We start from the raw sequence: 72,089 nt of genomic DNA, 5'->3' as shown, positions 1-72,089 counted from the left end.
TAAACTGTAGGTGAACGGCCACGCCCAGTAAGATTAGGAGATACTTGTAGCTTAGATTAGTTAATAATTGGCTGGGAGATGGTGGCCTGTGAATTATGTACCTACTGGGCCTTGCCCTTAAACTGTAGGTGAACGGCCACGCCCAGTAAGATTAGGAGATACTTGTAGCTTAGATTGGTTAAAACCTGGCTGGGAGATGGTGGCCTGTGAATTATGTACCTACCAGGCCTTGCCCCTTAAACTGTAGGTGAACAGCCATGGCCAGTAAGATTAGGAGATACTTGTAGCTAAGATTAGTCAATACCTGGCTGGGAGATGGTGGCCTGTGAATTATGTACCTACCGGGCCTTGCCCCTTAAACTGTAGGTGAATGGCCATGCCCAGTAAGATTAGGAGATACTTGTAGCTAAGATTATTTAATACCTGGCTGGGAGATGGTGGCCTGTGAATTATGTACCTACCGGGCCTTGCCCTTAAACTGAAGGTGAACGGCCACGCCCAGTAAGATTAGGAGATACTTGTAGCAGCTTAGATTAGTTAATAACTGGCTGGAGATGCTGGCCTGTGAATTATGTACCGACCGGGCCTTGCCCCTTAAACTGTAGGTGAACGGCCATGCCCAGTAAGATCAGGAGATACTTGTAGCTAAGATTAGTTAATACCTGGCTGGGAGTTGGTGGCAAGATTAGGAGATACTTGTAGCTTAGATTAGTCAATAACTGGCTGGGAGAAGGTGGTCCTGTGAATCATGTACTTACCGGGCCTTGACCCTTAAACTGTAGGTGAACAACCACGTAAAGTAAGATTAGGAGATACTTATTGCTTTTAGATTAGTTACATGTAATAACTGGCTGGGAGATGGTGGCCTGTGAATTACAATGTATGTACCTATTGGGCCTTGCCCCTTAAACTGTAGGTGAATGGCCACGCCCAGTAAGATTTTGAGATAATTGTAGCCAAGATTGGTTAATACCTGGTTGGGAGAAGGTGGACTGCAAAGTATGTATCTAATGGGCCTTGCCCCTTATATTGTAGGTGAAGGACCATACCAATTCAGATGACGTTAACAGGTAGCTTAGATTATTTAATACCTGGCTGGGAGATGGTGGCCTGTGACTTATGTATCTACTGGGCCTGCCCCTTAAACTCTAGGTGAACAACCATGCCCAGTCAGACTAGGATATGCATGTACCTGTAGCCTTGATTAGTTAATACCTGGCAGGGAGATGGTGGCCTGTGAGTTATGTACCTACAGGGCTTGCCCCTTAAACTGTAGGTGAACGCCCACGCCACGTAAGATAAGGAGATACTCGTAGCTTACTGGTTAATACCTGGTTGGGAGATAGTGGCCTGTGAATTACATGTATGTACCTGAATGCAAAAGTGCATTCATAGCTAACGCAGTCTGTTGATTGTCACAAACACGCGCACTGCAAACGCGAGTGTTTTTACGTGTACTGCCATTGGGCTTGGCGTGCGTGCATTGGACAAAATTGTATGGATCTAAAATATCATGATGAATTGATCCAAAATTGCACGGATGATGACATTATTGTGAAATGGGCTGAATGATAGACATCAAACAACCAATCAAATTAAAAGGATCTATCTAGGTGTCATATAAAAGTTAATACCTGGCTGGGAGGTGATGGCCTGTGAATTATTTAAGTATTGGTCCTTGCCCCTTAAATTGTAGGTGAACTGCCATGCCCAGGCATATGAGATACATGTAGCTAATAAGTTAATACCTGGTGGGAGATGATGGCTTGTGAATTTATACAGCATCTTGCGCCTTGAATTGTAGATGAATGGCCAGATTAGGATTGTTAGGATTGGCCTAGGAGATGGTGGCCCATGACTGTTGTACCTAAAGGGACTTGCCCTTTAAAGTTTTGGTGAACCACGTTGCAGAGTCATATATGGGGATATACATGTACATGTAGCTTAGATTGATTAATACTGTGAATTAATGTTAAATCCATTCCAATTTTCTGTTTAGTTTAATAGATACTTTGATTTAATTTTTTTCTCCAATAAATGTATACCTACATGGGATATATTGACCAATCCATAAAAATAAGTCGACATAACAAAAGTAGTTTTTAGGTTTTGTTGTCATAGCAATGTTATTTCTTTCTATTAAAGACCTTGGAAAGTTATTTCAATTCTGACATCATGTTCACTTTTGAACTATGTTATTCAGTGAGATTTTACTCCATTTGATAAAAAAGAAAAGCAAATTACCTGTACTTTGGTCTGTCATCAAACTTTTATGTTCCAAAATTACTTCCTCCCAGCAAATTGTTAATGGTCTTGGTTTGTTATTCTTTTGAGCTCACCTTTTGTGGGAGTATTCAGTGACTCAAATTGAATGTGTCACTCTCCCCGTTAACTAAGAATTACTTTGGGTCACATGATATATAAGCCTTTAAAATGAAACAAACTTTAGTTTCATTTTAATACAGAGAAGCATAGTTTGTATTTCTTACATTGAGGAATTTCATTAGGTAGGCCTTATTCCCAAATATAATTTTTTTTAGGGTAAACCAAAGACCATTTTACTGTCGTTAAACCCCCAGGATTTTTGATGGTACAGGAAATAAATCTGCTTCAAATTAAGGAAAATAGTTTTAATTGGTATCACTTTCTCAGTGTCATCCAATCGTTTTGATGGCAAGTGCTACTTGCATGCTAATCAATCTACCCTAAAAAGAGGATTTAGAAGTATAGGCCTAATAGGTGCGCATGTATTATAACATTTCTTCCTCCTCCAAGGTTACAATGATTGAGTGTACAGGCTTGTGTACATCTAGTCCCATTTGACAAACAATTGTCTATTCAGAAGTACAATCGTTAAGAGAGTGAGATTCAGCTTTTAAAATTCAAAATAACTTTTTTTTCTAGTCAATATAAAGGGGTCTTGTGATGGTTTGGTCAAGCTTGCCTCAAATCTCCTTGATTTGGCTAAAATCGCAAAGATGAGTAAGGGTCAAGGAATATATCTGCCATTTTCATTTGGCAGCACCAGAGCAGAGGTGGAAAGTTGAGAATCGGAAACAAGTCAAGATCATGTCTGCCCTATTGGCTGGTAGCATTCCCCTCACCGGAGATTGGTAGGGAAGTATCACTGTGGTTCTTTCACGAAGTGGAGGTATGCCCAGACACCAGCGCTATGCTACCACCACCGTGAGAGCGCAACAAACTTTTATGAAACTTGACATTCGTGCTTCCAGCGGGTCTCCCCGGTGCATCATGTGGATCTACGCTCTGTGATGCCCTTCTCTTGTGTGAGGACAAGTTTAGACTCTATTGATTCTGCAGTGTGTTGTGCTTTTAATACAACAGAGGACCAGTGCTTTGTGTACACTCCATTGGCTCGGCTCCCGCATTCCTGTGTGACTGTGGAGTCTTTCCATTCATTCCAATACACAGTCAACCGTGGCATAAAGCACCTGCCAGTGAGAAGGGGAGATCGCCTCTTACCAGAAGTGACCAAATGCTGGTATAGAGCAGGTGTGCATGGGAAAGTTACCTTGATACCATGGATCTTTCCAACTGGGATATGTAAGATGGTAGTCATTCTTTATGGCCATTGAGGTATTTATCCAAAAGCAAAGTGTACCAAGGACTTGAGTTTACTTTTCTAGTCATTCAAGACGGATAAAGTATATCACCGAGCGGTTCTGATAGACTGGTTATGAGCTAAGTTTGGATCATTCAGTGTGCAGAGGAATTACATGCTTGCTGGTTTGAGAAAGGAATTTGTGGTTGGCACATTCCTATGTAGCCAAGCTGAGCGAATTCCTTCATGAAGCATGTACACATGGACGGTGTCTGCTACTAACCCACAGAAGGATTCTGAAGGATTCCACAAGGCTGGAAAGTTTTATTTCATGGACAGAGGATCAACTTCTATTTGTGGTTGGTTTGGAATGTGACATTGACCCCATCTAAACCCAAACTCTCATTTCCTGACAACGACCTTTTGTGTCAGAGGAACTATTTATTTCTTGGAAGGTTTTCCTCTCCTAGTCCTCACCATGGTGAAGCTTTTCGAAACCCCTCCAAGCTCCCCAACATCTAAAGGTATTTTTTGTTTATTCTGAATTTAGTTACATGTTACAATGAAATAATACTTGATATTTAATTGATTTTCCTGTCTACTTTGATGCAAAGATCACTGAATTTTCACTCTAGCAGAACAAGCAGGATATTACAAATGCTGAATGAGGTTTCTTCAAGGTTATACCATAAATATATGCAGTGTACATGTAGATGTATAAATTCTTGATTCATGATTGATACTGTGACACTAGAAAATCTATGAAAGATCAGTTTTTGCATGAAATATTCACTAAGTTCCTGACAGACTAGTTGTGCATGTTGGATACATGTGTGAATTGTGGATCCATCGTTCACATGCTGAGTCACAATGATGCAGCATTGGAGTTTTGTGATTCATGCAGAATTTCTTTATTTGAAAAGTGCTGTGATTACATTTTCAGAATGTCTGATGTTATGTACATGTAGGCCTCCGCCCAGTACAGGTGGACTGATAGATGTTTTAGATTTTAACATGCTGGCTTGCCGGCCTCCTATCGACCAGTATACAAATAGCGAATAGGCATGAGTGCGATGGTGCGAGATTTCGCATGAGGTGAAAGAAAGATGCTCTATTCAACGAGGTGTTAGCCGAGTTGAATAGAGCGTTTCTTTCTTTCACCGAATGCGAAATCTCGCACCATTGCACGAATAAGAATATTCGCTATTTGTGTTGTACAACGCCTCAGAATTTACCGAAAATATGAAAAAACAAAGAGTTTATCCCTATAGTAATCTATGAAAAGGGAGCAAAAATACCGAAAGCAGACAGCAAAATCCCACAAGCGCACATGACCTTGGGCAGCCTTGCGCATTTAGCCAGCAGGCTTATACTCGTATTGTTCATTTTTACTGAGCGCAATGAATTAAATCGTATTGTGACGTCACCTCCTAAAGCCGTGCAACGGTACATTTTGGATGGTACGTATTGTGTGCAACGGTACGAATGTTTGACTTTCAGCCTCCCGTTTGCTCGCGTACAACAAGCTAAGTAGGCGTTGTACAATACCTGTCATATTCCATTCAGATGTTAGATACGAAAATTTTGCTGACAGGTGTATGGAATCATACAATAGATCAGGCCTATAGATGGAGATGTGTATGTGTGTGCACAAATGTAGATCAGCATAATATATCATAGGGGGGTGGGGATAAATTATTTAAAAAATTTAAAACAATCCTAGATTGGAAGAAAGTCACCATTTGCTCTGTAGATTGAGTCAGTGCTCTCAGCATATTGTATTAAATTGGCTCTTCTACATGTATACAATTTATTTACTATATTTCATTATATCATGACACAGCTTTATGTCATGTACATTATACATACATGTACATTAAGATTTAGTTTTCTGGACTTCATGTCAAAACTTTTCAAATAGGAGTCTGTTTCCCCAGACTAATCAGGTGACTTTAAAAGTACCTTTCAGCCATCATTATATTATTTCTACCTTTTCTGTGTAGGGAAAATTGAACTTTCTGTAATGCACATCTAGGCAGGCAATACAAGGCTTTACAATTATAGATGTACAGTTAAATCTCAAGCAAGTTAATTTTATTTTCACATCACCTTGGCCTGTGAGATTTCAATTAGAATCTGGTACATGTAGTTCTGCTGGTCATACTATCTGTAGGAAGGAGGATCATATGTGGTATCACTATCAAATTCATTTTATTGCAGCATGGGCTATTTGGTATTTATGGTACTATAAAATGTGTGTGTGTGATTTGTTTTTTATTTTGTTTGTATATCAATCTCACCCCAGGGGGCCAGTCAAAGATATTGCTGTACACATGCCTGATAAAAAAATGTTTAAAGGGGTGGGTTTTTTTTCGGGGGCCAGTCAAAGATATTGCTGTACACATGCCTGATAAAAAAATGTTTAAAGGGGTGTTTTTTTTCCAGTTTTGGACGTGGGCTGCGCGTGCACTCGTTAAGGGTATAAAAAACAACAATTTAAAATAAAGGGTCGTTTTAAAAGACTGGTCAATGGTCAATCACGGGGTCAAACGTATTTAGGGTATATGTTTTTTACCCAAAGCTTTTTTTAAGACTAGCCAAACATGTTCAAGGTATGTTTTTTCCCAAGCTTTTTCCCCGGGGTCATATTCTGGTGACAACTTGTTTAGGGGACAAAATGTGTAAATCCTGCGAAAAAACTTGTTTAGGGGGTTATTTTACACACACAGAAAAACTTGTTTAGGGGGTGTTTGGAAATAATTTGGTCACGCATGTGTACAGTAATACATTTGACTGCCCCCCCCCCCCCTGGGAATTTCACTTAGTACTAGTAATCTCCTACTGTAGATGTACAGTATAAGCATGGACCTAGTACTAGTAGGTCCATGGTATAAGCCACTGTCAGTTCATTCTTGATTTTCATATATTTATGAAGATTTTGTGTCCTGAGTCCGGTTGCATAAAACTATGTTTCATTGCAGCTCCTAAAAGCAAATACAAGACCGTCAAATGCATGCTTCTAATAGGTTTAATATAAATCACATTGCACATGCAGCTTTCATGCAATAGACCCTTGTCCATTTATAAATAGGCTCAGTCTTTTTTTCATATGGAGAGGATTGTAGCAAATGAGAGTGGATTGTGAGTCATGTAATAATGCATTAATCACTGAAATTATCAGATAATGCTTGAAGCAGCGTGCCATTTTCCAGATGATAGTACAAGATAGCTTCACAAGACCCTGAGCATTTTTCCTGCTGTACGGCCCATGGTGAAAGTAATGAACAGTTAATGGTCAAGCGGTCAGTTGGCCATCATGGGTAATTGGTTGTGGCTGATGACCTAGTTATAGGGAAGGTTAGATGTTTGAGAACTTGATAAGATAGCAAAGCATCCTTCCAATCTATATTTCCTACATTTCTATCTATGTATTGATCTGCACTATATTAGAGCTCTCTATGTATCTCTGCATGGGCATTGTGTTGTTCCTGTCAGTCTGTCCACATTCCACACACTTCATCAGTCTTTTTCATTCATTCATTCATATTTGTTTTAATCAACTCATCTGTGTTTCTATCAATCTATCTAGATATCTACATGTATCTATCTACAGTGTATGTATATGTATCTCTTTCCATCCATCTATCTACATGTATCTATCCATCCATGCATCCATCCATGCATCTATCTATCTATCTATCCCTGTCTATCCATCCATCTATCTGTCTGCCTGCCTGTCAATCCATTCATCTATCCAAATCTTTATCTATTTTTTTTCAAATGATCTACATGTAGGCCTACAATGCATCCATCAGCGATCTACTCATCCAATTTCTGCATTGTATTGGTACTGTCACAAGTCATTTTTGTCCATGATATCAAGCTGTATAGGAATACTGTAAACAAATACAATATCATCATTGATTTTTTTTTATAGGCAGGCAAAGATTATCATTATCCTGATATTAGGAGTATTGAGTATAGACTAAAATAGGCACTACATGAAGGCTTAGAACTGTATTTTTGTTCATTTTATTTTCGTTGTTGAGTGGTTGCCTGAAGATGATTGTTTATATTTTGTATTTAAGAATCAAATATTGAGGTTAGCTGTTTGTTGGGACTTTGTGGTTTACTCACAAATACCAAAACTTGATGAGAGGACAATTGATAGATATTCATTATGGGGAGTATCCTCAAAAGCATTACGCTTGGTTTTGTGGCAAATTTTTGGTTTGCAGAGTGGACCAGTTACAATAGATGCAAATTCACCTTGGAATTCCTGGCATTCATATCATTGTATTTTATGCCAACAAATACCTTTGTTTAGTTCTGATACGCTGCCAGGTTGGTAAAGAAAAGAGGCGGAGAAATATAGGAAAAACAATAAATATATAAATGCTCGTAATTGTTATTGTGTACATAAACAAGACAGGTTGTGAAGTAAAAACACTACTGCATTGTTTGTTCTGTCACCCACGTATCATGGAGAGGTTTTCTCTTCAATCGATGCGTGGGGGAAATGGTCGGTCGTTATAGCAACATTCATTATACTCATATAAAGTAATTCAAGATGATATTACACACAAATAAGGCCTACACACAATGATATATGATTGGAATATTGAAGAATTGTGATGAGTTAATGATGTTCAAAATGTGTGGTATGACTCTATTATCAAACATGGATATCTGTACTATAGTGTACAGTACATGTCCATTTACAGGACTTTGTATGGTCCATGCTATTACTGTGCTTATTGCTGTTGGGAATCTCTAAAGTTCCAATGATCCATTCATAACAAATAGTCAATTTTTTTCTTTTTATGATTTTATGGGAATATTGCATTATCACACATGTAATAGTGCTATCATGTTTTATATCATTATTACTGTTTTTTCACTTGGAACCCCTGTCATCCTGAAGATGCAGAAATTTGGCACATTTCTATTGTTTAGAGCAAGAAGGGCATGTAGTGGATAGGAAGGATTTTATATAACGTTAATATCAAGTTTCTTCTGCCAATGAAGCATATCTACCTTCTCAAGAGCTGTACAAAGCTAGGTATTGCCAATTGGTCAAAATCATTATACAAATATTTTTGTTTGGTGGAAGAAGGTTATTGGTGCCAATATTGTCATTGTAATAATGAAGCCATTTATGTTTAGAGGTATATTTTGGAAGAAAGCAGCCAATAACCCCCCCCCCCCTGTAATGCGTCTGTTTCTGAGTCACCCCATGGATCCTACTAGGATACATGGTCACACAGATAGGCCAACTTTCAATTTCTGATTTTTAGATGTCTGCATAATGTAGAGGCCAATTACTCATATACATCATATTTCAGTTGGAAATGTTTGAAATTAGAATAATGCTGAAATTTCCACTTACATGTAATTGAAAATCCATTTTCAAGGGGGAAATTTTATGGTGACCATTACTTTTGAATAATTTCCCCATTATCTCTCTCTATATATCCATGTAACGCAAAATGAAAATGAAAAAAATTTGTGGCTTTCTTGGTTTGTTTAGCAAAGCAGATTATTTTTGAGTGTGTTTAAAAGTGCAGCGATTTGTTCCCCGTTTCCAAATACAATCAAATCCTGTAAGTACAATTCTCGACTCGTCCTAGTAGATACATTGAGCAAATCATGAATCACTTTTATAGTCGATATGATGCGATAAACTTGATAATATAGCATTGCCTCCGGGCACGAAAAGGCATGTTTCATTCTCGTTCTGTGATGATAGTAATTGCTGCTCAGCCTTGTCGTTTTATGCCTTCGCTATAGTCTTCCCACTACTTTAGAAAGAAACCCTCGCAGCCTCTTAATAAAGAAGGCGCGATATTCCCTGCTTTGCCCTCAAGGCATCCCATTTTGCACCGTGATAATGAGTGTTTGATCGAGACTCTGGGACACTGCCTTTGATATTTCCAATTATTGATTGATAAATGACGTGCTGTGTATGGGGAGATGATAGCTTTTTTAGTTCTGATGACTGCAAACTCCTTTTCCTTGTCCCATTGCATTCATTCTGGTGTAATTTGTAAGAGATGGATAGGGAAATCGGATCTTAATTTTAATATAGAGATGTAATCCAGAGGTCTCAATGAAGGATAGTAATGGAATGAAGATGGAGGCTACTCCTGTGTGAGATTGATATACAATACCATACCATACCATTGGCATTTGTTAGCCCTGAAAGAATGGATAGTATAGGTTTTCAAGATATTTTTCCATTTTTTCCAGTTGATTCTCATTCCTATGTTGCTCCCTGCTGAAATAATAATCAAGAGAACAAATGACTATCTTGAGAGCAAATGACTAATCCTGACCAAAATAACAGGGGTCCGTCTTACAAAGAGTTGAGATTGATCTGATCAATCGCAACTATGGAAAGTCAGCAACGTCAACATCTTTGTTCAAAATAATTATAGAAATGATGTATATCCATACATTATCTGTTTTCTTGACAATTCACTATGCTTCTTTTTGTTTTTCAAAGGACATCAAACAAATCTCTGAAAGAAAAAATTATGACATTGTTGGATTTCCATAGAGTTACGATTGATCGGATCAATCGTAACTCTTTGTAAGACGGGGCCCTGGTCTCATTTCTTTTATAATTAAGCAGGAGTGCCTATGCATTTGAGTATCTAGGGAAAGCTTCACCTACCCCCCCTCCCTGCTATCACCTTCCCAAAAAGCCCTAACTCCCTCTTTGACTGTTTGATACGCCAGACAAGACGCGCCGAAAACCTGTGAGGTATTCACACACCGTGGAATACCGTACACCACTCAGCGATCCCTGTAATGCAAACACTTCGGGCTCGGTATCATTTTCCACATGCATGCCGCATCGTCGCCATCCCTGCCGCCACTATCAAGGGTGACTCATTCACCAATAAGCATCTTCAGTATTCACCTAGTATATCGACAGAGCTAGCCCCCCTTTAATTGCAGTGCATCCTCCTCCTTCATTCTCAGTTTATTATGCATGGAGATCAATACCCAATGAATATTGCATTGTCTCCTTTCTATATTAGATGAGTCAGCGGCCAAAGGTTCACAAGCTTATTTTCTCCCCTCTTTTTTCCAATTTCTCCTATTTTTACCCGTCTTTTCTCCTGTTTCCCCGGCGGAATGCATAATTATTGTCCCGGCAATGGGATCTCGTCACCTTTATGTGATGAAGTACAATAGTTGTAAAAATAGTTTAGTTCTGGGGTATGTGGAATGCAAGCCATTCTCTTTTGAAAACTGTTTTTGTGGATTGAATCCCCCCTCTCAGAATATTATATAATGAGACACAATATAAGCAATCTTCTGTTATTTTTGGTAAACCAATACCATTTTTATTTTGGGTTTACTCTATCAAATATAATCTTACATTTTGTCAACTAGTGCTTAACACAAACATTCTGAAATTCAAAATGTGAATCAACCAACTTTTGCAATTAAAGCAATTGATTGCTATTTACCTCGCTGAAACATGCCTTACAGTGAGTGTATTTGCTGGCAATTGGTTTCTTTTTGAAGCTACAATATTCATCAAAATATTTGAAATGTTAAAACATGGTCCACGGTTAAAAGAATCAAATCTACTTGCATTTGATGCATTGTGAGAAGAGATGATAAAAGACTCATTGTTGCATCACATGATATGCTGCCTGGTGAAAATTTATTATATGATGAAAATGAAATTGTGAATGGAGAATCCCTGTCATTTAAAATAGATAAAGAGATTATTCTTTAACATGATGACTCAGAGATCAGAGGTTATCAGTTATTGTTTGATATATACATGTCTCGTCACCCATTCAAAAGGTTTAGCAAACAAATGTTCCATTCATAAGCCATTCATGAATTCTAAATTCTCATGGTGATTGTCTGTTTTGAAGACAGAGAACATGCAATTAAAGTGTGATTCTGAACTTCTAAAGTCAAATTTTAAATGAAATTTTGTAAATTCTTTTGGCCTTTGACAGTTCAGGGCTTAGAATGTTTTTGTATTATTGTATGATATGATTGCTTAATTTCAATATCAATACAATGAGGTGACTGTCTATGGACACAGTCTTCTTTGTTGCAGCATTTTTAAACTAAAAATTCGTGTTATCCTTTGTCCTGCTGTATTTAAAAAAGTCACTGTTATCTTTGTATTATACCATTTTCTCCTCTTTTATGTATTTTTTCACACAAATATTAACAAACAAACCTGTAAACAGAGAAAAGAAAAGAAAAATGAATACATACAAACCAACAAGGTCATTGCTGTTTATGTATCACATGTTTTTTTTTAATTTCATGATAAACATTCTAGCATATTTCACACATATGTGAATTTATAACTCTTTTATAAGGGGGGGGGGGTAGTACTACAACTTCCAATGCATAATGTACACAGAGGCCACCTTACCCCCCCCCCACTCAAATATTTAGGCCTACATGTACATGTTTGCTCGTAGGCTTATTATTTAACTTCTGATGCATGATGCCATTAAAAAAAATAACTGAATGTAACCATCCATTTGAAATAATGTGGTTTTGTTTGCATTTTATCCAAATATTGTGATGGTATGTTTGAGGTTTAGCTAAACATATGGTTCCTTCTAGCTTCTCATTTCACTCCCACTCAATCCCTGTGTTAATAGATAATATCCAGGATAGTGTCTAGACCTCGTTGTTACTGACAGTCACGGATTCCCTCTATATTTTTTCCCAAACTTCTGATTTCAGTTTCTGTCTCTCAGATGTCATGAGCTGTTTACATCCTACAACAAAATGATTTTTGTTTTCTAAATGTAATGCAGTCATCCTTTTTTATCGTAGGAAAAAAGTGGAAACCGCTTATATGAATCAATAGGTAGACCTGTGGAACTGAATATTTTCTCTGCATCATTTTTCAGCAAATCTGTAATTCCCATGGATAGAATTGATATGCAGGCCCTGTATACAAATTACAAAGAAATGGAACTCTACTACATTTTTAGTTTAGTAGAATTTTTCTTATAAATTCTATTTGCTTGATGTTCTGGAAGTGCAGTGTAATGGTGACCAAAAAAGTGATTCATGGTACCCAAAAGAAATAATTTTATTTTTATAAGTAAGATTAACATGAATAATCAATCTAATATCAATACTTCTCAGCAGCTCTATGTTCACACATGTACATTCATGAAATAGAGAAATCTGCTTTTGACTCTCCAGGTATTCTATTTTTGTTTGAGTATTGAAGTATTATACATGTCTGCCTGTGCATACATCCATTATCTCTCATAGATGTACATGTAAAGCCAGCGATAAGACATTTCTCATGTTTGACAGAAAATTTGAACTGGATGTAAACTTTCTAGTACAAATGTACATTTTATACCTGTTGTCTCTCTTTATTTCATGTCCACTTTACACCTATACGTTACTGGACAGTTGTGTGAACGCAACTATTGAACGCAATCCTAATAGCTTTATATCACAGAGGAAGGCAATAAAGTGTGGATTGATATTAGGGACTCCCCTTGATTCTTAGTATAATTGCCTGAGTGGGGATTGGGATGAGAATCATGAGATAGGTTTGTGTTTGCATACTCTGAATGTTTTAGTCTCCTCAGGATATAGGCCTATTTGGAGAGTAAACAAAGTAAACAAAACTGCATTGTTAACACTGCTGTATTGATAACTCTGTGACAAGTTCATGGCTTCTTATTTTTGCATCTACTTTATAACAAGATTTTTTTATAGGTTTATGCAGATCGTATTAGAAAATTATGCCAAATTGCTTTGTTTCAACTTTGTAATAAACACTATAAAAGTTCAGAATCTATAAATGGTACTAAATACATGCCTCTTCAGGATCAATATCCAATAGAAACTATCTTGACAAGCTTGAGCACGTACTTAACTATAATTTATTTTACATGCGAAGTCAAGCTCATATTTAATGATACACTTGGGATATTCGCTCACATCCAGGGGTTTTCTCGGTATCGTTTCATCAGATAAAATTCCAGGTTTCCAATGTATCTAGGACAGAGATGTGCACTTGGCGAAACACATGTAACATGAACATGCAAGCTTATAATTCTTCTTTTAGCAATTACATGTAGAGAAGACTGGTAGCACCAGTTGACATTCCAGTAGTAATTTGGTCTGTTCATACAGAGAAAACACACAACACCTATAAAATTGCATGTCATAATTAGTACCGTAATTGCATGGTCTGTTCATACATTGAAAATTCAAAACAATAAAGCATTATTTGTATGTGACTCTATGGGCTTGTTTACACACACACACAACCAAGCTTATAATCCATAATTGATTTTTTGGTATATCATGTTCATTGAGGGAGACATGTACATGTAGGACCTTATTAATTGTTAAAGCAAAGTATCGCCAAAACTGTTTGATATTTATGACATATCTCCTTTGCCAGCTCCCTATCTACATGTATAAGCTTTGAAATATTACGGGGAATGCAAAGAAGCAGGCTTTTTATGGTTCTTTGAAATGGAATAATTTTCCACTTGGTTGAAGTAAGGTGTATTTCCAAATGTATAGCATTATTATGTAAGATATACTTCGAAATATAGAATTAAATGTATTATATATCTGGGCACCGTCTTACAAAGAGTTGCGATTGATCCGATCGATCGCAACTATGGACGGCCAGCAATGTCTACATCTATTATGCATGTTTGTTCAAAATATTTCTAGCTATGATGTATATTCATGCATATTTCATCGTTGTCTTGAAAATTCACTGTGCTTCTCTTTGTTTACAAAGGACATTGTGCACATTTCCTGTTGAAAACATTATGACACTGATGGCTTTCCATAGAGTTACGATTGATTGTAAGACAGGGCCCTGATGTTCAAGTTACTTTCCCTCTTTTACCAACTCCGTGTATTGCAATGTAGGCCTGAAGTAGACTACCTCTTTAAAAGGAAAGTTTGCTTGACTTGACAAGTTGGCTGACTCAACAAAAGTGCGATGAACTTCTTTACCTTTTTGAAAGACAGTGATATGAAAATTATTGAAGTTAAAAGTAACTTTATTGCACTTTTTACACCTATCCATTTTTATTCTTCCATAGAATCCATTCACATTTAAAATTGCATCTAGGTTTTTGAGAATAAGTTTTTGATGCTGTGCTACATGTATGATATGTATTTTGTTGCTGGCATGTATTCTTTATGATGTGTCAGTACCACACTATGAATTCCATATTGCATTAAATGACCAAGGACCACAATTTGCTGTTTCTAATTTTCCAGGCATTAATTTAATTTTCGTTGCTCTGGGAGCAAATTGCCTAATCCACATGCACTTCCCTGCGACACAGTACTTCATTTTCAGCTCCGCGGTTTAGAGTGTAAAATTGGGATAATTGTGATGTCCAGCTACGTTTATGGTTGTCATGCAGGATACTGTGGTTGTTCATCCGTTTGTAATCCCACTAATGGAATTTGAAATATTAATGAAGCGATGGGATTAGGATGAGATCGCACTTCCTGCGCTTTTTTTTTCAATTGAGCACCGTTCACATGTGATGTTTGGCTACTGTTTACATATCTGGGGGGTTACTGTCAAAAGTATGTAAAGGTGTTTTTCATTGCTGGGCGATGTAGGCCCTCCTGGATAGAGTAGTAAAAAAAATTGACAAAATTTGGAAAAAAAATTCTCAACCACTTTCACCCAGGCAATTTTTATAACCAGTATTTATTTATTTTTTATATTTATTTATCTATTTATTTTTTATATTTATTTATCTATTTATTTATTTTTGTTTATTTATTTATTTATAAAATTTATTACTATTTTTTTTTTTGGGGGGGTGCTACTTTTCACAACCTACTGCCTGCATTGTTCCATTGGATAAATTTCAACATTGTAGTGAATGGGGATTTTGTGGGGCTCTGTATTTTAATATCCTGTGCTCTTTTTGAGCATTTTGGGGGCAAAATCACCCCAAGCCCCCATGTTATTTTCCCTTGCTGTAATTTAATGGAAAATCAAATGGAATCACAACAATTTGTTTGGTCCAACTATAGAGTACTCTCAGGTTGAAAGATGATAACTTGTTCAGGGTTCATTTTTAAAGTCCTTGTACATAGTATGGAGTCCACTTGGTAATGACAGTGAAATATTGAAAATATTGCCATTCAATACTCAAGTTTTTGCTTAAACTCATAGCAGCTCATCATTTTCTCAACTATTGCACTAGTCTGAACAGGGAATTCTATTAAACTCACATTGGCCTTGTCTGAATGGGACTTCTTGACTACAATAATGACAGCCAGCACCACACTTTCTCACAAGTTATTAATGTAGTTATTTGACATTTTCTTTTTAATAATTATTAACATCACTCATCAAATGTCAGTGAGCACATTTTGTTTGTTTATTTCATTTCTTTGTAATAAAAATAGCTTAATAGTTGTAGGCCTACATGTTTAAAATTGTAACATCCCTATCTAATCAATCATTGACGTTTGGAATGTAAAATGTTTGTATCGTCTTTATGGTATGATGTTTTCCGTGAACTGATAGGATGAGTATGCACTTGCTTCTGTGATACTTTACTCGAACAATTTAAGCCTGCTGAGAAAGGGATATAGAGGGAGATATTGAGAGGAATCCTTATTGCACTTGGCAACCTCCTACTCCTAGACAGGTTTTGTAATTTATGCTGAGTTGAAGTGGCCCGAGACGGGGTTGCTTGCACGGCAGTCTCCAAATTCACCTGACATTTAAGGAATCCACTATATTCATTCACGGCACGTTGCTGCCGTGCCTGTTTGGTGCGATGTAGTTACGAAGCTGCCTGCAAACGAGGCGCCAACGACGGACCCAGTGTGTGCATTTCATGTGGCAAAACCCAGGGGAGGGAACATGTATGTAAATAGACATAACGCAGACAAGACAGCCCATCATGGCAGGTGGTTGGGGTGGGGGAAGGGGAACGGGATATAGTGGGGTGGGGGGTGGGGTAGGGGGTGGCTAGCAGTCTTTTCTTTGTAGTAGCATTCTAATCATTTTATGAAATTTTGTATAATAATTTAACGAGGTGTTCTTGGTGTGTTTTTAACAGATTCAGTTCTTTCTGTGCGTTTGTGTTTCTTTGATGCTAACTGTAATGTCATAAGGCAAGTGTTTGGGTGGAGGATTATTGGGGGGGGGGGGGTGGGGGTATGGTTCTACAGGTTATTGATATTTTGGGGCCTGATTGCGATATCTTTTGGGGTGTTCTCTTATAGATCTCAAGGGGAGGGGGCAATTTTTTTGCCTCACTGCGATTTAGTGGGGTGATCTGATAGTTTATGCTTATTTCATTCCCTTTTATTTTTCTGGCTTTTTTTTTAAATACAGTCTACAGTCACTCCATATCCTAATATCTCTCATGGTAAAGCATCATGATAATAATGCAACAATGGGAATCAAAACTGCTCTGGAAATGACTGGTGAATTCCCTGTTGGCTTGAGTAGGAAGTTGTTCGGCAAAACCATATTCCCTAGACTCATAAAGTAGACTCTTTGCCAGATATTTTTTCATTTTGTGATTTAATCTTCTATTGGTAGGCCTACTACACGTTATATACAAACTCTTTGGGTCAAAATAAAGGGTCTGAAATTAGAAATGGGGAGTTTGCAGTCACTCGGACACTGTTCAGCTTGACAAGCATGGAACTAATCATACCTAGACATCCATCCATGCAGGGAAAAACTACATGGGGGCTCTGGGAATTTCCCCCCCCCCCCCGAAATGCCCCGTAGAGCCCGGAAAATCCCCATTCGCTGCTATGTGAAAGTTTATCCCATGCTGCAGATTTATGTATTACATGTACATTGTGAAAAGCAGCCCCCAAAATGAGAAATGAATTGTTTGCTTGCATCCATATCACGATACAACATATTTCAAATCTTTATAGATCATGCTATACATGGTTTATTTATGAATGTGTATAAAAGGGAAGCATTTATTTGAGCTCATGTTTAGAGAAAATATATGGATGAAAGTGAAACTGAGATAAAACTCACGGTGAAATATTAGACCTTGGTTTCCTCTGGATTCAAGTCTGAAAGTGTAAATTAAGACTTTTTATCAGCTTCAATACTGTATGATAAATCCAGGGAATAACCCCAATTCCCCATGCTTGATAACTTTCATGTTGGTAACTACTTTTGACAAACTTACAAAGTTACATATTATGTAAAACTATCTAGATTCTAGCACAAGGTATATTACATATTAAATTGTGAGGCATTCACCACCCTCAACCAAAAATATCATGCATTTATCAAAGAACTAAATAATTTAATTTATAGGCCTACAGTTAATTATATATTTGGGGAGACATAGGGCCTACGTGTACATGTATGACAGGTTATACTAACACTGTGAAACTTCTTTCACTTTTCCTCAATTCTGTCGAATAATGATTCTTATTTATCAACTCTACATGGTATTGTAACACATTAAAGGGAAAGCATTGAAAGTTTTATGAGGCAAATACCCCCCCCCCTTTAACTTGACCTTAAATGACACTGCAAAACAGAGTATGCAGTGACCACTTTGGCACCCTCATCAGCAGCAGTATGAAGTGTTCCTGACCTACTTTTTACCCACCTTGCAATTAGAGAGCCCTTGACGATACACTCTCTTCAATATCATACTCATCATACCCTGTTCACATGGAAGTTTTATCCCCAATAATTCATTACACAGATCTGTTCTCATGTTAGCCCTGCCCTGTTCATACATCAGTTTTCCTTTCAATGATTTATGTCACGATGGTAGATACCTGTAGTGAGATAATACTAACCCTGTTCACGTGGCAATTTTATCAATAATTCATTACTCGGAGATAAATAGCTGTTCTCATCTAAGCCCTGCCCTGTTCAGACATAGCTCTCTTCTCAATAATTTATGCTTCAAGATAGGTAGATACCTGTATTCAGTATATACTTACCCTGTTCACACTCTAGCTCTCTTCTGGATTATTTATATCGTGAAGAGAGATACCTGTAATCAGAATACACTAACCCTGTTCAAACTCCATTTTTCTTGTGGATGATAATAATAGGCATTTGTATAGCGCCATCAATCTAGAAACAATCTATTCCGAGGCGCATTTTTATTATTATTTTTATTACCCCAACCTCAGCTCGAGCTGCCTTTCAGTGCTCGTGCATTCAAGAAATTAATCCTGCAGGGTACCCATTCACCTCACCTGGGTCAAGTGCAGCACAGTGTGGATAAATTTCTTGCTGAAGAAAAACATGTCATGGCTAGGATTCGAACCCATAATTTAAGTTACAAAGGTAGATGCCTGTAATCAAGTAAATGAATCCTGTTCACACTCCAGTTTTCTTCTGGATAATTTATTTCATGAAGGTAGATACCAATATTCAAATTCTCCCTAACCCCATTCACACAATAACTTTATTCTAGACGATTAATTTCAAGAAGATTAATATGTTTATTTCAAATCCTATTCTCCAATCATATTAGCTGAAACATATAGCTTTATACACACAGCAGATTCTTGATAATACAATTAAGTTTTAAAAGAGTTTGCAAACACAAATATGAACAAAATGGTAATATGAGAAAGATGGATATACCGTACGGGTACTAGTATTCAACCCGTTTGGAGAGTTTTCTCAAATATATAGAAATATAGAATTTACCTGAATTTCAGACCCGTCTTATTTCCAAGAGCAAATGCTGGTTATTCTTTTTCCGTTATTTTTTTCTTCAACCAGTTGACTGTGTGCGCGGGCGATCGAATTATACGGCGACGGATTTTGGTACTAGTATTCAACCCGTCGGCACTAGTATTCAACCTAGCGATGAAAGATGGCCCTGTCTCTCAATCTGCCCTTGTCCCATCCGACTATGGACTAGACCATTTGAGATGAGACCAAACAGGGAATTAATCAAAGCCAGAGACTTACATAGATCTAGATCTAATTTAGCAATCTAAACCCTTTTGAGATTTGCTATCAATCCTCACTAGGTTGAATACTAGTACCATTCAGTGCAAAAGGCCATCGCCGCATAATTCGATCCTCCGCGCATACAGTCGACAGATTGACAAAGAAAATACCGACAACAGATTACCCTGGAAATAATAAAGGTGTGAAATTAAGATAAATTCCCTATTTCTAAATATTTTGGGGAATATGTCAAAATCTTTGAATTATGCCGGGTTGAATACTAGTACCCATACGGTATATATTACCAAGAGGCATCAGTATTCATCCACTAAATAGAAACAAAGCATTTTCACTAACTTTCTCTTACCAAAGGCATTACTTTGAAAGTTCAAATTTGATCATACAATTATGTAGTCATTATGATGGATTAAGATAGAAATACAATGACAAGAATTGAACTAGGAATTGCATGATTGCAAATGGTGCAATTTCATCTCTACTAGATATTGTGAAAGATTTGTCTCAAATTAGATCTCCTGAAAATTGACTTGAAATTGTTTTAATGTTATGACAGTGATGGTTATAAATGATCCTACACATTTTTTTTTAAATTATGTAATAAATATCTTTCTTCAGATTGGGAGTCCGTCAGTCGAGGTATTCCGCCGAGAAGGATTTTTAAAATGTGAACATGTTATAATGGATGGGATTGTGGCCGGCGCTCTCATTTCCCCATTGGTTTGTTCCAGATATTTTCCAAAGATATCTATTTGCCAGTTATTGATCTGTGTGCAGATTTGAGCAAATACTACTAGGGCGGCTATATTCATAAGAGCAGTCAAGAAGTGTAGAAAAGGAGTAGAAATGGATAGACGATGATGTAAGGAGGAAGTTTTTGGGGGCTGATGGGGGGGGGAGGGGTGTCAAAGTTGTGTCCCATAACTTCTGTTAAGGGCCGTCTGCACCATCCCGAGTTTTCAAATTAGCGCTCTTTCTGATCCGGCAAATTATCCCGATCTGAACAATCTCGAGATAATTTGCAATGGAGACGCAATTATCACGCTAGTTCGTAGGATTAATCTCGAGATGGCAATCCTAAGTCAACTTGGGATTATTTGCAAAATAGCGCGCTATTTTACGAATTATCGCGCTAATTCGTAGGTGCAGACGCACTCGGGATTATATTCAGGGCGTCAGACCATAATCCATCGATGCCTCGCTCGATCAGGAATCGCTCTTCTTGCGATGGTGGAGACGGGGTTTCTTGAATCTCGAGATTAATCGCGAAGGGGGCCGATCGGGCTAACATCTCGAGATTGAGCAAACTCGGGATGGTGCAGCACCACCAGGAGGGACAACTGCACATAGTTTGCATACATGCTGATTCATTCTCGCACTCCACTTGACTTCACTTTTTTTTTCTCTCTCTCTCTGCCTTCATTTTACTGATGTAATTTCTGTGAAGGCCCACTTTCTAATGCTACTGAATATGCACACAAGGTCTATACGGTTGCTTCAAAATTCAGAAAGTATCACAGGTTTTAGTTTAAAATGGTAGAAAGTTGCTCCAGGGGCATGTAACATAATGCTTAGCAATCATCAAAGTACATTTTTCTACAATTCATTGCACTGACTGACTATGATGTACAATTTATATTGAAAATCAAGCGTACGATTAATAGCTAACCTTTGTTTTACCAGACCCAGATCAGTTGTAATGTAAGACTTGAACTGAAGACCTTCATGTATGTGTGTTTGTTTGGAAAATGAACAGCTTATTTTCCTCATTTTACATTTAGTTATTGAAATATTTCAGTTATTCAAATAAAGGAAGGAATGCATAGATGTTATGATGTAGTTACGTATTAGATTGACTGTTTTACCATGCAAAACACATACGTGCATTATACATTGCAGATAAGAGGTATTTGTAATTGTATGTAATAAATAATTGTAATCATTATGACTCATGACTAAGACTTCTCAGGGTCTGCCAAATGAATAAATACAAGTTCATTTCTCTATAGAGATAAGACACAAGCTAATTGGACTAATTAACCATGACATCCTAATCCAGCGATGTCTGATGAGAGGGGTTTATATGACAGTCTTAAAACTTTTAAGTGTATATGGCAAAGTTTGAAACATTAAGTCAAGTACAATGTAGTTTTGGAAAGAAAGTCTCTTAAATTAAGGTTTTTTTGTCAAGTGCAGAGGGATGTATCACCATTATTCAATATTAGATCATTCTTTATTTTTGCTTCTTTTATAACTTTAACTTTAGTCAATAATTATTCTTGGCACATTTAAGTTTGGCACTGTCTCGTGTGAACACCCCTCTAGGGTGCACGTTTCATGATTCTAGCAATACTGTAAGGGGTAAGAATAAATTACATGTTTATTAGGATTACAAAATTAGCCTGTTCAATTCAATTATTTCATTACATAAAGAATAAAAAAGACAATGGAAAATAATTAAAGATTATGCATTTCTGGTGTTAAACTTTTTGAGAGCCCAGGGATTCAGTAAACTACTTAATTGAAAAGTGATTCTTTCTAGCAATTGCATTAGTGAATTGAATATACATAATAGTAACTGGATTTATTAAGTGCACGCACCATTCAATTATAAAAGGCACTATCACAATAACACTTCTAAATAAGCTACGAATATCATTCAATAAAATCTACAATCTTGGCTCTTGTGAGAAACAAAGGCTAGGAATTGAGCACAAAATATGAACAGAAATATAGGAAATAGTGCCATAATAATAATACATTTTATTGAATGTTTACTACAAGTAGATGAAGAGAGGCACTGTATACTTCTGCTGGAAATAACTTTTAAAAACAGTAGACAGGAAGCAAAAAGTTTGGGTATCATGTTGTGTCTGGGAGGGCCATTTAAGGCCAGAATTTTATAAATATAAACCTTGTGGGAACCAAGAATAATTCTTTTTTTTTCTTAAAATATTCATTTTGTCTTTTGAAACCACAGAAATCTAGGAAGGCTCTTATAAGTTTCAAATTTCTTGCTATGCCATCTGCTCAAAACCACTGTCTGTGATTAAAAAGATATTGGATTCACTTTCATATTAGAAGTAAAGGGATAGAATTTCTCGTCAGTCAGAATAAAATGAGTTAATGTGTACATGTACTGAATTACGGATTATCATCATCATCGTTGTAATCATTGTTGATGCCCTCACCATCATGGAGCGTTGTGGCCCAGTGGATTAGTCTTCTGACTTTGAAACAGAGGGTTGTGGGTTCAAATCCCAGCCATGGCGCAATTTCCTTCAGCATGAAATTTATCCACATTGTGCTGCAGTCAACCCAGGTGAGGTGAATGGGTACAGGATTAATTCCTTGAATGCATGAGCACTGAAAGGCAGCTAGAGCTTAAGCCAGGGTAATATTTATTTATTTATTTATTCATGCATGTTCACAATATACAATGTAAAAGAATACACAGATAATGTATAAATATATGAAAACACAAGTAAATAATGAACATGCAAAGGTGTTGCAACATAAGCTAAAAGCTTGATTGGTTTAAGCACCTTTAAACTGGTTTTGCATCCAAGAAAACATTGCTCCTCGGAATAGGATATTTCTAGATAGATGGCGCTATATAAATGCTTATTATTATTCTTCTTATTATTATCATCATATGTCATCATCATGATTCATCATCATCAACAACATCAGTACCAACACCACCACCAACGCTTAAACGTAAAAGGTATGCATGGGGCTTATTCGTCCACTAATTCTCAAAACCCCCACTTTATTTGGAAAAATCCCCAATTGGTTCAATACCATACATGCAGGAAAATAGCCCTCGAAAACAAAAACACTATCAATTTGTCTTTACTATCGATGGTCCAATGCCATCATTCATTATCATCTTTTGAAGACGCCCACAATGTGGGAAACTGGTTGTCTAATTAGGGTTCTTGATTGCCAATTCGCCATGCATGATGGGATAGAATTAGATTGCAAAGTGAGCTTGACATGTATAGCCCTAGTGAAGTTAATCTCACACTGATAGCACTCATACAAATTTCAGAAATATAGTAGGTAATAGATTTCAGTAAATGAATCCTCTCCCCAAAATGATTTCAAATTGAATGGAAATAATGATGTTAAATTGATAAACTTCTAACACCGTGAAATCACAGTGTTCTGGTGATTACGCTTTGTCTGTACCAGAATTCTGTCCTATGATGCATTGCGATGCAAGAACTGTTAATGCATTGGTAAAACTCACATTCATGTTCGTGTAGGAATTACGTAGAATCTGTTGGCCTGTAGTATGTATGACATGTTGCTTGTTTCAGCATGCAAGAAAAATAGTAACAGATGATCCAAACTGCAGGGGGTTGTTGATTGCTTTTGGAAGGATGCTAGCTACGTTCATATGGTATTATCCAAGTTATGAAAGATCAGATGGGAAAGCTTGGTTAACTTTTATAGACAAATGTTATATTTCCATAAAATTCATTCATTTTTTATGAAATGAAATTAGCATTGTTTTAAATATTACTTAAATTTTAGTAGTTTCACTTTCAGAATGTTCTGGTTTTTTGTCTCACCTGCATAGCAGAGTGAGACTATAGGCGCCGCTTTTCCGACGGCGACGGTGGCGGCGGCGGCGGCGGCGGCGGCGACGGCGACGGCGGCGTCAACACCAAATCTTAACCTGAGGTTAAGTTTTTGAAATGACAGCATAACTTAGAAAGTATATGGACCTAGTTCATGAAACTTGGCCATAAGGTTAATCAAGTATTACTGAACATCCTGCCTGAGTTTCATGTCACATGACCAAGGTCAAAGGTCATTTAGGGTCAATGAACTTAGACCATGTTGGGGGAATCAACATCAAAATCTTAACCTAAGGTTAAGTTTTTGAAATGTCATCATAACTTAGAAAATATATGGACCTAGTTCATGAAACTTATACATAAGGTTAATCAAGTATCACTGAACATCCTGCATGAGTTTCACATCACATGACCAAGGTCAAGGGTCATTTAGGGTCAATGAACTTTGGCCGAATTTGGGGTATCTGTTGAATTACCATCATAACTTTGAAAGTTTATGGATCTGATTCATGAAACTTGGACATAATAGTAATCAAGTATTACTGAACATCCTGTGCAAGTTTCAGGTCACATGATCAAGGTCAAAGGTCATTTAGGGTCAATGAACTTTGGCCAAATTGGGGTATTTGTTGAATTACAGCCATAAATTTGAAAGTGTGTTGGTCTAGTTCATAAAACTTGGACATAATAGTAATCAAGTATCACTGAACATCCTGTGCGAGTTTCAGGTCACATGATCAAGGTCAAAGGTCATGTAAGGTCAAAGAACTTTGGCCACGTTGGGGGTATTTGTTGAATTGCCATCATATCTCTATAAGTGTATTGGTCTAGTTCATAAAACGTGGAAATAAGAGTAACCAAGTATCACTGAACATCTTGTGCGAGTTATAGTAGTTTTCAAATTCAGCACTGCTGCTATATTGAATCGCGTGATGCAGGTGAGACGGCCAGAGGCATTCCACTTGTTTTTACAAGAACCTGCATTTAAAACAAATGTAAAGTTAAGCACAAGTTAAGGAAAGTCTTCAAATATGGAGATTTGACTTAAGTTTCCTCATAATTATAGGAAAATCTGTAATCCCATTTGCAGAGTAGGTGAAAATATGTTCCTATATTTTCAATTCATAGGCCTAAATCATAGCAGACAGAACACAATTTTACTAGAGTCCTCTTTTGCTACAAATAACTTATTAATCTTGATTATATTAGTCTGCACTGCCTTTAAACTTAATCAATGTCATTTATATAGATTTGTGAGGAAGAATTTTAGCCCAATGATCGATGTGTTTTCAGTGAAGATGATTAATCCCCTGAAAGCTTCTAATCCCACTGCTTAATATCAGCTGTGTTTAAGACTCTATCTAAATGGATCACTTACAAACATCACATATATTACATTTGATTTTCACTACAGACTATAGAGTATAATGTCCTCTGCTTTGTGCTCAAAGAGTTTGTTTGATGACCTTCTTTTTAATATGGAAGTAAAATTGCTTTTTCATTGAAAGTGATGAGAAGTTGTATTGTATAATTCAGTTATCTATTCATCTAGGGAAAATCTTGATTATTTGTGTAAAGTTATTCATAAATGCCCAGTAAATGGTCTCTTACTGTTTTTGTAGTTTACATAGAATTATCTTTTCTCAGTGCTTCAGAGTCATTGTTTATTTTTAGTTCTACATTATTTAGGAATTGAATTTGATTCACACAGATCTATACAAAGCAGAAAAAACAAAGAAAATTGGTAAGACTAGTGAAATACAGTTTGGAGCCTTTTTTCAGTTGCATATTCCATGGGGTCGATACTCAAGACAGATCTCAAACACTGGTAATGTAAAACCTCTTTACAGTAGCTCCCATCCCTCGCCAATCCTTCACCCAGTTTGGACTCCCTTTTATCAAACTTGGTCTGCAGATGAGCGATGGTTCTCATCGTCCCACCCAGGGAGGATGGTACTGATGAAGAAGGTGGTGATGATGACGTTATCCCAGCAGCATCCCTGTTGTCATGGCAACCGTTTCCCTCTGGAGCTGGGCTGTCTGGGAAGAGAGGGTAATGGATAGGGCCAGAGTGGGAGCCTAAAGTGGCTTCCTCTGCCTCAAGCATCTATGGAATTCAATGCCATAATTCAGCAGAGAGGATGTCTTTAAGAGAACGAGGATGAAGAGAGAATTAGAAGGTGGGGGGGGGATGGGTGAGCTGGAAACTCCAAAGATAAATGGATGTAAAAGAATCAGTCGATTGAACCGGAATGTAACACCTCACTCATTTTCTTATGCCTGTCTTAAAACATAGAAACTTGTGTGCTGGGCATACACTTTTACACAATACTATAGATACCGAAGGATTACTGTAAAAATTTCATTTCAATTTGATATTCATTAAATTCCAATATAACATTGTATATCGTGCATACAATTGTGTGAAAAATTCATTAAATATGAGCAATTAGCAATTTAGAATAATTAATTACAATTGTCATAATACACAACATTCCAAGATCCAGGGTAAAAAGAACATCACAGTCATGGAATTGGGCACTTAAGGAATGAATATGAAAAATAGCATCATGTATCCTTTTGAAAAGATACTTTTCGTTCCAGTACAACAACATTGCCACTTAATCTATTTGGCATGTGTAAGAAAAAATTACAGATTCAAGTGTGCTTGAAACATCAATATGTGTTTATGAAATTAGTTAGGAGTTGAACATATATTTTAGTCTTGTTTTGTTTCCCCTGTCCAGCCAAAAAATACAATATGCAATTATGCATGGTACTGAGTACATTTCACCAAGGAATTGTTTGTGAGAACCATGGCTTCACAACCCATGGACCTGTCTGTAGGTCCATGCACAACCTCATCACACTGCTCAACCTTGCTGGATCTTGTTCAGTGAAGTGAGCCCTCTAGTGACTATATTTTGTACATGGTTCTGAGTCAAATTCCGGCACTCGGGTTTCAATCCCTGGTCCACAATCTTCATTTGGATGTTTACAAGTTATTGTGTATGCACTCCAGCTTTGATCAGGTGACTATGGGATTTGGTCAGCTTCATTGGACGTTCTTCAGGTGTGTTTCTTGACAACTTAGGTAGGATTTGGAATGATTGAGTGTCTTTGATGCTGTCTGATGATGTTTGCATTGGAAGGGTTATGGTCTAATTTTGAAATCAAGTTTCTTGATCAAGTCATGGATCTACTAATTGTACTTACATCTGAGACTAATGATGGATTAGTTTTGTTGTATAGACTTGGAAGAATTGAAATGTGAGGTAGGATATGCCTACCTGCCTGGTATCTAATAATGGTGTCACTACCCGGTCTTATGCCTGATATTATTTATCATTAGGTCAAGTTCCTTGATCAAGTCGTGGATATACCATGAATGCATTTTGTCATTATTATCAATTGTAATTTCATCAATATGAATCTTAAAAAGAAATCTCCAATTCTATTGTCTCATTTCAACTTTGATATTTCCACGGGGTTTTTATTTTTTGCGGATTTCTCGAATTGCCGATCGGCCGCAAATTTAACAACACCCGAAAATATTGTCATATTTAGTATTCAGTGCCAATGCCCCCAACAGCAAAGTTTTACTATTGCAATCATCCTGTGTGGTTAAAATTTTAGGTATGCAGCTATATATATGTACAAATATAAGATTGAGAAAGTAGTTAGTAATTCAAAAAGTTAGCTTGAATTTCACTTTTTTATTTCTCAAACAAAACTAGAGCCTAAATTATTTCCTAACATATTTTTATCAATATTTATTCACTCACTGTAATAATACAATGCATTTTCCATGACATAATTTGATTTTATTGTTATCTTATTGACTATATGCACAGGTTCATTGGCAGCTATTTGCATCCTAATTAATATTCATATATATATAAGTCACATGACTAGAGGTTCTAGAGGTGTAAGATTCTGTTCACAAAATTCAACTTTTTTTCACTTAAATCAACTTAAAAAAGTGAATCTAACAAAACACAACTTCCAAAGATGAATTTTCAGATCTAGAGGTAGAAAAAAAGGTGAAAATAAAGCCACTTTTTTCACACTTTATAACTGTTTTTTTTTATAGGGACATATTTATGTACAACAGACACATCAGCAAGGGGGGGGGGGCTTTGAGGAGCACATGTTTTGCACTGTTTTTGCTTCTCTGAAATGCTGTGGAAGTGTTTGGTACATGTACATCTTCCGATCGCAAATTCAACAACCCGCAAAAATGTTGGGACCCCGCGATTTGCGAAAAATTCTGTACGCGAAAATAACAGCTTATACATTATCATCTAGCCATATGCAAAAGCTAAAATTTTGCAAGGGATTTTGTTTTGCTGATTGGACTTTGCAATCTACAGTTGTGTACTTTCACTGAATTTCATCCCAGTTTCCTTGTACAGTTGTGAATGTCATTGCTAGAAAATGAAATTCTTGTTATTTTCGAGGTAAAGCCCACTCTACCAGGAAATCATTGTATCTCCATGGTTCAACTAATTGGGTGCCAAATCAATGCTGTTTATGGGCTGAATTATGGGTGGAGAAAATGGATCTATTAAAATATTGTAGATTTATTGTTGATGTTATTGATGGTGATGGAACTTTGTAAATTTCATTGTATTGGCATGTCCGTGAAGTTCATCTTGTGTAATCAACCTTCAAATATGAATGAAGTATCAGTTATATTTTTCTAAAGTGCTTAAGTATAAATTGATTTGTATATTAGTGGGGAACAAATTTGTAAAAATTTTGTTTTTCGTGTTGTGTGATGTTGGGAATGATGCTAATTGATAAGAAGTTGGGGAGTTCTTTGCCTGATCAAGCCTTTAAGATGTGGGAAGTTTTGACTTAAAATCATCACAAGTATCATCCTCCTCCTATCTTTCCTGCAAAGCACACCATGAGATGGGGTCACTCTCACCTCAAGAAAGTACAATGTTAATAAAAAACTTTATGCCCTTATAAAATTCTAAAGTCAAAAAGGGGCCTAAGCTTTCGATCCTAGCAGAATCTTCGTCTGAGGCAAAATGACAAACATATAAAGTGGAACAACCATAATATAGACCACAAACAAGCTACAGCAACACTAGAAACAAGGAGACAAAAGGGGCATTAGTGAGTAGAGAAGACCAATCAGGTTAGTGAAGGGGATGAAAGAAAAGGAGTAGGCAGACACAAAGGGAAGTTAGTGTAAGTAAGGCCAAGAGGGATTAAGATAATGAGGCAGGCAACATCAAACAGGATCTGGAACAAAACAGTGATAGAGGGATGAATAACTAGAGAATTAGTGAGAGGTGGGTCAAACAGGTTACAAAGAAAGGCTTAATAAACTGGTGCATAAGAGTGGGGGGAAAAAAGAAGAAAAAGAATGGGGAACAACTGATAATGTGCAAAAGACATATAAGTATATATGATAAAGCATTAAACAAACTAAGAGAAGAAGGTAAGTGTAAATATGTATCTATAAGTGATATGTATATAAATATATCCAAAAAAGAAAAGTATATGAAAAAATATATAAATATATACACATATGGTGTAACTGATATGGTAATCCGCTAGGTGTGACGGGAAAAAACATAAGACTATATAGTAGGAAAGAAAAAAAATCTGTATATGTGAAAAAGAGGAAGCAAATTGCCTAAAAAGGTAAAAGCAAATATAGAAGAGAGGGGGTGTATTATGAAGAAACCATAGTATACATGTAAATAAGCAAATGTGGTAAATCTAAAAGAGGTGAGTGGAGAAAAAACAAATATATATATATATATATATATAATAATTATTATATCGCCTGAATAAGGAAGGAAAAATTGGAGCTGAGCTTGTATGAGATATGGGAGGAAAGTAGAGTAAGAAACTATAATGTAACTATTCAAAAGAGCTGAGGGGAAAAATTATATGTATATATAAATTGAAAGTGGATAGGAAAGAAAAATCAGTCGTTCCCCTCTTGGATGTTCAGGCCATGAGGTTGGGTGGTGCGAAGTCGTCTCATCCAGAGCTTCTCCCTGCTAGTACGGACTGAGTCAGGACGGGTACCTAAAGATTCGATGCCCTGTAGCATCATGTCAGTGATGGAGTGGTTGGGGAGGTTAAAATGGCGGCCAACTGGAGTGTCCAGCTTTGCTGTGTTGACGGTGGATCTGTGCCCGTAGAATCGTTTCTTGAGTGTGGTCTTGGTTTCCCCTATGTATTGTACCCTATGTATTGTACCCTACATAAAATTCTAACCATTTTCCATGCTGTGAGCCAAGTTCATTCCCAGCATCTCATATAAGGTGGCACCTGTTGAGGACAAGAAGGACATTAGCCCTGTCTTTATTAGTATGATTTAAATAACCACTTGCATCTGAAGAGGTGATCAGTTTAAGATTCAAAAGGACACTAGCTCTTGTAATTACACTCCTCACTTTCACTTTTAAACCATGGGTTGGTTGAAACTCCACCTTGTATTTATATTAATGTAAGTGCTCAAAGAGATGGGTCCATATAAGTGTTTTCTGTATTTGTATAGCCATTTTGTGCTATATTTGTTGACCACTTTTCAGAAGGGCACATTCCAACAAAGTTTTATTAATAAAATTTGTCGGATATTAGGATTAAAGTCCTTCCAGCCAAGTGATGTCCATTGTGCTTGAGTTTGGCCCTTTTCCAACTGATATGGTGTAACATTATGGTTATAAAAGGATATTTCACACTAATAATAACTGAAAGTCTTGATGATACTATTTTCAGGCTATTTTGCTTTAATTGAAGACATGGTAAACTTTTATTAAACAAATTTAGAAAATACAAGATGTAGTTAATCTATGCCATCCAAATGATTCATTCAAGATTATGTTATGACTTACCATGTATAGAATAACAACGGAAAAAATATCCATCTGAAAAGTATAATTTTTCAATGACATACATCACATCAACTTGATATGCTCTGCTGAACTTCTAGAAATTCAGATGGTTGTGTAATTAGAGAGAGAAGAACTGATCCATCATTAAAGGTCAAACTTAATGAGGCCTAGAACTTGTATTAAAATACTAGGCGAGTGGGAAGATATGGATGGATGGTGGTGGGGGGGGGGGGGTGATGAATGGAGGGATGGAGGGGGGGGGGGTGGGAGGAGGAAGAGGTGTTAGAAATGAGATATTGCTATGTGTTGATGTACATGTATGAAACTGGCTGAAGTGATTTTTTTCTGACTTGAAATGAAAGGGGTATATTGAGAGCTTGATGAAGGTGAAGAATATTGTTTCATCATGTTGACGTTTGGTCTAGCTGGTCATCTAAGTTGTAATGAGTTGATCAAATTTGAACAACAGAAGTAAAATGTGTGCTGTAGTATTGAATATCTGTATGATGATTAAGATTTTTACAATAATAAGAAGGGGTTGGAAAGAAAACAGAAAACAGGGGTGAGGGCAATGAGAGTGAGTAAAAAGCCTACTGGTCTCTGTTTTATGGATGAAGCTTTATGAAAATGTGTTTAATTTCTCCGTTTGCATCTCTGAGAGATAATACAGACCTTTTGGATGGCAATTGAGAAGGTAAAAGAATGAGGAGAAAATTTGAAAAGTTGGGTTGATAAGGTGAATGGAGAAACATCCTAAAATTTTGAAGAGAAATAAACTGATTTCTCTGCCACTATGCCCTTCACATTTGAATACTATTTTCATGCTTTAATTCTATTTATAATTAAATATTTTTATTTACCTGTCAACCTCAAGTGCAAATGAATAGTGTTGATGTACCGGTTGGATGTCAAAGGATAAAGGGGTTTGTGGTCAATATGGTGTATTATGATGCAGATTATATCCAAAAACAAGGAAATATTTACTGTCATCCATATCACCATGAAGGCCATTGGATAAACAAATGGATATTATGGCCATGTACCTGTAATGAGATCCGGTCATTTTTCTGGGATTCCCCTCGACCCATACCTAGTCAAAGTTGATGTAATAGTCCAGAAGAAGTTATCATGTCAGAGGCGGCGGAACATCAGGCTCGGTTAAAGAAAGTGGAGGGGCACCTGTTGCCTGCCAAACAATAGGTGCCCCTCCACTTTCATTGTATGAGCCTGACGTTCTGCCGCCTCTGTATCATGTAGTGAAGGATAGATATCCCAACGTTTTTTAATTGAATTCTATTTTAGAAAGTGGTGGTGGGCAATTGCACCGGATGGCAACATTTGACCCAAGTTTTTAGGGCGCCCAAGCAACCTCACGTTCTAACTTGCCGTCATTTTAAGAAGGTCAAGTACACAGTTCCATTCAGGGTCCTGGTAGAATAAAACTTAAGACCACTTTGGACATGTTTCAATAAATGGAGCTTGTGCTTGCATGTTATGGTGTACTATCAGATTGATTGCACATAGGTGCTTCAGTCACACTGGTGGAACCGACCCCAGGCCAACCAAGGCTGTTACATTATTACCAATGACATTCCATCAGTTGGATTGGTGTCAATGGCATTGGTGTGACTGGTCAGACTGGATCATTATGCAGGAGGAGCCTGGAGAGTTTTCAATTTGTTCCATGGTATTTGTGGCCAATGCATTATATCATGGAGGGAAAACTTCTATCTCCATGATTAAAAGTGTGTTGAACTTGGCCACATCAAAGAGTGATGAATAGCAGCAAATGTCAACAACAGCTGATACTACAGTGGGTAGTGCTATTAAAATGAATATGATTTCCACTATAAAAAATATCCTATCATCACGTAGCCATTGTTTAAGGTGATGTTGCTACAAACACAAATATTCAAGTTGCGTTTTTGCTGGGATATCCTGTACCTTGACTTGAAATAGGGTTAGGGTTATCAAGCAAAGGGCTGAGTTCCTTGCATTTACTTCACATCAATGAATATATTTATTGAAAGACTTCAAGATAGCATAACATGCATTTCATATTCTTTTTTTTTTGTATAAAACCAGCTACTGAAAGATAGCATGGGCTGAAAATTTCAGGATGTAGGCATAATCTTTGTGCTGCTTTTTTTTTGTAAAATAAGTGTTCAAAAGGGCCTTTATTATAATAAACATAAAAATATCACTGAGACAGGGCAGTATTAATGTCCTCACCTTCAAGTCTGCAATTCAAATATTCTCAAAGAGTTTGGTTGTGAGATTTGAATGGAAAATGAATAAGCCCAACGTATTCACATTATTGTACCTATACAGAAGCTTCATATAATTTGAATCAGATGCTATACCCGAACCCAGTACCCAATATACAATTGAATACTATCAATAACACACGACAGTGCTAAATAGGATACGTTGTTTAATTGAAATCAGTAAGAGATGGACTTTCTGCTGCTATAGGAAAGTGAGATAGGAAGCTAGGAACACCCTCCACGTCCGCTAAAGTTCTCAAGCAGGAAGTATAGCCTAAAACAGAGAAGAAAGTTTGAGATGAAGCTATATATCCTATCGCTTTCCACGAAACTATTTATGTGGGTGCTTCGTACAGAATGTTTGTTTTCTTTACTATTTTTTCGATCGCGTGCATGCAAATGTTTCATATAAGAGGGCATGGTGATTAAAAGCAAGAAAAAATAATAAGTGGTTTTCACTTTTAATTGATCTCAAATTATCTTCAAATTTTTTAATTAAGTGTCCATGTGGTATTTAAAGAATCTTTTATAATTCATTAGAGTTAGATTATCGATATGAAGAAAACGATTAAAAACCCAAACTAAAAAAAAATAAAATGTTGATGATTGCAAATTACCCAAACTTAACTCTTAAGCAGAATTTACAACTGAAAGAAAGGGAGAAAAAACATGATAAAGTATATAATGTACAATTGGTCTTCTGATTTAGTATACTATATATACCACCAGAAACTCGCAGGCCCTCATGGTATAGGGCCTACATGTACCTTGCTGCTTTGACTAGAAACAATGCATGCAATATTTCATTAGCAACATGCATGTATATAGCATGCAAATACTGAAATTTTTGTCAGGCAGCCGACAAAGAAAATTTTTGCTATATACCACTTAAAAATTCAGAGTGTTTATTACCATATTTTGTAACTGCATTTTTAGTTTCAATCTTGATGGATCAAAAATAGAATCTCATTAAAAGTTTCTGTACACTTAATCTTGAATCTGTGATGTTAGTCTGACATTTTTAGAATATTACATTTTACTTTTTTATATCTATTTGAATGCAGAGTAAAAAGAAAATAGTAAAATATGATATGATTTGGACATTGATTCTGAATAATTATCTCATTTTATGACCAACCTGAAGGTTATTTTTAATACAGATTTTAAACGTAAATAATTCTTGTCCAGTAATAGATAACAAATTATTATGAATTTCCTGTTCAAAATTAATTCCACAATTTGCCAACTTTGTCTTTCCGTTTCGTTTCTTTGCACCGGAAGATAATCCTTTCATGATCACTGCAATAATCATTAATCAAAGTTTGATGTACTTTATGAATGATATCATTCTTTATGTAGAAGTATATATGATGTTGATATCACTTTATTTGGAGAAACATAAAAATGTGACCTTTTATTTTCTTTCGATTTTTACTAATATCAAACATGTACGTGCATGATCCATGTAGGCCTACACTGTAGGTGACTTTCAACAGAATTTTAGAAGATCATAATCGTATAGTTTCACTTTATGGTAGTCATATAGATAAGTGCAGTGATATCACTATTCTGTTGAACTATGGATGTAAAATAATAGGAATGATCATGGGATATCCATGAACTTATCACAAAATATATTGGATGTTAAATATGTTTAGTCTGTGATATAACATTTTTTTGAGATGAATCATATTTATGATATGATATCTCTTGATAAGGAGAAATGCTGTATTTACTTTTTCATTCTTGAAAGCAGAGGAATTAACTTGAGGAGTAAACCTATGCATGGTCAGTGAGATACCTAGAACATTACATATTCACATTCAAAGGAATTTTAATGGATCATAATGTATATTAAATGGTATTACTTTATTTGGAGAAATGGGCCAGCCACTGACATCATCCGGTTCCATTTTCAGTTCCACACACACAATAATAATTAGTCATAAATTTCATATTTCCTTCTTACTCATTTCAGGCTCTAAAAATACAATTGGTGCTTTATTCACCAAGTTATCACTTTGCGATGAAACGTGTGATAAGTCACAATGATGAAAAAAATGAACTTCATACTTGTGTGATAATAAAAAAGAGAAAGACCTGTGTGAAAGATACTTCATTTATTCAGTGATTGCATATCTTGTTGAAATGATTAACATTGATTTTCATTATTATTATGAGCATACATGTAATTAGTCAAGTACAATTACGTTGCGAAAAACAAAACAAAACCAAGTGCTGCTCCTAGTACTTTACTTAGTACATACTTCTTACTACTGCTTCCTATTACTGTATCCTTTTTTACTCCTTACTAGCAGGCCTACTTACTATGTTATAGTTTCTAGTTAATACTTACTGATTACTACTTTTACTACTACTATTTACTACTTTCTACTTCTTAATACTGATTGCGATTGTTAATACCAGGGGTTTGAGAGTTCAGATTTTTATCTGATTTCAGATTTTTTTTCGTTTTGATTTTCAGCTTATTTTTGGCTTTCCTCTGTACAAATAGTATGGGAGCTCTTTCTATTTCAGACTTTCTACAAGTTTCAGCTTTTTTCAGATCTTTTTATTTGTGACCACTCACACCTCTGGTTACTACTGGTATCACTATTGCTACAATATTTTTGCCACTACTATAAAAAAAAAAAAAAAAAAACTATTACTTGTTTCTAGTGCAAGCAGTATATATGTGTTCATTATCTTTCTTATTTTAAATGTGCAGCATTGACACAAAAGAGGTGTTATGATTACAAAACTGCAAAGAGAAATGGGTTGGGATGAGAGAGTGGGGTTAATCAAGTGGCCTTTTGTGGCATGTGAAATCTTGAAAGCAGTATCAATTTGACAAAGTTCTAAGTGTCTTAAATTAGAAGTTCACATAACCGCTTGATCAACCCCTTAATTTCCAGTTTAATTCTTGGCATTCATCATTAGATCCTCCTCCCAGCTCTATTTCAGAACCAGTTCACAATCACCAAGGGAATACCCCACACACTCAGACTCTAACTAATCTCTCGTAATTGCATTGATTTGAGGCTGGTTCAGCAACGGCCGACCGCGGAAGCTACGTCGATTCCTCCTCTCCTTGCAGACACACGACAGACAGCTCTCTCACCGCTCGGCATTTCTTTGACGTCTCAGGAAACAGTCATAAGTCTCTTGTCTGTGGCTGTTAGCCTCCCTGATCTATAAGTGGGAGAGGAATTTTACATTTATAGCTATGTGGGGTATACCTCTGGATAGACTGTTCTTGGTGATTTGGCAGGTGTATTAACGAGGGAATCATTTGCTGGCATTTCTTCATTCAAGAAGTCAGAGGTCTTTATTCACTAATGTGCTTGAAATCACAGGATGTAATTTTGTGGTATTTGAAGCGAACTTTCTTTGGAACTTGAATATTGCAGAGTTAACAGCAAAAGGTGATAAAGGTATTAAAAAGGTATACCAGTTAGATTGAATCTTTTCAAGTTAATACACATCTAGTTTATAATACATTGATAAGTATAGACTTTATCTCAAATTTTAATAATCATTTTGTACATGTCAGTCGAGGGAACAAGCATCTATTGTCATCTTGATCCATTAATCTGGAATTGCAATTATAGTGATGACTGCTAATTCACTCATACAGGTTCTTTGAATAAATTGTTTCCGGGACTACCTATCAATTCATTTTTTTCAGTATTTCTAAACCACTCCGAGAGAAAGATGTATAAAAAACATGTACCAATATTCTAAATTAAAAAATAGTCAATACTTAGAGTTTTGTTACATGGCCTACTTAACTGTTTCGGCTGCATTGCAATGGCCTACTTAATTTGGACAAATTACCCTGAACCAGTTATGCGAGATAACATAGAAATGAATAAAAATATCTTTTTGAATACTTTCTGTACTTCAGTCAAGTGCGAAACCTAAATACAATATTCAGGGCCTTTGTGTACATGTATTGTGACGAAATAGGTAATATAGAAATGCACCATTGTGTGGGCTAGTTGTGCTATTGAACTTTTTCACAGACAGTGAATTTGCTTTGGGTGGGTGGGCATGTGACAGATTTTAGTTCAATCACACAGACTTCCAGTCATTTCCTGTCGATCGTTTATAGTTCTGCAATGAATCTGTTCATGATATTATTGTGAAGTCACTGAAGTGCATTTTCACTTGGACCATTCTGCATCCCGGACACTTTTCTTCAGCATTATTACAGTGTAGTGACTTGATATATGGCAACAAAATAGTGATTAATTATCAATATGATACTTTTGGGAGGACAAGTTGGAATTAGTATGATCAACAGCGTTCAACTGAAATAGGCTACACTGTGTTTGTTTTATCAAACAGAAAGGGAAGTTTGCTATACAGGAATACAGGTATGATCATTTTAATCGTACTTTAATTGCAGAGCAATAGGAGAAAATTTCGTTACAGGATAAACAATTTTTATTTTAATTCAGGGGATATGTAAGCATTCTTTATACAGATGATGTGACATTGCATTGCACCTATTTGTTGCATTATTGCATCACATTCGCTTCTCGTGGAAGCCTCGTACATAAATACAATATAGGCCTAGGTTTTAAACCTGCATTGGTCTTTGTACAGGAACATGTTTCCCAAACTTATCTTTCAAACAGATAAATAGTTTAGGCTCTTTTCACAGCACAACTTGTATGGTTACAGAGAATTGAATATGAATTTGAAGTACTGTAGGTGAGTGTTTCGTCTAGCCCTACAGCCCACACCTTCATGCGTTTGCATTGCACTGCAGTGGATCATAGCACAAGTTTGTTTACAGTTATGATATCTCTGATTCATCACACAATTCATAAAACTACACTGTAGTATGGTCTGAACCTATGGTATATATATATATTATTCTACTTGACACTATTTTTAATCAGTGCAGGGGAGTGTGATTGGGCTCCTGTTGTCGCCTGTTTACATTTATGATTAATCAAACAAGGTTGACCCATGTAGGTGAGGTTTACTTGTGACGTACAGCCACAGAGGGCTTTGGTCCTGATCGCTTGCTGAATCACGATCTGTTTTTGAACGGCATACCATTCATAGGGTACCACTCTTTGGGGCAGCCTAGTCCAAAGCACCGTCAGTGTCACTGCTGCAGCGCGAGGGTTGATGGGACGTTGTAACAGAAGCCTATTGGTGAAGTTTGTGGAAGTGAGCAGGAGAGAGTTTGTGTATGAGATGCCTGTCAGGATTAAAGGGACGTATCAACTATGTTGAGAGGCTGAGCTAGTTTCTGAGGACATTGCACTTGCTTGCTTTTATGGACAGTTAGGAGCTGAAAGTGATGTGATATTTGGAGGCATAGATCTACACACTAACTATTATTTTTTGTAAGTTTTGAAAGTTTTGAAAGTGAATAATTCCTGGAGAATGAAAATGAATTGATAAAGTTTCATTTTTCACTTGCTATTCCAGAGAACTTTACATGATGCAGTGTTGTGTTTTGTTCATATAACCCTTTTATTTTGTGCATGTTGCTATTTTTGCATTGGAATCCTTATTGGAAAGATTATGGGAGAGATTATATCAGTTATGAAGAAATTATTTTGAAGAGGAATGCAGTTACATTATTGTACAAGATTTCTTTATTCAAATTAAATCTAGGTTGGCTAAATAACAGGACAAAGGAAATGAGAAGTTATGTAATTTAAAATTGTGCGTGGTGAAAGATTTTGAAAGGAAATCAATTTCTTTCTTTTGTATAATTTTCCTTTCTTTTTTTATAACTTCCTTGTTTAAAACGTACAATGATTCATGAGTACAAACAATGTCAACTGTTCCTGATCTTTCATTTCTACATTTTGATGTTCCTTTGAAGATTGCACTTCAGGGAAAACATTTTATTATCAACATATTGCTAATGCTTTTTTGTATGGCATATGGATATGTTGGTAGCATTTATGATGATAAATGTTTACACTGATGATCAGACTTATCATTAGTTGCCCTGTGAAGTTGGCAAAAACAATGTATGATGCACCAATAGAATGTGCGAAGCCAAGAATGACACAACGTCTGGCAGTGGTACCACGTCTGGCAATGGTACCACGTATTGTCTACAAAGATTGGAAAGGATTCAACAAATTATTATGGACTTCATACCATGGCAATTTATAGATAGTGCACACAAGTGGGTGTGTATTGTAATACAACCATTTCCTGGTGTTATTCTGGTAAAATATTAACTGGCTGTCAAGTTTAATTCATGTAACAAAGACGCAACCGTTGTAAAAGAGTAACTTCTGTGTACGTGAGCTCTTCATAATTTATATTCTGTATGTCTGTGAATCGTTTCAATGTTTGATCAATTGCAACTCTTTGTAAAAAAAAAACCAGCGTCTAGGAGTGGGTTCTTTATATATTGTGAGTGCAATATATTTCTTGTGATATATTCTATTTGATGTTGGCTTTTTGAATAAAATATGCCCATGCTTTGATAACAACTTACATTGTACAGTGCAGTATAACATTGTTTTTTTAATATGATGTACTTAAACTCTGATATCTTTACATTAAAATTAATCTTAAAAATATTGAAGGGAGTGATGATCCATGATATGATTTTAAAGTGAATCTTACAGAATCAGAAATTATCTGATCAATGATTGAAATATATTTCATCTTAGTTCGGACTTCAAGTCTTTTGAGATTTATTTCTTATCTGAGAAATGTTTAGAGTGCACCTATTGCATACATCCTTCATGTATATAATCACCACAGATATATAGATACATGTATATGTCAAAAATGATTATTTCCTTATTTGGTCTTAAAAATATAGGTCTAGTCTATATTTTGTATGATGTTGAGACACCTTAAACCAACTTCCTTTTCTCCTTTTTCCCTCCTGCATCTTCTTCACAGATAAATATAAATTCAACACCCTTCCGCTACCTCGGAAGAACCGGAATAAACATCGGAATAGCGGGTCATCGGATTCCCCGAGTGAGCGTGTGACCCGTAAGAAGAGCTTCGTCGACATGGCGAAGAGGAAAATGAGTCGTGGGACAAAGGAAACGGTACTGCCGCAGCCTGAGACCCCAAAGAAAGTCGGTGTTGATAAGGTAAAGGTCACCTTCTTTGAAATTTATGTTAGAACATGGCCTCTTCTAAAGACTTTATAAACATAATTAATGTACCGGTAGTTGCATTAGCCCACTGTCACGCATACATGAACTATCTTTACCAAACAAATTTTGGTGTAGGGTTAATGATACTGATTATGAAGTCATTTTATATGGCGCATACTAAAAACTTCTGTGGGTTTAACTGAAAAAAAGGGCCAACATTACCGTGAATGGTCCTCACAATGATAAAAAAAACTCCAACATATATTTTTGTGTAAGAGTTTTAAGTCTTTGAATCCCCCTCCCCTTCAAGCAACCAGACACTTGCATCAACACATGACCCTCTCTTTCAGTTGGTCTCTACATAATGCGAGTCTGATACAATGAAAGATTCTTGAAGGGTCATCGTCACACCAGTATAGAGGTCTCCCTCGTTATTGTATTGTACATGCCATGTCAGTCTATCTCCATAGACTCCATTACATGTATCAAACTCAATGAGGTAGAAGCGATATCATAATTCAGAAGTTAAACAAATATTGTGCCAGTTAGACCTGAAAGTTCAGTGTTCGTTCCGAGGTTATCGCTTTCTTGTTTCAAAGGGCCAAGTTGGCTTTGAATGTTGATATATTCTGACAGCAATATTATAAGGAAGTATCATAAAGAAGTTGAAATAGGTTTTAGAAAAAGGGTTTTGTTGTGTATGGGTGTTTTCATAATGGTTCTTCAACTTCAAGTCATACTGTACAAATAGTTCTTATAGTTCTTTCCCCTACAGCGGCCGTACAGCGAGTCGAAATTTTCAAACCACCTTTTTATGTAGCTGGTACAAAAAATGTTTAAAAGGCTGTTTTTGACTTGTGATACCGTAGGGGAAATGTGTAACTGAGGTTTTACATGTAGATGCAATCTATCTTGTTCTTTGAATTGGCCATTAGATTTTGCTACATGTATGTTCAGCTCCATGGACTTTATCAGTTTTTGGTGTCAGTTTGCAGCTACCATGTTGATGAGTAAATTCTTCCTGTTTCTATTTCTGATTCTGGAAACAAAACTTCTTCGAGGTGTGAGGAATTCTCTGTTACTTTTTCTTTGAAAAGGAAAATATTTGTTGTTGATAGTCAGTCAGTGATGCAAAACAACGTATTTCTTCAGTTAACCTATAAGGCTTAAGCTATATTTCAGTGCTTTCTGTGAACAAATAATGAGTGCATAAAGATATTCACAAGTTTTTTTTCTCTCTTCACTTTAAAGGGAAGAACAGTCCATCAAGCCCCCCCAATGATGATACAAAAAAATGACAGTTTTAATTTTCAGATTGTTATCACTTTTAAAGAAGTTTGTAGAAATAATCCTATTTCTGATGAGCTATTACAAGTTTTCATTTGATTTCTTATGAGAAAGATTATGCACTTATTATCTTCCATTAGAGTATATTTTGATCCGATAGATGCGCCGGCCCTATGTTGTTTAGTTGAAGGTCAGGATGTAACTTACACAGATAGTACAAATGCTTCAGATTCCTCTTGTAACTGGCTTCTCTCTACAACAGAACACTTCGAGGAATCCTGGCTCATAGAATGTATTTTTGGAAAGTAAATTTATATAGGTACATGGAGAACATGGGGGAAATCCATCACACTGTTTTTGTAAGAATGCAATTCCTTGTTTGATCAGAGCATGTGATATGGAAACACTTGATGCAAGCAAATATCATGAGAAGTGTCACTGTTGGCAAAAATTAATGCACTTGTAAGTATGCACATAATCATCACCAAGCAACACACAGGAAAATTTGAGAATAATAAATAGAAAGAAATTATATCTGGAGCAATCCCCCCCCTCCCCCCGATGAGTAGGCCTTACTGTCTAGGCCTACTACTACATTTTCACAGAATAAAACTCCATTCCCCCTTCTATACATGATTTTTTTTTTTTTAAATACTATCAATATATCTCTGGGTAATTTCTAATTGGCCGATCAAATTTAGCTCAAATGCAGCAGTGCTTCTTTCTGTTGATTTTGAGAGAAAGTTGAAGCCCATGTAGCTGATAATCATGTTCCATTATTTAAAGAGAAAATGTGATTTATACAATTATGCAATATAGAATGAATTAATTTTATTCATTTCCTGGACATGAAAAAAAATCACTTCTTGTTTTTCACTTTATTAAAGGGTTGATGTAATCTGCTGAGCTCGAACGACTCATGTTACAGGTTTTTTTCTCCACATCCACATGGAATGTTTACATGGGAGAAGTTTGGAGTGATTGTCGCTTCCTTGGAGCAAACCATATTAAAGTCATGGCTTGATCTGTACACAGTTGATCAGGCCAAGTCATGTTGCAGATCATGTCAATGCTAGAACATTCAGCTTGCTCAATTAACACATCATAAATGAAAGACCTTTGCCAAATGTTATAACCTCTTTCCCATCAAGATTTTGGACAGAATACATGTAATTCTGGACAGGGAAGATGCATTTTAGGGTAACACAGGGCCAGGATACGCCTACAATTAAACTAAACTTTGGTGGAAAAGGATGAAGATATCCTTTACCTAATTGCTACCCGGGGGGGGGGGGGGGGGGGGGGGGGGAGGGCAGTCAAATATATTGCTGTACACATGGGTGACCAAAAAACGCGTTTAAAGGGTTGTTTTTTTCAGTTTTGGATGCGGGCCCCGCATGCACTCATTAAGGGTATCAAAAACACAGATTTTCAAAAAAAAAGGGGTAGTTTTGAAAGACTTGTCAATGGTCAATCGCAGGGTCAAACGTATTTAGGGTATGTTTTTTTTCAAAGCTTTTTTTTTCAGACTAGCCAAACGTGTTTAGGGTCCCCCCCCCCCCTCCAAGCTTTTTCTCTGGGGTCTTATTCTGGCGACAACTTGTTTAGGGGCCAAAATGTGTAAATAAAGCCCACAAAAAACTTGTTTAGGGGGTTATTTTGCACACAGAGAAAAACTTGTTCAGGGGGTGTTTGGAAATAATTTGGCCACGCCTGTGTACAGCAATACATTTGACTGCCCCCCCCCCCCCGGGATTGCTACTGAATGAAATTGCAGACACATACAGTACCTAAATTGAATCATGTATGGCTTTTAATCAGAAGGATGGGAGTATCCGACCCATGACCTGGTGAATTCCTGAATTTATGTTCTTTTCATTTGTTGGGGAAAAAAGCAGAGAGACTCCTACTGAGGAATGGAAACTTTGCTGCTGACCCGAGATTGATTTCTGCTGGATTTTCATGATAGACTGTTTTTGCTGCCTCAATGCATGGATCCTACTGTAGAATCATGGGGATATTAACATGGTAGAAATTAAAGAATCTGTGCTTCAGTTGTTAATTAATATAAATGTATTATAGACTTTCCTATGAATGATGTAGATCAACAAGGCAAACACTAGTCATTTTTTACCATGACCATATGGTGGTGGGGGGGGGGGGGTGGGCGCAGTGCCCATACACATTGTGTTCAAGTACTTGGAAATGTTGAATTCAATTTTTTATTTGTGGCTCTCATCCATTCATGCTTGCCAGAAATATTGTTTTGATTTTCATTAAAAACCCTTAACATATATCATCACTCTGAGAAAACAAAGACAGTTGTTAATTGGCATTTGAGGTTCATGGCCATCATAACATATTTTGTTTACTTGCAGAACTGTGAAAAATGTTTCATGATCCTCTCCATGCTTTTTTTTTTACCCTGAAGATATCAGGAACATGGAATAGAAATATCATATTGTGTAAATATGACTTTAAAAAATGTTTTGTTAAAATGTTGCAATTTTAGTTGGTCCTTGTCAAGAGCATTCATATTAAACAAATAATAGTACACAACATATATTTGTCCTTTGACTAAAGGACAGAATCCACATAGCCTGACTATTGTGCAATGTTAAAAGATTTTTTTTTTTTTTGGGGGGGGGATAAGGATTAACAATAATGATAACTTAAGAATTTCATGAAGGAATTATTACATTATTACTAATTCTGTTTTTACAAAGTATTGTTAAAAGTATTTTTAATGTCAGGAATCCGCATATAAGATGAAAAAACCATAAAGGCCCCACTGGACAGGATAGGAAACTACTGGCCAACAATCACCGGAAATGTTTTCAGGGTTAAGTTTGGATTAAAGATGGATTAACCTCTTGTATGGCAGTCTTTTCTACCTCCTTTGCCATCTTGAACATGTAGGCCTACGCATGCATGTCTTCTCTCCCCTCATTGCCTCACTATAGCTCTGATCCATTGGGCTATCTTTCTATATCTGTATTATTTCTCAATTCCTGCCAATTGTCTTTTTTGGGGGTCACTTTACTTCCTATTTGTACCCCAGCACTGGCCATTGTTCTTCAGTAGGCTCATGCATTATTAAATCATCAAATGAAGCAAATATATGCTGTGTTCATAGTGCCAGATTGACAGGTCCCCATCTTCAGTCTGCTGTGCAGAACATTTCTCTGAGTTATATAAAGCATTGCTGTAATTTATTTGTCATGGATCCCCTGACTTTTCAAGCCGCTGGCTTTCGTCACATTTTACAATGTTTATCAACTCATGTAATTTTAACCTAATAAATAAATTGAATTGAAATTGTATGGTGTACAGAAGTACTGTATACATTCCAAAATCAAAATATTTACTATCACCATTTCATAACAATTAATTATCACCATCATTATAATCATCACCAATCATCATCGATCATCATCATCATCATCACCATCATCTAATTCTCTTTCTCCTCCTACTCCCCCTCATCATCATGTTATCTTATGCACTAGGAAGAGTAAAACAGACACTCTTCTCTTCAGGTTTGAAAAGTCACTAAGGTGGGTCAAAATAATTTCGCTCAAATGTCAAATAAAATATCAGGAAATTGGCCGAATGGAAAAGAAATCAGACAAGGCGTTAACTTCTAATCGGTTCTCCACACTTGCTCTCTGACTCGAACCGATGTAAAGTGAACGTGATGGCCTTCACTATGTCTGTTGGTCCAGTGATTTCTCTTACTGACTCCGGTTGTTGCGTGGCAAAGGTCCATGTGACTAATCGGCCTGAGTCACTGCGGCGAAAAGTTAGCCAGTACATTGTAGTGTTTGTACAAACCTTATACATGTAGCAATACAAAACTGCCCAACATCAAAAGTTTGTGGTAATTCCATGTTTAACTTGATACGTCCTATATAGTTATCTACCTGATGATATTATGGAAATCATGATAATAGTTTTGATTATGAATTTGTGTATTAAGTCGAAGTGTTGTGAAATATACTTGATGAAAAAGAAAACTTTGGTATTTCACACTAAGTTTAAAACTATTATGACATAATAGTTTTAAACTTTGTGTGAAGTACAAAGAAAAATATGTGAAATGTCAATCTTTCGACCCGATACTTTCGACCCGACTTTTTAGATAACTAGATATCTCCCACATAGTAACGATTATTTAAACAACTCCAAATTACAATAAGAAATAAATGAAATTTGTTTTAACACAATAGTGTATTTCACATCGTAGATCAACAATTTTTTTGCTTCCTTATTTCTCTTCCCAACAGGATGTAGACAAACTGAGGGGGTCTGAGAAGGCAGTATTAACAGCATTAAAATGGTTTCTAGGTAAGTATTAGGATATGAAAAATGAAAAGCATGAGAACCAAACATACTTATTATAAATGATAACAGAATACCATGATGAGGATGAAATGTAATACTTTATAAAAAAAAACCAAGAAATTATTGCATGGACCGAATTTGTCAAATGAATGAAATGTCGACGTGATATAGGCTTGCTCCATTAGTAAACACTCTTCGTCAACATCACCACTAATTTTGCTCATGTTTATAGCAAGTTGCAATCTCAAATTCTTCTGCTTCTAATTACGTTTAAATTATCAGATCAATTATTTGGCAACATAAAATAAATGAAGCATTTATGGCCCTTCTTGTAGGTTTACTTGTTATACGAACAGGGTTTTATTTAAACTGAGTTACTTCTGATTAATCATAGGTGTTGACTGCATTGTAAACCGTTGGGAATTCTTGGGTTATTCTTGACTTTGGGGTCCTCCTTAAAGCTTGCAAGTCATACCCTGTAGTCACATTTCTACCAATGGGTTGACTTTGAGCTTTTTAGATTTGACATCGGCCACTTTGCACCTTATGATTGGTCTGCGATCTGCCTTTGGAATAAAGCGTTCCAAAATTTATTGAAATAGTTTGTTGTTTTTAAATTACAAATTTAAAAATATTGAGAGCAGTTCAGAAAAGCTGTATTTAGCAATGGAAGGAACAGGTTATTGCCTGAAAACTGTCTCCTAATTTCTGTAGATAACTCTCTTTTAGGCAAAAGAAGGTTGCTATATTGTCAAGCTATTTCTGATCTGTCCTCAAAATAGCCTATTGACAATTTGGACTTGAGACATGTAGTATCCAACAATCTGAGTTATCATAACAAAATACTTGAGTGGAAATATTTGGCTGTTAGCCTGTTTTATTTTCTCTGTATTTTTAGGAATACAAATTAATGTAATGATAAATTTATGTATGAATTTTGCCAACTAGGGCCTTTTACTGAAAGTAAAGACTTGCAATTGGTCAAAATATGATACTGTAAATATTCCAATAGTTATTTTGAAATTGGGATGTCAAAAAATTGTCAGAATATTACCCATCTGTTTCATCTCTCTAAAAATCCATCCTATATTTTGGTTGTCATACGTGATTGATAATAATATGTGAGCATAAGAAAATAAATCATTTTCCTTTTCACATAAGAAGGAAATAATGTACAACTTGATACTAAGATCATCTCATGTTTATAGAAAGTGAAACCGCTCATGTGAAGAATATGGACATTTATGGATATAATCCACTTATCACAAAATAAATTAAATGACATATTGAACTCGACTATCTAAGATACAGTTTATATCATGCACCTGCAATACTTGTACAATAGGGGAAGTCATGGAGTTTTAGATGAAGAAATCAAGAATGCATATCAATTACATTGATGAAATATAACTTTCAGATTGCCAGTTTGTCAAAGTAAGGTCTGTTACAAAACATTCTTCAAAGTATTGCACCCTTATGGATTATTGTTATTTATGGTTAAAATGCAAGCTGAAACAAAACAAAACAGTCATGACATAGATCATATAAATTTGCTCTAAAATACTTGAATAAAGCAGCTTCGGAATATGTCCTCAAGATAGCACTTCCCATTAAAAACAAATATTGCAGTATCATTACTCTCATAATTGCATCATGAACATATATCAGGAAATATAATTACGATTTTAATTATTATCATGTAAATATAGTGTTAGCCAAATGCAAGTTTTCTCATTATCCCCATGTGTGACTAATTCAATTGCATTTGGAAAAATGAAAATTACAGTGATCTATGTACCGTATGACTTTCAGGAGGAATGAGTTTTTGTTTCATTTTCAATATCATGTTCATTTTTTTTTTGGGGGGGGGGTGGTCTTAATATTTGCAAAGTGCCCTGTAAGGTTCACACTTCCATTTGGTACTTGAAAAACGATTATTCATGTACATGGCTATAAAGTTAAGTATATTTCTCTATTTTTATTTCTGAACATTATGAAATATTGTAATATCACTTCTTATTACCACAACATATTTTGGAGACTGTTATGAAATGTTTTTAATGATTTATGCATGAAATTTCTTGCTGATTATAAAGCAAGGTTGTCCTATTGTTCTTTTTAAGTACAATTTTGAAAATAAGAAAAACAAAAATGAAATGTTCTTCCCTTTTAAATTCATATGGATCTCTCCATATAACACTTCGTTGTAGTTCGTGAAAGATAGTGAAAGATAAATCAGAAGCGATCATTAAAGTGATTAAGATGACCTAAAATCAAACCCATCGTGTTGTCTAATTTCCTGTATCGGTTTTTATAGTCAGCTACATGAAGGTCTATTTCCTGCTTTTAGACATTTTTTTTTGTACAGTATAGTTGCTGTCTGTAGGTACATATACTTATGTGATGTCGATATCAAATAAGGAACCATAAAATTTATTGGCATAATGAGCTAAAAGTTTTGAGGGCCCAGATATGGCGTATCTGGTAAAATTTGTAAAAAGTTGCAAGTGAGCAAAAATTTTGCCTTTTTTATTTACAAATATCCAATTTTGTGATAGATTCTGAGAAGATATTTCAGAAAATGATACCATATTTCACCCTTCTCCATTTTCTTTTTTGTTTTCTGGGGGGGGGGGGGGCAAGCACCAACAATCCTCGCCATCTGTACGCCACTGCCGTAACATATCAAGGCCTTACGCGAAATTCAATATTGTGGAATACCGTATGAAATTATGATTACTGCTTAGCTAAACATTTTCAAATATCAGGAAAATAGGAAAAATTTTCACAATTGAAGTTGTTTTTACATTGTCATAGCTCATTTTATATGCATGATGCACACTCTACATGTATGTGGTTAATGAGGGGTTTTATAGGAAATCATGAATGATTGTCAAGTGGTGTAAAAGTATGTGATAAAGCAGATTATTTGTCAAGGTAATCTAAGAAATCAAGATTATCGTTTCAAATTGAAAAAAAAATTCTGACACCAATTTGCATGTCATCAACACCACAGGGAAACATATGAAGCCATGAGTGTTGGTTCTGATATGACTAAACTCATAGAGTACTTTAGGGGCTAAAACAATGCTTTTTAAGTTTTCATGAATTATGTGAATATCATTTGAATTGCAAAATTAACACACAACGGTAATAACACCCACAAAAAAGGCACAAATGTAACATTTCTTAAAATACCAGTCATCAGGCTTGCTACCAGATTACACCCACTACTATTGTAGGCTATATAGCTAATGATGTACATGTAACTACTTTAAATGTACTACTGTAGTTAGCATGCCAGGGTACATTGTTATTGAACCATTCTTGAAAGACTCACTGTCTTAAAGCATACTCTATTCGCAGAATCTGCTTGGACCATAGTATCGAAACCTCCTTGTGAAAAGTGGCTCTTGAGTAAATAATGCTTGAATAGCGTGTGACCTTGCAGATTTCATATAAAGAATAAAACTATAATTCAGGTACTTCATATGAAAGTGTAACTGTTGACAGAACACTTTAATATGGTGCCTTCTCAATAATATTTACAATCGAGGTCCATAGGGATAAGAATGTTGGTTTCTTATAATTATAATAGAAATAGTTACCATTTATCACATTCTGACGGTTAAAACTATTTTAATATGTTTACATAGTATTGAGCGTTGAAAAACAGTAAACAATGCACAATGGAATTTGAATACTGAAATAAATTTAGCATTCAGAGTGCGATTCTTGATTGCTTTGGGCTTTCCAAAACCAAACCAAAATGAAATGAAAACAAACGAGCGAAAGAAAAACAATTATTTTATCATGCTGTGAAATATCTGCAGATGGAAAGTAAAAATATTGTCCAGAAAAAAAGGCCCACCCATTATAGATATTCTGTATCCTTATGTACAGATGGCTTGATAATCATTATTAATTGGTTCTAAAAATAAAACATGAGACATCAAATCAATTTATCAAGGACAATATTGTTTATTGGTCATGATGAATAGCCTTTATTGGCTGAGAGGGCGGAGGGGGGGGGGGGGGGCGCAATCTACACTTGTCTTTTAATGTATCAATGCTTGAAAACAGAGTTTCAGGTGAAGTTATGGACCATCTACTGGTTTGAGTTCAAGTGGATGATAATCAAGACACTATTCTGTGAGATTTAGGGTTCAAGTCCCAATTCTTTATCAGTATCCAGGTCAAGGGGCAATCATAACATTCATGTACTCCTGATTATACATACTACAAGTATCTGCTAGGGGTATATGGACAGGGTGATTATTTCAAAGCCCATTTTGAAGCATCTGCTTGTATGCTGTCCTCGGGCCCATTTCACAAAACTTGTTACTAACAGATTTTTAATATCTGTTAATAAGCTACTGGAATCCACTAATTTGATTTGTAAACTTCTTACAGAAATTATGCATATATATAATGTTCAGGTCTTTATGAAACAGACCCAGAACATCATGGGGCCTGTTTCATAAAGAGTAACAACTGTTGTAACTTTGCCATTATAACAACTACCATGGCAACAGGGCTCAGCAGCCAATCAAAATCAAGGTTACCATGGTAGTTGCCTTAATGGCAAAGTTACAACAGTTGTAACTCTTTATGAAACTGGCCCCATATCATGCAGACTTTTAAAGACTTGTCAGAAACATTTGCTTTGTTTTTACTGATTACAGATGTTGTTCAGAAGGAAACTCTCATCATGTTACCCGGGAGTACAACCAAAGTTCTTCAAGAGATCATGGAACTCAATACAACACTCAATGCTTGCCTCAAACAAGAAGAAAGGTGAGAATATATATAAAACTTTGTGAAGGGAAGCCCAAAGATATTGCAAAATCTTTGCGTTTTATCAAATTCAAAAGTTGTTTAAACTCTGCCAATGAATTTTAGTTTTGTGTATGCTGTATCCAGGTTCCCATTTCATGAATTTATTAGTAATAAATAAATTATGATAAGTGTTAAAAGCTACTGGAATCTTTGCATTTGATTGGCTAAATGAAGATTTTTCATTAAATTTGCATTTGTATTTGAGAGCAAGTTTCATGACATGACATAAATCCAATTTATTGAATTCATTGGCATGATGAGGCAAGCATTTTATGGTGGCTGGCTGGGCCATACTTCTTTAGCCCCCCAAAATTGAGAGGTTATGAAGAAATAATTGATGTTAATTACCATGAACATCAATCATTGTAATCATTTTGGCAATCAAAGCCAGATTGGCCAGCTATTAAAGGAAATTTGATAATTATGATGTTGAAAAAGACAATACAATGTTTCTTGTTAAAGTCTGGGACTCGGTGGGGGGGGGGGGGGGGGACATTGTCGTTATATTAATTGTTAAAAGAACTGTATATGATAATAAATAGGAATAAATATTATGCTGTGACTTTCAATGATTGTCTAATTCATAATCCTCTATATACAGCTCTGCATTGAGTTCCCGGCATAGCCAGGTATACCAGAGCCTGGCTAATCTGATCCACTGGGCTGACAAGATAGTTCTCTATGGTCAGTCGGTCATGGACAAGAATCAGGGCACTCAAGTGACCAGTGCTGTCCAGAATGGCATCAGTGAACTGGTCAAGCTCTCCATTGAGAAACTCCAACTCCAGGACAAGAACCGGAATGAGGCCGGACGCCAGTCTCCCTCGGGATCTGTGTCGTCCTCATCAGAACAGACCTCGTCTAGTCTGAAGGGTCAAGGATCGCTGTCCTCAGCGTCTTCATCACCGGTCAGCCCTCATGGATCACCGAAGGCTCTTAATAATTGCAATGCTAATAGGAGACCCTCAGAGAATGTTGAGTAAGTTGTCTTTGAGGCAGAGAATATGTGTGGATTCAGAAATTAGAAAAAAAATAACATTCAGAAAATTATAAAACTCATTGATCGAACATTTGAAAGCTCTTACATGTTGGTTCATCAGGGTAATTTCTATCCTTTTTTTAAAGAAAAGTCTGGTTAAATTGATTGTAGACATAAAATGGAAGACTACAATCAGTAATTGTAAATATAGTCATTACATGTAGGTATAGTGAATATTCATATCAGTGCAGAAGATCATTTAAGATTGATAATGCCACAGAAGACTGTACATTTTAATAGAAATTTTGATTTTTATTAAAAATCAAAGTAATGTTATCCTTTAGTTGCATACAAGAACAATAATGGCTAACAAATGTGAATATAATACCATACTCTTTTTTCCCTCCCTCTGTCACTCTCATCTGTTTCTCGTATTTCAGAGCAATCTTAGTTGATCAGCGCCCTCTTAGTCCCCGTGAGCAGGAGATACTTCAGAAGTCTCCCATATCTCCATTCTGCCCCGTGGAGTTTGGTAGTCCGGTCATAGACCCCACCAATGCACCGCCCAAACCTCCTCTTCCTCTTCAACGGGTTCTTCTTACAGAGTAAGTCATTCGCAGTGGAAGTGTGAAGTTGAGCATGTTATTTGGGCAGTTCTAGAAAGGTGTTTTGGGGTATGTTGTGAAAGGAGGGGTGGGGGTGTTGTTTTCATTCATTTTGTTTCATTTAAATACTTTATAAAGTGGTATTAGGGTACATGTACATCAAGTGTTATGGGGGAAGTGTGAATGAGCATATCCTTTTTTAAGCTAACCTGCAAGCATTTTTGTTTCTCCTTAGAACCATATTATAGGGGCAATTTGATTTCTCTCTCTCTCTTTGGGGGGGGGGGGGGAGGGGGGAGGCAGAGGGACTATCCTTGTCTTTTTTGTAACCTCCATATTGTTACAATCATATTAATGGAGGTAAGGAATTTTAATCTGTTTCTTGGTCTGTAGTGAGTTTGTTTCAATGCTACGAATCCGTTAGGCATATAATCAGGGGAGCTTTAGTTTGACAGGAAATGGTTTGGATGTTATTCCCCATTTGTGGTTTTTGTGTAGGTGTTGTGAAGTGTGCAGCGAAACAGCTGCTAGATTACATGACATATCCTGAACAGAATACTCAACATGGTTTATATATGAAACCCTGAATCATCGGTGGTTTGTTCAAATGGGAGGGGATTACAAGCCTTTCTTTTTCTTGGTAAGACAATGACATGGGAATTTATTAGTCGAAAGTAAGTTTTATTGTATCCAGATTTATTTCAACTGTAATTCCCCATGTGTACTGTTTTATGTATCATAAAACTTTGTGTTGACCTTATTTATTGTGATGAAAAAAAAAGCTAATTTCATGCTATAATAAAGTGGACCTCTATCAATGTATTGAAGTGAGACTTTTCCATAGGGTTCAGGTTTTTGCTGTTTATGCAACAGGAATGAATTTGAGCTGCTCTTATTCTTGACATATTTAGTTATTGGGTTTCTAGTAAGCCAAAGCTATTGTTTCTGATATCAATAAATGTTGATAGTCTTTGGATATGATATATCATCTGATTTTATTAGTGCCTCTGGTGATGGTAAATGTTACTTGTAAGATTTAATATATCACCTGATTTTATATCCCATCCCAGCAACTTGACTGTACCTCCACTGCCACCGAAGAAAACCAAGCGTAGTTCTCTGTATGACAACGAGCCCAGCGATGGTCCTTTCCCATTGCACCCTTCACTGCATAATAACAACAACCCCCACCTAAGCCGATCCTATTCAGGCAGTTCAATGTCTGTGACTAGTCAGCAGTCGGACCTTAGCAACACAAGCTCTCACAGTAGACCTGACTCCATGCATAGTACACAGCTTTCAAGTTATCACAGTGACGACTGGGATACATCCACGACTACAACTGAACAAAGCGTTGATATGTCAAGACTTTCTTACATGTCGGGTCGCTCTGAGGGCACCCTAAGTCCCACCCCTGTGGGTCAGTCTTTGCAAGCGTATTCTATGAGTGAATCGGTTATGATCTATCAGGAGAGGAGACTTATCAATGGGGGTTATACCAGTGTAGGGGGTGGTGGGGAGAGTAGCGGGGGCGACAGTACGCCGCCTCCTGCACTCCCTATCAAGGTCAAGCCCAGGACTGTTAGGCAACTGTCGGCTTATGAGAACCTTAAACCAGAGGAAGCAGATGCTCTGTGCCAGAAGCTCCAGGAGGAGGTATTTGTTTCGGAGGCACCCCAACCTGACGTGGTGGCATGCGCAACACCGAAAGGGATGGCTAAGTTTACGTCGAGCGGGGATATTGATCTTAGGCAAGAATCGGATGGCCCGCCTCCTCTGCCACCAAAAACGAACAAACACAGTAAGTTCATGCTTATCAGCAATATCACTTTATACAGATACATTCTCCCTATTTGGCTGAAAAAAGGGTTTTCCATAAAGTATGTATATCTAACTTAAAACTTAAAGATAGAGGATCTACCTGAAGTTCAAGGAAAATTTCAACAATTAGATGAATTTTAAACAAATTGAGTACATATCAGTACTTGAATTAACTGTCTTGATTAGTTTATATTTTTTGTGTATCACATCCAGCAACATTTTGGTAGTTCTCTATATCATCTTGTAAACCCATCAAGTGCCAAGTTCATCTATAATTTCCATTGGCTTTTGTACAGGAACATTCTGCTTCCAGAAGGTACATTAACTTGCTAACTTATAAATTCCCCCGTTGCCATTTCAGTCAACACCTACCTTGATCTCGTTGGAGGCTACAACACGGACGGTGTAGAACTGTCCTTCCAACAATCGTCAATCTCCACCCAAATGTTGTCTTACAACTGCTCATCAAGCCACGCCTCACCGTACGAGTACATGCAGCGCCGGGAGGAGTTCTTCCAGGCGTCCTACCGCCTCGACGGCCAAGGACTTTCTGACTCTGTCTCTACCTGCAGTACGTGTAGCGTGGCAAGGGGTCATCATTCACAGCAGGAGCGGTTCGAGATGTCACCGGGGATTGCGGGACGGAGCTACGACAAGGGGTATGAGACGATGTCACAGGGTAGTCACGATAGCGATGAGCTGCCTCCAGCGATTCCACCGAAAAAGAAGGGCTCGGTTCCTAACGTGAGTTTGATGAAATACTTTGAATATTTTCAGTGTGGGAAAGAGAGGGGATGGCAGGGAGAGAGAGATGCGGAAGAGGAAAGAGAGAGAGAAATTATCTTTGAAGAATTTCCCTCCAGTTTGTGCTGAGGAAAACCATTCATAATTTTTGATAAAGAACAGAAAATTTGTGTATATTTGTAACAATGTATGCACATCAAAAGTGACTTTATATTGTCGTGTTAGCGCAAGGACGCCCTTACCACTACACTTTTGCGCATTGCATGCGTGCAAAAATGCACTTAGCTGCATGCATAATAGCATTGCATCCGGGCGTTATTGGGGTGCGTGAAAATGTTTTGCTAAGGATGTTCTTGCACCGACACAACAATATGCATCAATTACTGAAGAATTAGTTCATCCGTTTCTCATAATTCAATCTGAAAACTGATGGTATCATTGTTTGATTTGATAACAGAGTTCTGAACTGAGGTCAAGGCATTATACAAACCCTGAGAGGCCGTCATCACCGATGTACGATCTGAAGAAGAAATCAGAAAGCATGATTGAGAATGGTGATCAGCAACACTCGCACAAGTAAGTGATGAAGTAGACGTCAACCCAACTGCTTATAGAACCTTGTTCACTGACACAAACTCCTTGTTTGTAAAGACATGTTATACTAGTTTGATCTATTTTCTCAAAGAAAGAATTTTTTATCTACATTTGCCACTCCACCCAGGTGTAGTAATTGGTTACCAGTAGTAAGAAATTACTCTAATACTTGAGCATTTGTGTACCGAATTGAATGTGGGGTACTGATAGCGTCATGTTAAGCAGGGCTGCGGAGAGAACAGTTTTTAGAACTGAAGTGGCCAGTGGCCACACTGGGTATAATATGATTACTATTATGTTTTTAAGTTTTTGTTATATCTCAGTGAATCTGATTATCTGTCTAATTTTTTTAATTTTGTATTTTTCATCTTGTTTTTTTTTTTTGAAGTGGTGCGCAGCTACCTGTATCCGCAAGACTGCCATCAGAAGCGGAGTCTGAACCAGAAGAAAGTTTTAGTGAAGGCGGTATCCTAGACATGTTAGATGTCAGTGAACTCCTATCATGGAGTCTTGAGGTAAACCAAATTATTGTGTAATCTATTTGAAATCTTGTCTTAATGAGTTTATATCTACCCAAAGATGATCTGGGGCCCATAACACAAAGCTTAACAATCATCGTAGAACATTCTTAACAATCGATTGCATTGACTACAATGTACAATTAATCGTAAAAATCAAGCATATGATAATCGCTAACTTTTGTGTTATGGGCCCCAGGCCCAAATATCAGTTTTAGTTAATGCATTATCTTTGACCTTTTAGATTTTAGTGAGCCCTCATCATGTAGTACAAGCTAAATCATTGTTATCTATTTGGAATCTAGCTCAAATTTAAATGGTGAACTGTAAGATGTTTCTTATAGAGGAGAGATAAGATAAAAGTCACTGAGAACATGTCATGAAACTAAGACACTATTCCCACTTCCCTACTCCAACTAATCAGGATATGAGGAAACTGATCATAATAATACCAACACTAAAACCACCATCCCTTGAAATATTCCACCTATATGTTCTATATGTTATCTATAATAATGATAATGATTTAAATTTATATACTGGTAATGCATAATAATCAGTGAAGACTTCCTATGTGCCATGCATTTATGAAATCACTAAATTATATAAATGATTCATAGACCATGTCCATTTACTTTGTGAAATTATCAATGTCATTTAGTATCTTGTTTTATGATGTTTATATATATCTTGTACATAATTGTTCCACACAGGAGAAAGATAATCCTGTGAAAGGTGGTCCTATTGATGCACTGATTGTATACGCAGCAGATGCAGATAGGAAAGGTTAGTTCATTAATTAAATAAGTTTTCCCCATTATCTCTTATTGTATACCAAATCTACAACGAATGATAGAAGATAATACTTAAGAGAAGCCAAGAAGCTAGGATAGGGGTTGGTTCAGGGTTTCATAGCAGTTTATTAAAATGAGGAGGCAAGCAAATAATTGCAATCAAGAAATAAAAAAATTGAAGTCTTTGAATTTTCATTCAAGTACAAAATGAATAATAAGTGTGTGTGACATGATTTTGTAATTGGCTCCCTGATCTATAAACTGATATTGATGTGAATATGCATCAGGTTTTATGTGTTTGCTGGTGTGATTTTTCTCGATTCAAATTTCAAATTATTTTTTATTAAAAAAGCCTTTGACTTCAAACAAATTGTTTTTCTGCTTGACAGATCTAGTGTACTATGAGGCTTTTCTGACAACATACAGAATGTTCATCAACTCAAGAGATCTACTCAACAAACTACTTTACAGATATCCTTTAAAACAGTAATGATATTGTGTTGATAAGATTCACTTTTGGATGATTTTGAAATGAAAACTGCTTAGTGTCATATGAAATTTCTAGTGTCATATGAAATTTCCATTTCTATAGCGATGGTGATGTGGTGAAGTTGATGCTTCTAATGGTTGATGATTGTGGTGGTGATTATGATTGTTCCCTCATTTGGTCATCTGGTGGTGGTGTTGTTGATGTTGGTGGTGATGATGGTGATGATGGTGATAATGGTGATGATGATGATGATGATGATGATGGTGATGATGGTGATGATGGTGATGATGGTGATGGTGATGATGGTGATGATGATTATTATGATGATGAAGATGACGATGATGGTGATGGTGATGATGGTGATGATGATGATTGATGATGATGGTGATGAGGATGATGGTGATGGTGATGATGGTGATGATGATGATGATGATGATGATGATGATGATGATGATGATGATGATGATGATGATGATGATGATGATGATGATGATGATAATGATGATGGTTGTGGTGGCAGTGGTGGGGGTGATGTAGATGATGATGGTGTTGATGAGTTGATGGTGATGATGCCATCAATCTTCTTAATTGTTTGATAACCATAAATCGAAACACAATGATAGAAATTATACCCCTATCATCCTTAACTGATGCTTACGTATAAGAAGTTTCGCCACAAGACTGACATGAAATCTAGGCGAGCCAACCGAAATGCATTCTTCTTACTGCTCAGGGTAGCTGGAGATCTCATGTGAGTAGATCAAAGCTCTGTTGCGTAATGGGTTACAATCAATATCTTTGTTGGTTGTATTTTTTGCACTTAGTTTGCTACATAGACTTTCAATTACAATCAGTTATACAATTGATTATAACTTTTGTGTTATAGCCCCTTATTCAATATTTTTTATGACGTCGTCATTTCATGACTTCTCAATATTTGGATGTCCTATGCTCAATAGGTGTCCGTTTGAATTATGACTGTATGGATTTATTGTTCGTGGAAGTGTAAGATACAAGTTGTGATGCAGTCAATTTGTTCAATGTTTTGTATTAGTACCAAAGCCATAATCAAGTATTTGTACCAAACTATTTGATGGATCCAATGGGCAATTAAGGAAACAAATCCGATCCCCATTTTTTTCCATTCTAACTACACTTCACGAACTGCCAAAGCCATGATGTGAGAGCATTAGCACTTTTCATATGAACTAGAAAAAAGAGACATATTATGTGGAAAGGTCCCAAATATGGGAGGTAGGACCTACATACATTATGGAATTGTTCATTACTATCATCTTCTTCTTGTACAGCGGACAAACAGAGGATGACATCTTGAAGATGTTGATGGAGCTGGTATTCCAACTCCTCTGTGACGGTGAGCTCATGCTGGCCAAGATCCTCCGAGACAAGGTCCTCACCAAGATAGAGAACAACAAGAAAGCCCTCACCACTCAAAGCAAGCATCTCTGGGGCGTCGGCATCTCCATCTCGTAAGTTGCCATTCCAAACAGAATTAAACAATTTCTACCAATTTTATATTTCTAAGAGACTGTTGAGTTGTGGGTAAAGCTTTTCTGTGTTTGTCAAAAAGTAAGAATTCCCCCACACATTGAATAGCCCTTCCTTTATCCTTTCATCATGACAGTCCAATATTTTAAGCTTTATTTTTATCAGCTTTTATTTATCAAAACAATCTTTGAATTGGCAACATTTAGTATTTCATTGATTCATTTCTATAATATTGCCAACTTAAGGACTTGATGATTATTTCCCTTTAAATATTTCTATGAGTATTCATATCATATTTATATTCTCCTACCATTGAAATAAATTACTGATGTAAACAGAGAAATATAACTTCTTGTTTATTTTAACCCATTCTTTTGTATGATTCTGTTTGTATCTGTGTATCAAAAGTTATTTTGTCAAAACCTCAAACTTACGTCACTATCTGAATGGGATGGGGAAGATTATGAAAGAGAATATACATTACCTTTACATCTACCATCTGGTTGGAACTGGAAGACTAGCTTTTAAAAGCAAATTCGATTTAATGCCATTTTTTGTATCATCTGATCCCATGTCGTTCTTGAATTGATCTAATTGAAAATGAGAGTGAAATATGATGAGATTTGAAAATGGGGAATTCCCCTGTGTATGTTCAGAAGCCACGCTTCCTGTTTACATTTAGAGAGACTTGGGGAGTGTTTCATGAAGCATATTATCAGTGGTTTTCACTGACTAGTTTGTTGACTTTGTTCTTAGCCAATCAGATGCAAGGATTTCAGTAGCTTAAAACAATTGACTGGTGAATATCACTGATTATTTGTTTCATGAAATGCTCTCAAGGTTTCTCCTTTCCTTTTTTTCTTTCCAAATTCATTACATTTTGTTACTACACTTTCATTTTTTGTTCTCTGATGGCAATATGTAGTGGACTAATGTTATTTTGTAATTATTGTTTTTGGACACAGGAGGCCATCAATAAATGAGATATCGGGTCAAGAAATTGCTGAACAAATGACCATTCTGGATTCAGAACTCTTCCAGAAAATAGAGGTAAGCATTCTGTCCCTAATAAGTAGAGAAAACCCTATCAATTTGGTGAATGCTTGATTGTTGAACCAATAAGCTTTGGTTATGTAGGTGAATATCTTTCCTAAAATGACACTGTGACTTTGAATATGGTTCAGTGTCTGTAAATGTTTGAACTTGGAGGAAATGTTCGAAAAAAAAATCACAATTTGATTTCCAGAGGTAGATTGATAGAAAGAAGTCTATGAATTTAGCATTTCTTTTAGACTATCAAGGAAAGTCATTCATTGAAGGTAAATGCATTGGACAGCTAATTGGTGGATCAACTTTAACAACAGTGAATAAATTAGTCATTTCCTTCACAAGGAGTAAACCAGCAATCAGATTTTAAATTGTGCAATTTCTACAACTAATTGGAATTAGGTAGTAGGTACCCAAGTCAAATCGCAATTGATTGCATTGTTTGCAACTCCCCCAAATCTTCATCCTTACATTTTTTCAACTATCCCCCTCTTTTTTTTTTCATTTTTGTATGTTATTTTTGTTAACAGATTCCTGAGGTTCTGATGTGGGCTAAAGAGCAATCAGAGGAGTTGAGTCCCAACCTAACAATATTCACAGAACATTTTAACAAGATGTCATATTGGTAAGCATTATCCTTTCCTGTTCTTCTGTCATTTCGCTTTACGTAAATCAAAGTTCTCAGTATTATGTGATACAGGAAACAAAACAAAAACAAAAAATCATCAGAGATTTTAGGAAGAACTCAAAATTTATAGAATGTCACTGGAAAGGTGATCGTTGAGGCAAAAAAATAGGTTTCAACGGAAACATTTAAATAAGTAAAACAAAATACAATCAAAGAACACCAAGTATCAGCAGAGAATCAATGCCAATCATAGATTTGTTTTGTTTTGTGGTGATAGTTACACTGCATAGTGTATAAATGTTCTACAGTACAGTTTTCTATGAATCTGTGTCTTGTTTTGCTTGGTTTGTGAAGAAATTTGATTCTAAACTTGTTTATGTGGATTTTGTGTTCCCCTTTTCAGGGTAAGGTCTCTAATCTTGCAAGAACCCAAGGCTCAAGACAGGGAGAGAATTCTCATCAAATTCATCAAAGTCATGAAGGTAAATTCTAGTCCTCAGCTTCACCTTCATTACCTCAAAATATATCATTGATGAAAATAATATCTTCAAATATTATTTGCTAGAAATAAAAGGGGATTAAAAGGGTTCTCTTCTTTTTAGTTTTTTTGAGAAACTCAAATTCTGCAAAAAGATAAAAAGATGGTACACAGTCTAGAAAACTTCTGAATTATCCTTTGTTTTGTCCAAACAGAAGTGTTGAAAGGGAGAAGATACTGAGAGAGGTTCCTGGTATTACAGAGCCATGGCCAGACATCATTCAGACTTTTGTTACAATACCTCATCGCTCCTTGTGTTGTTCCCTTTCTAATGAAGACAGTGACAATACTATTTTTAGATTGCACAGTGTGGCATTACAATGAATCTTTCTTTACCTTTCTTTATTCGTACAGCACCTGAGAAAGCTCAACAACTTCAACTCATACCTCGCAGTCTTATCAGCATTAGACTCTGCTCCTGTCAGGAGACTTGAATGGCAGAGGCAAACAGTTGAGGTAAAAATTGCTTTGGTGTGATGAAGGAAAATCGTAGAAAGAATTGGTATAAAAAAATTGAAGAAAAAAAATGTGGAAATTGTTCTTTCAAAAAGTAAACAATTTGTTCAAATATTTGTCATTAGTCCAGTTTCACCATGATTGCTTGATACTGTACAAAAGTCATCTTTTGTTGTCATTCAGAAGGTGCTAAAATAGAAGTACAAAAGTAAACCAGTATGTATATTATGTGGGGAAGAATAAACATCTTACACCAGTCTAGAAACAATAGTAAACAGGTTAGAGATATAAAGGTGATAAATGGAGGGGTCTGAAGGAAAAGTAGAGCCATGACTGCACATAGGGCTATGTTATTTGAGGTAGTGTGCAACGTAATATAATTATCCACTTGGATATTTTTTCTAGTGAACTTGATGTGCATTTGCATGAATGCACAAAACATGTCCAATCTGTAAACTTTCAAGTGGATTTTCAACTTTAAAAGCAACAGGTTGACAAGAATGATACCCAGCTTAAGCCTTCTATTTTCATGAGATTTTAATAAAATTGATAATTTCTTCTTTTTTCAGGGTTTGAAGGAGTATTGTACCTTGATTGATAGTTCATCATCGTTTCGCTGCTACCGGGCTGCTTTAGCTATGGCTGAACCTCCTTGTATACCCTACCTGTAAGTTGTCACATTACAGATATATAACTTCGCAAATAATTCTCTACTTTTTCAGGATATTGGGAATAATCATTAGTTCAAAAAGAAATTGTGAAAGGTATAATTGCTGTGATTTCTTAGGCTCTCATGATTAAATAATTGTAAATTGTATGTTGTTAACTGATGAAGGAATCATGTTTTATAGTACTGTAAAGAATTATTCTTTTCCCAATACAGTAATATTTTTAATGAAATATTCTGCTTTTTCTTGTACTTTTCTCTAGATCACATTATTACCTTTAAGAAAAATCTAAATATCTATAAAAACAAGAACTGGCAGACGTTTCATTAATAATTTCTTGAATTAAACACTGTTATTGTTGTATATATGATATTAACCTTTTACCACCAATTGTTTTCTGGGCTGTGTCAGAAAGTGGTAGCTTTCTGTCTGAAACTGAATGATTAAAGATAATTATATCTGAAGAAATAAGCCCTATCAATATAGGAATTGTTTATTGTGAAAGCACAATCGACACTCGGGATATTTGATATTTACTCTATATGTTTCTCACAGTGGTCTGATCTTACAAGACATCACATTTGTTCACATTGGAAACCCAGAGGAGCTTCCCGATAATGGGGGCGTCAACTTTGTCAAGTGCTTGCAGTACTTCCAAATCCTGGACAGTATGCGCAGATTCAAACAACAGTAAGTGTCAAGATCCCATTTTTTATTTTTCCTTAGTGCGTAGTGTTGTGTTATTACTTGTTCATCAGGGCCCTGTCTTACAAAGAGTTGCGATTGATCTGATTGATCGCACCCATATGAAAGCCAGCAACGTTAACATCTGGGGCCCGTCTTACAAAGACTTGCGATTGATCCGATCAATCAAAGCTATGGAAAGCCAGCAAAGTCAACATATAAAATGCATGTTTGCTCAAAATGTTTTTCTAGATATGAATGTATATCCATAAATTCATTGATTTCTTGACTGTTCGGTGTGTTCTCCTTTGTTTACAAAGGACATTTCGCTTATTTCCTGTAGAAAAAAATTATGACACCGATGGATTTCCATAGAGTTACGATTGATTGGATCAATCATAACTCTTTGTAAGACGGGGCCCAGAAATACATGTTTGTTCAAAATAATTACTAGAAATGATGTATATCCATTCATTATCTGTCTTCTTGACAATTCAGTATGCTTCTTTGTGTTTTCAAAGGACATCAAACAATTTATAAAAGAAAAAATAATGACATTGTTTGATTTCCATATACTTGAGATTGATCGGATCAATCGTAACTCTTTGTAAGACGGGCCCCGGGACTACATGAGCCATGTGGCATGACAAAGGATGTAAAGTACCAACAGAAGGTATACTGATCACTTGAACTTCACATGCATTTAATACACCTGATGTGTAAGCTGTCACAAAGGCCTTCAGTTGGTAGAGTGCCTTATCATTCTTTGATATTAAAATTTATCAAATTCATTTTACGTATGATGATAGGATGAGATATGTTACAGACAAAAGAGTTGCATGATTTCTGATGTGTACTTAAAAACATGTCAATCTCTTTGGTAAATTAAAAAAAAGAATATGAGGTCATACAATTTTTATTTTTGTTGGAAAACATACAGGGAGTATTGCTAGTGAAAAGGTTTATTCAAGCAAGATTCCAATCTAATGAAAGAAAAGTTATTAAATCAATGCTGTTTATGGAGAGAGCATCACTCATATTTCGAAAGTCAATATGAATTGCTACTTATCTCTCTTTCCAACCCTTTGTGTGAATAAATAATATCATTTGTCTTTTGAAACTAATACAAATTACCACTTTCTCTCTATTCCAAACAGTCACTACGACACACTGAAGAAAGATGAGAAGGTTTTGCTGGTCTTCAATGACTTTTCTGAGTACTTGGATGAGGAAGCTATGTGGCAGCTGTCAAAGGTCATCAAGCCATGAAATCCCACTCCTGCCACCTAAAGTAAGATCTTGGATTCCTTGGATAATTTTATCATCTCTGAAACCATCAGAACACGGTTCCTACCTCTTAAGCCATTATCAGGATCTTTCATTCCTTGGATGGCATTGCATTAACAACATGGATTCTACTCGTGATTCCATCTGGGAAGTGTTTCTACTCTTGGTACCTTATCTGGATCTTAGTGTTCTTGATCGACATCATTATGGAGTCAATGCTCAACATGGATTCAACACTACGTACCATCTTACTTCGGATCTCTATTGTGACTCCATTGCTGCAATCTAGGAATCCTTGGAAGGCATCATCATCATCATACCCTATTTCATCTTTGATGTGCTTTTGACTCGTGGGTGCCGTCATCCCACTCCTGCCACCTGGACTGTGGAATCCTTAAACAATAACTGTTGTCAACCTAGACGCTATCTTGAAGGCCACACAGACACTTCAAATCCTTTGGCTTGATTTCAACTCTTGATTTCGGTGCAACTCTTTGACACCACCCTGTTCGATGTACTCCTTTAGGATGCCCAAGCAGTTGCAGCTAGTGCTAGATTCCAGAATTCTTATAGTGGATCTATATGGTCGAAGCCCGCAGAAGACATTTTTTGTCAGGGGACAAGCTTTCAGTCGCGTGAACTGCAGTGAATCTAGTCTTGTTGTAAAGCTGTGATGCTTGAAGTGCATTGAAGATTCAATTGACTTGTTGGCTGTGCCAGCATTTATGAACTTGGCATTATGTGTATTTGAAGGCTGCAATCTTCCTCCGAGAAGGTACAAACATTTATAGGCAGTAAATACTTTTTTTCAGTATTAATGCGTGATCCCACTGTGTGGGGGCTACACAATATTGATTTACAAGGTGAAAACACTACTTAATTTTAGATAACCTGATGGATGTGTTTGATTTATTAGATGTAGCAAAACAAGTAATCTGACATTTTAATTTTAATGTCAATAATAAGTTATTTGGACTCTGCCACTTGATGTGGGGTTTCAGCACAAAACAGTATTCCTCCATGTGCTGTTTTCTGTTTTTTTTTAATTTATTGATCACTCTCTTAATTTTCTGCTGCTGTGACCATTTTAGTCAGAATCACCATTTTCCATCGTCGTCGTCATCATCATCACCATCATCACTATCACAGTCATCCTTGTCATCATCAACATCATCATCACCATCATCACCTTTATCTTATTCACCATCAAATCCATCATTGCCATCATTATCATCACATTCATCCATATGTTCAAATCATCTCAAACACTATTCTCTCTTGCCCATTGAAGTACAAAAGATACACTCAGAACCCTAAATTTTCTTCATTTTTGATCATGATTGTCTCCTTTTTAATCAATATGTACTATTAACAGTAACATAAGATATTTTCTTTAACTTTCATATGTGTGTGTCATACAGAACAAATGTCTGTTCTTGTTAGTTACATGTATGTATATTTACTTGAAAGACATATGGATATGTTCATTCATTGTGAAAAATTTATGTAAGGATATCTTGCCAAAAAAAAATCTCCTTAAACGAGCCCCATGTCTGCAACTCCTTTATTGTCATCCCGCTCTTGACATAAGTGCAGTCTAGTAAATCTTAAGTGAGTCATATCACAGCATTTCTTTTCATTTTGTCTCTTTTGAAATTTTATTTATATTTTTCAAGAAAATGATGTACAAATGAATGTTGGAACATTTTTTTTCCTCATAAACTTTATCAAGACTAGTGACTAAGAAATCTTGACAAGTTTCACAAGTTATTTAATCAAATCTTTGCATGTTGATAATTAAATATTTATTTTTTTATACTGGAATGATAATCATATTATGCATGGATGAGGGCACACAGTGTGATTGTAGACTTTCTAATATGAGAGTAATCTAGTTTGCTGATCTAGCAAATACTATGTAATCTACTCCTGATTTTTATGCAAGAAAATTGGCTGATTGACTTGTACAAATGGAAATATGTCATGTAAATGTAATCCTAAATTATGTAGTTTGCCTGATGTTATATTATTTAGAAAAGATTCAGTAATTAAACGATTGTAGAAAATTGGTTTGTAAGAAGTGCAATTTTAGATAAATGATAGTACTTTAAGTAAATAAATCTCATAAAAATAGTGATTGATTTGCAGCCCTATTTTGATCTGACCATGAATACATTGCTTTATCTTCTTGTTCATGGTATATTCTCTGATCATTTTAATGACTCTTTGTATTCTTCTATTTGGAGTAAATACAATGTATGTTTGGGATTCTAAAGGAAGTTTTGATGGGAGAGACCTAGAGAAAAACAAACCATTTCACAGAACTATCCTTTGTTCATTTAAGTCAGCTATTTAAAAACAACCAGAAGTTTGAATGAAAAAGATTCTGGAGATTTGTTTATGCATCATACATTTGATCATCAGAATCATCTGTCAGCTGAGGAAACAACATAATCTTTTTTTTTTTTTTTTTTGGGGGGGGGGGGGTTAAATGAGCAAATCAGTTTGTGTTTCAGAAAGCTGTTTGTAAATTATGCACGACTTTATACATAACTGGAACATGTTCTTAGGTGCTTCGTAACCCACATAGGGGATGTCATTTAGCACAAAAAGAGGTCACCAGTTTGTTTGTAAAAGTGTGCCTAAGTTATGAACAGCTTTATGAAATGGCCCCATGTGCCATACCCCAGTTTAGTTTGATAGGACTTTTTCCAAATGACACATCGTCAGATTTTTTATGTCTTCAGATCCTTGTAAGTACTGGTACCTCTGCATTTGTTCATGGAGAATCACTTAGTTTTTGTTATAATGCTGCCAATATATTAAGCGTAGTAGTTACTGCTAATCTGTATTGTTTTCTATTTTCCTTCAAACTTTGCTGTATAATTATCTCAAAAATTAAATGCAATTCCAAAGGAATTTTAGAAAATGATCTCATGCTTAGCTGTGTTTAGTTTCAACAGGTTCAGAATAAACACAGCAATTTAATATTAAAGTGTAGGGCAGTTTGAGATAGTTAAAATAAACTGGAATGCTCTTAGGTACTACATGTAGTTTGGCAGTTTTGCCAGTATTAAGATTAATTTCAGTTTCTATCTCTCTTCTTGATACCCCCTTATTACTTTACTTGTCACACTTTAATGATGCAAAGGGTCTATAGGTACATGTATATGGCCATGCAATAAATTATACTCCACATAAACCCTGTTATTTGCTGCTTTATGTCGCCCTTAAAAATATATGTATATTTACCGAGTTAGAATTTATTCACAGGTTGGAGTGTTATGTGTAGTATCAGAGGACTCCATCTAGTTTATAGGGTACATCTTTCTTTGTGGTAGGTTTGGAAAATACAGGGTCATTTTATCTTAAATTCGCACCAAGTCTGCATTCTTTGAAGACTTGTTGAACTGTACCCCCCTATTTATTTTTCTTTCACAAGTAGTTTCTAGGTTAGCACACAGAAAACCCAACAATTTCAGCCTGAATTGTATGAATTGAAAGTTGATCATTGTATTTGAACAGCTCATCACTCTAACCATGGACATTTTGTATTTAGAGGAGAGAAAGAACAAAGGTTTGATTATTTTGAAAGGATATTCATACTTATAGATAAATATCCAGCCTTGCATATCAAAGTCAAATTATTCAGACCTATATCACCAGTATCTTCAAACATGGCACAGGATAATGTATTGTATAATATGACTCAAACAACTTCTTGACTTACTTTTGCAAGCCAGATGAAATATACTTTTTGTGTGACTATAAAATTTAACTGTTCTAATTTGAATAATGGTAATTTGTCATGTGTGTGTGAAACTTGTTTTTCGTCAACACCATAGGTGATATAAAATTCAATCCAATTGCAGCAACTGCATAAATATCTTACTTTGCCTTTCAATACACTGTTTTGGTTTTCATATTCAGTGCTTTCACAGTTTCTTTTTTTCTTAGACTTAAAAATATGAAATATCGATTGTACTTAAAAGTTACAATAGGGTTTGGGGTTGTTATTCTCTTAAACTTTCTTTGGCAAGTAAAACTTATCTAGCTTCCAGCATATACTAGCATTTGATTTTTTTATTTAACAGAGCCAATGTTCAAAAACCTATTTATTACTAATAATAACAGGGAAGTGAAATGCATTATGAACAATATTTGGAATAAGATGCATTTCGATATGTCAAAATACCTGAAATATATAGGTATGTATTTAGAATTATGTGTTGAGGAATTTAGTGTTTCAAATTATATGAATATATATATATTTCATTGTACTGTATCTATGTATGTATGTCTATGTATGTTATGCAATCAATTGATGTAATAAAAAAAGAAGCTATAACTTGTCAAATAAAACAGCGCCCCCTGCTGGCAAACATACTCCATCAAATAAATACTATTGCTTTCAATCTACATGAATTTATTCAACCTGTATTGTTTACTAAATGTTTTACACTTTCATACAACCTCTGTCATGCCTATGGAGTCTACAAGTTGGTCTCTAGTATAAATGTTCTTTTAAAAAAAAATGAGAAGAATAAGGAGGAGAAGAAGCGAGAGGCTAATCACAATAACATTGTTGAAGGAGCCCCAATAGAGAGAATATGAAGGAGGGGGGGGGGGTGGAAATTGAGAAGAGCAAGGAGGAGAAGTAGAAGACAGGGAAGAAGAAGAATGAAGGGAGGATAGAGAAGAGAAAGAGACAATAACAATCATTTGTTAGAGGAGCCCCAATGTTTAATGTGCTCAAGAAATGAAACTCCTCAAGAGCAAGGAGGAGAAGTAGAAGACAGGGAAGAAGAAGAATGAAGGGAGGATAGAGAAGAGAAAGAGACAATAACAATCATTTGTTAGAGGAGCCCCAATGTTTAATGTGCTCAAGAAATGAAACTCCTCACGATTGTATCAATAGTGATTCATGATAAAGTAAAGTTCTATCCCCTACATTTTGGATTAAAAGCGATATATACCTTTATGGCCAAACTTTTACTACAAATTGTAATTAAAAGAATCATAAAAACACAACTGGTGTCAGAGTAATAACAGCCTCCCCCCCACTCCCATGGCAAAATACTTGTAAAAGGGAGAAAGAGAGATAAAGAAGAAAAAAGGGATAGGAGAAAAAAAAGGAAAAGAATATCAAATAATAGAAAAAATTATTTTTACTGATTTTCTTAGAAATCGTATATTTTGTCCGCTCATGTTCATTTTGATTTTTTCAACAGAAAAGGGAAATCAATAGAGAATAAGTCTTGAAACTTGATAACTCTGAACAAAATCCTTGCACTTGGGGTTGGGGCACATGCTGATACAGATACTCCCCTGTTTAAAGGGATGGTCCGGGCTGGAAATATTAATATCTTAATACATAGAGTAGAATTCACTGAGCAAAATACCGAAAATTTCATCAAAATCGGATAACAAATAATAAAGTTATTGAAGTTTAAAGTTTAGCAATAAATTTGAATAAACCTAATTTCATGTAATAAAATACAAAAGAACAAGTGGGGATGTGACATCATCAGCCCACCTATTGGATATTCATGACAACTGTTTTCACAAAATATTACTAAACTTTAAAATTCAATAACACAAAAAAATTGTGCAAAGTTGCCAATAATTTGCTTAACAGGAAACAAAAATCTCCTTTACCAGAACATCTCACTCATGGTGATCAGGCTGAGCTTGCAAATTGCTTCGATCAGTATTTTGTAGATAAGATTCTAACAATCCGGCAGTGCCTTCTAACTCCTGCCTTACACTCAAATGACACTGTTAGCGAAATTAAGTCAGAATTGAGGGAATTTCAACCTGTCACTATCAGTGAGATGGAAGTATTTATAAAAAATTCTCCAAACAAATCATGTGAACTTGACCCAATCCCAACAGATTTGGTTAAGAAATGTTCCACAGTTCTGTTACCTAGCTGTCATTACTAGAATAGTAAATACAAGTCTTAGTTCGGGAGTTGTACCACAGGTCTGTAAAAAAGCTGTCATCCATCCGACGCTGAAAAAGTCAGGCTTAGATCAAGAGTGTTTGAAAAATTACTGCCCGATATCAAACTTGTCTTTTTTAGGTAAACTACTGGAAAGAGTTGTTTTCTCACGTCTAACATCATATTTACAAGATAATGAGTTACTTGACCCACATCAATCCGCGTACAAGCCTGGTCATAGTGTAGAAACACTACTAGTTAACTTAACAGATACTATTTATAGAGAAATGGATAATGGCAACATTACGGCACTCATTATGCTAGATATGAGTTCAGCATTTGACACAGTAGATCACACTATCCTGATTGAAAGGCTTAACTCATTAGGTATCAAGGGGACTGCCCTTGCTTGGTTCATATCCTATCTATCAGAACGATCTCAATATGTTAGAATCGGTAGTTCTATCTCAGGTTTAACTACTCTGAAGTTTGGGGTACCCCAGGGCTCTGTAGGAGGTCCACTGCTCTATTCTCTCTATATGCAACCAATCAGCAAGATATTTCGTAAACATGGCATATTTATGCCGATGACATACAACTCTATTTGTCTTTTCAACCTTCAATGTCGTCACTGAACTCTGCTATCACAAAACTTGAAGCATGTCTACAAGACCTTAAGACATGGCTTGTATCTAATTGCCTGAAACTGAATGATGATAAATCAGAATTCTTAATACTTGGATCGAAGTTTATGCTTAGTAAATTGACTTTCAGTCATGTCGTGTCCATCTTGGTAGCTCTTGTATCACTCCGTCTAAAACAGCCCGTAATCTTGGGGTTATATTTGATCAGGAAATGACTTTTCGCAACCATATCACTCAAGTCCAACAAAATGTCAGATATCAACTACGTAATTTGAGTTTCATCAGAAAGTCACTGTCTAAACCTGCAGCCGAGATACTTATCCATGCTTTAATTTCCTCCCGTTTAGATTTTTCAAACTCATTGTTCTGTAACCTCCCACAAAAAGATTTGACAAACCTTCAACGTCTACAAAACTCTGCTGCCCGTCTCCTAACCTACACTAAAAAGTATGACTCCATCTCGCCAATCCTCCAGTCCTTACATTGGCTGCCTGTTGGTAAAAGAATCACCTTCAAAATTATTTTACTAATACATCATTCAATTTTTTCTCTCTTCCCCACATATCTCAGCAGCTCTATCTCAAAATATCAGCATTCACGTAGTCTTCGCTCATCATCTGATTCTCTATTGCTCCAGACACCCAGAACAAAACACAAATGGGGGGGGGGGGGGACCATGCATTCTCTGTTATAGGACCAAAGCTATGGAATCAACTGCCTATCCAATTACGCCAAATTTCATCAACAGAAGCATTTAAGTCCCAATTGAAAACTTATTTAATCTCCCATTAGCAGTTTAATATTGTGTTTATTCAGGAGAATTCAAATTCTATTCTTTTTTGTTTTCTATTGTTGTGTTTTGTGTTTATTTTCCTTGAAGCGCCATGAGCACCGAAAGGTGGACCTGTGCGCTATATAAGTAGCCACCATTATTATTAATAACTTTGTTATTTGTTATCCGATTTTGATGAAATTTTCGGCATTTTGCTCAGTGAATTCTACTCTATTTATTAAGCTATAAATACTTTCAGCCCGGATCATCTCTTTAATTTGTATTTGACAATCTAAATTCTTTACACTATTTCACACACATATCACACCATAACTAGCTCCTAATAACAACCCTCCATAAAGAAATAAATGGAATAGGTCCATGGACTAAACAAGATAGACATAATGACATCATTATCGACAGTTTTGAGATGGTTATATAAAAACAAAATGCTGTTATATGTTTCAATATTTACTTGAGGAAAGTAATTTTTGCCTTATGTAAAGTCACTATGAAATTGAGGGCCACTGCCCCACCCCTAAGGGT

General features: G+C 36.0%; 1 protein-coding gene across 3 annotated transcripts; it reads left to right on the top strand.

Moving 5' to 3' along the window:
* The first annotated feature begins 36,338 nt into the window (after positions 1–36,338).
* On the top strand, positions 36,339–68,583 carry LOC129277923 (rap guanine nucleotide exchange factor 1-like). 3 transcript variants are annotated; one of them, XM_064110580.1, is made up of 21 exons: positions 36,339–36,670; positions 40,146–40,345; positions 45,925–45,985; positions 50,668–50,779; positions 51,423–51,800; positions 52,241–52,405; positions 53,476–54,206; positions 54,588–54,970; positions 55,428–55,546; positions 55,953–56,079; positions 56,796–56,868; positions 57,266–57,347; positions 58,025–58,117; positions 58,677–58,856; positions 59,841–59,925; positions 60,453–60,547; positions 60,954–61,032; positions 61,443–61,544; positions 62,114–62,211; positions 62,768–62,902; positions 64,054–68,583. In XM_064110580.1, exons 2-21 carry the CDS (start codon positions 40,262–40,264, stop codon positions 64,163–64,165), a joined length of 3,294 nt encoding a protein of 1,097 aa, XP_063966650.1. In that variant the 5' UTR covers positions 36,339–36,670; positions 40,146–40,261; the 3' UTR covers positions 64,166–68,583. The 3 variants fall into 3 exon arrangements, with proteins under 3 accessions (XP_063966650.1, XP_054770085.2, XP_063966649.1); XM_054914110.2 differs by lacking the exon at positions 36,339–36,670 and adding an exon at positions 37,296–37,624; XM_064110579.1 differs by lacking the exon at positions 36,339–36,670 and adding an exon at positions 37,818–38,611.
* Positions 68,584–72,089: the final 3,506 nt, after the last annotated feature.

Source organism: Lytechinus pictus, chromosome 15 (assembly GCF_037042905.1).
Source record: "Lytechinus pictus isolate F3 Inbred chromosome 15, Lp3.0, whole genome shotgun sequence".
In the NCBI taxonomy this organism is placed as follows: domain Eukaryota; kingdom Metazoa; phylum Echinodermata; class Echinoidea; order Temnopleuroida; family Toxopneustidae; genus Lytechinus; species Lytechinus pictus.
This window is presented reverse-complemented; position numbering and strand designations above follow the sequence as displayed.

Excerpts from the sequence above, each read along its gene's own strand:
- LOC129277923 (XM_064110580.1), top strand. The coding sequence starts at position 40,262 with ATGGCGAAGAGGAAAATGAGTCGTGGGACAAAGGAAACGGTACTGCCG. Across the intron at positions 50,780-51,422 it reads TGCCTCAAACAAGAAGAAAG|CTCTGCATTGAGTTCCCGGC; the intron begins GTGAGAATATAT and ends CTCTATATACAG. Across the intron at positions 54,971-55,427 it reads AGAAGGGCTCGGTTCCTAAC|AGTTCTGAACTGAGGTCAAG; the intron begins GTGAGTTTGATG and ends ATTTGATAACAG.